The sequence below is a fragment of the Spinacia oleracea genome, chromosome 3, assembly GCF_020520425.1.
Source record: "Spinacia oleracea cultivar Varoflay chromosome 3, BTI_SOV_V1, whole genome shotgun sequence".
NCBI classification, from domain to species: Eukaryota; Viridiplantae; Streptophyta; class Magnoliopsida; order Caryophyllales; family Amaranthaceae; genus Spinacia; species Spinacia oleracea.
The window spans coordinates 10,017,923-10,090,011 of record NC_079489.1 but is presented as its reverse complement, the minus strand read 5'-3'; the positions used below and the strand labels follow the sequence as shown (position 1 = coordinate 10,090,011).

At 33.6% G+C, this 72,089-nt stretch overlaps 6 protein-coding genes and 2 pseudogenes across 15 annotated transcripts; 4 read left to right on the top strand and 4 right to left on the bottom strand.

The window, feature by feature from the left end:
- Nucleotides 1-4,199: 4,199 nt before the first annotated feature.
- On the bottom strand, nucleotides 4,200-11,208 carry LOC110802003 (serine/threonine-protein phosphatase PP1 isozyme 2). The gene is made up of 4 exons (XM_022007430.2): nucleotides 10,563-11,208; nucleotides 5,120-5,679; nucleotides 4,809-5,027; nucleotides 4,200-4,572 (listed from the first exon to the last, which is right to left on the bottom strand). Exons 1-4 carry the CDS (start codon nucleotides 10,735-10,737, stop codon nucleotides 4,549-4,551), a joined length of 978 nt encoding a protein of 325 aa, XP_021863122.1. The 5' UTR covers nucleotides 10,738-11,208; the 3' UTR covers nucleotides 4,200-4,548.
- A 9,002-nt stretch (nucleotides 11,209-20,210) lies between these two features.
- LOC110802004 (uncharacterized) lies at nucleotides 20,211-30,942 on the top strand. 10 transcript variants are annotated; one of them, XR_008929893.1, is made up of 9 exons: nucleotides 20,211-20,468; nucleotides 22,009-22,152; nucleotides 23,053-23,120; nucleotides 23,271-23,321; nucleotides 23,429-23,488; nucleotides 23,611-24,001; nucleotides 26,104-26,220; nucleotides 26,596-26,669; nucleotides 28,568-30,942. XR_008929893.1 is itself a non-coding variant. In XM_022007431.2 (7 exons), the coding sequence occupies exons 1-6, from the start codon at nucleotides 20,345-20,347 to the stop codon at nucleotides 23,959-23,961; spliced, it is 798 nt and encodes a 265-aa protein (XP_021863123.1). In that variant the 5' UTR covers nucleotides 20,211-20,344; the 3' UTR covers nucleotides 23,962-24,001; nucleotides 26,104-26,511. The 10 variants fall into 10 exon arrangements, 2 of the variants coding, with proteins under 2 accessions (XP_021863123.1, XP_021863124.1); XR_008929892.1 differs by having other exon boundaries at nucleotides 27,642-30,942; XR_008929891.1 differs by having other exon boundaries at nucleotides 27,625-30,942.
- LOC110802024 (extensin-3-like) lies at nucleotides 27,635-30,746 on the top strand. The gene is made up of 2 exons (XM_022007450.2): nucleotides 27,635-27,874; nucleotides 30,261-30,746. Exons 1-2 carry the CDS (start codon nucleotides 27,635-27,637, stop codon nucleotides 30,744-30,746), a joined length of 726 nt encoding a protein of 241 aa, XP_021863142.2.
- Nucleotides 30,943-31,318: 376 nt separating the features above from the next.
- Nucleotides 31,319-36,115, bottom strand: LOC110802023 (uncharacterized; annotated as a pseudogene).
- Nucleotides 36,116-42,822: 6,707 nt separating this feature from the next.
- On the top strand, nucleotides 42,823-45,279 carry LOC110779512 (uncharacterized; annotated as a pseudogene).
- Nucleotides 45,280-46,047: 768 nt separating this feature from the next.
- LOC110802021 (uncharacterized) lies at nucleotides 46,048-47,307 on the bottom strand. The gene has a single exon (XM_022007448.2). The coding sequence runs from the start codon at nucleotides 47,305-47,307 to the stop codon at nucleotides 46,048-46,050; it is 1,260 nt and encodes a 419-aa protein (XP_021863140.2).
- Nucleotides 47,308-57,567: 10,260 nt separating this feature from the next.
- On the top strand, nucleotides 57,568-59,229 carry LOC110802012 (F-box/kelch-repeat protein At3g06240-like). The gene has a single exon (XM_022007439.2). The coding sequence runs from the start codon at nucleotides 57,840-57,842 to the stop codon at nucleotides 59,043-59,045; it is 1,206 nt and encodes a 401-aa protein (XP_021863131.2). The 5' UTR covers nucleotides 57,568-57,839; the 3' UTR covers nucleotides 59,046-59,229.
- Nucleotides 59,230-70,703: 11,474 nt separating this feature from the next.
- Nucleotides 70,704-71,636, bottom strand: LOC110802015 (ethylene-response factor C3). Its single transcript, XM_022007442.2, has one exon. It carries the CDS (start codon nucleotides 71,555-71,557, stop codon nucleotides 70,874-70,876), a length of 684 nt encoding a protein of 227 aa, XP_021863134.2. The 5' UTR covers nucleotides 71,558-71,636; the 3' UTR covers nucleotides 70,704-70,873.
- Nucleotides 71,637-72,089: the final 453 nt, after the last annotated feature.

Sequence of the window (72,089 nt, the reverse complement as noted above, 5' to 3'; positions counted from 1 at the left end):
ATATCAAAGAGATGCATAACTACATCAGCAGGAAAATAAGAAAATAAAACAAACAAAAATGTCAACGGGTTAACTATTTTCTATTGGTTGCATGTAACTAGTGTAACTAGATCAGCACTAATTAAAAAATATAAAATATAATAATGTCAACTGGTTGACTAATACAGAGCTTGCTTCATCCAATGATGATTTGTTGCTATTGGCTGCATGGCTTGATAAGCACTCTTTCTATTAGATCAGCACACTAAAAGACAAAAGAAATTAATTAAAGTATTTAATTTTAAATTGTTTTACATTCATTTCATCAATTTCTTAATTCAAATTGAAAACTTAACTTGAAAGCTAAGTTACAGGTTTATCAATGATTATACTGTAAGTTGAAAGTATCACACTAATTTATTTATTATTTAAATGTAACAAACATATTTAGTTATCTACCGATTAAATAAGTGCTTAATTTTATGTACAAAATATTTTTCCTCTCTCTCTTTTTTTCTTTACGTTTGGTATTTTGCACGTGTTTTAACGACTAATTAATGCGTATTGAGATTTTTCTATTTTTTTCTATTTAAACAAGGGAAATTAAGTTTATTTATAATGTTTTCACTTTTATCAAAATTCTGATATTGGGAAAATGAGAAAAATTTAATGTCACAATGGAAAAGTGTTAGATTAAATGACCCAATGAACTTAATTGGTTAAAATAATTAATTGGACACAAATTTTGATAGAACTAGATTAGATCGCGTGCATGCACGGATTTTGATATTTTTTTCACAAAATATTTAACTGAATATATCTCTCAAACTACTACATAGTTATAACATTTTTAAAATACTCGTTTAAATTTATTCATCTAATATGCATATTTAAAATGCTAATATGACAATTTGACCAAAATATTGAGTGATATATTTTCCATTATTAATATAACGATTTGACTAAAATATTATTTAGAATAATTATTATTACGTCGTATCTATTATTGCCATAATTTATAAACTAAATTTGTTTCCAAACATAAATAGTTATAAAAAAAGGTAAAAAATAAAAATAAAACAGATACACTTTTTTGGGAACATTGTTTTTGGCGGGAAAAAATCGCACTAGGAATTGACACGTGTCATTCCTTGTGTCTCTTTTAGTATATAGTAATAGATATTGAGGCATTTGTGTGATAATATAAAAGGAAATGTAAGGAACATTTTAGACACCCAAAAAGAAAAACGTAAAGAACTAAAAGAGACGGAGGAGTAACATATTACATCCGGTTCAAAATGATCTTCACACTTTCTGTGTTAATCCGTTTTATAATGTTCTTTACACTTTACTTTAATTTATTTTTAGACATGAAAATTTACTACATTACTCTTCTTACCCTAAGCCATAATATTTGCGATGCGTGCAAAGGTAAATAGAAAACAGAATTGCGATACTACATGCATCTTATAACATCAAACAATATGCCAGGAAATAATATTTCGCCAAGTTCTTCTAGAGAAAATGTAAACAGTATCTATGTAGCAAACATCTAAATAGTTTAACAATGTAATACTAAATATATAAAATAAAACTAAAAAGAAATGTTTCACTTGATTTTACTATATTTCCCGCAACATGTTCGGCTAACCGCATGCACTTCTGAGTCGAATCAATTTGCAACAAATAACCAACAATATAATAATGTTCAAGATAAAGAGGTAATTAACACGCACGAGAAAAATTTGTATCCAAATTGAGAATATTTTTTCCATGACTCATTTGCTTCAAATAGGTTCCAAAAATGTAAACACTTATCTTTTATTTGAAATACAATTTGAGCTAATTAAAAATAAAAGATTATTTTCAGTAAATGGTAAGCCTTCTATGCTTTGATTAATTTTTTTTTTTTTAATATTGGTTGTGTCTTGATTTTGTGCTTTTATTATTTTACATAATCCATTAATATCGTGAGTTGATACTTAATGACATTAATTTAAATTTAAAATTTTGTGGGTGTAATTGTGAGTAAGATTGTTATAATTGACTTTCGAAAAATTTAATGTTCTCATGCATAACACTGAAGTTTATGAAAAATTATTTGAATTATTAATTGACTTAGCGTTATGGTGACATTTATGATTTGTATATATAATTGTAATTTCTTAAGTTGAGGCATTTTTCTTTGATACGATTTGCAGCTTCTTCGTCTTTTCCTCTCATAATTTCACCGTTCTTTACTCCAGTTCCCGCGTTTTGTTGTTTTGTTGATGTCATAATTTAATCGTGATAGAGATATGTGATTAGGATGATATGGAAAAATTGAGGTATTATTGTGATACTTTTACTTTTTTGTTTTCTTTCCTAATCACTTACTCCTTATTATTTGATTGGAATTTTTGGAGTATTTTGCTACTTATGGAGAATTATAGGTAAGTTTTGGGCGTGATTAGGATAAATTAATCATCATAATGGAGTGATTGGATATTTAATTAGAAAATGAAAATATAACATTTATAGCATGTTACATTTAGCATGATTGGAATAACTAATAAAATTAGTTTTATGTTTCCTTTTAATTTAAATTATCATTAAAGGTATTGTAGTTTATTTCATAGGGGGACACCAAAAGTGCAATTACTAAATTGATCGCCTCATGAGTTCCCTTATAGAATAGAGATTTTTCACACACTTTTTTTTTTGTTTTTTCTTACACTCACTCACCTTTTTACACATTTCTCTTATTTTATCCATATTTTATTATATTCAACCAACATTTCTACTTTTATCTTAATACTCCTATTTTTACAAATAGTAATTCGTAAAAATATTTATGAAAAGGAGGTAGTATATCATTAGTTACCATTATGGCCATAATTTTATTTATTTATTTTTGACATCAGATGAAACGAACAGAACAAAACAAACCAAAAGCAACTAAAAACAATCTGATGATGAAACCTCAAGACAAAGACCAAGTTGAGCTTCTTTGTGTGCATCTAAGATCACCTAGATCTCTATCAACCTTGTAAATCATACATGATTGAACATATGCACCTTGAAGCAGGAGCTAATCTCTATTGTACGAAGTATAAGTGAAGAGCTGAGGTTATTTTAGTAAAGCAGGCATATTTGCTTAATTATTAGAGCGCCACGTAGGAAATCTAATGGTTTCGGCCATTGAAAAAAAAGATTTCTAATTTATTTTGAATTTAAAAAATCGAGTGTCAAGTAGATAATTAATTAGGTGCCACATAGTTATTTTTATTAACTAATTACTAATATATACAACTCCATCTAACATGAAACTCTCTAATAATTAAAAAATAAATCTAAAATAAAATCCATCCAAAAAATCCAAAATCAAACAGTAATCTAAAATAAAATTTAATCGAAAAACACAAATCCAATATTAGAGCGCCACGTAGAAAATCTAATGGTTTCGACCAATAAAAAAATAATATTTTGAAATTATTTTTGAATTAAAAAAGTCGAGTGCCACGTAGATAAATAATTAGGTGTCACGTAGGTATTTTTATTAATTAATTACTAATATTACGCATATACAATTTCATCCAAAATTAAACACTCTAATAATTAAAAATTAATTATGAAATGAAATTTAATCCAAAATCAAAACTAATCTAATCTAATACGTAATATATAAAATATAGCAGTTATATTTTAACTTAACAATTTAATAGAATCCGTGCATCGCACAGTCTAAAATCTAATTTATATAAAATAGAACCTTTGATTCGTTTCTATGTATTACATTATTTCAAGAAATAGTGTTACCAACACAAACAGAGAATTATTTTTTGTTTAACCGTTTTGTAGGGAACTTGTTCTCTTTATTCTTTTGGGATCATAAAGAATCACAAAAAGCAATAACATAAACCAGATCAAAGCCCAAAACCAGATATCAACTCCAAAGTGTTGAACCAATTAATTAGTCTGAAGGTATCTAATAATATCTAGTTATCTAAACACTAACTACATAGTGGATGTCCATAAATATGGAGTTTAGCTATTATTAGCCGTATCAACATCATTTGACTCAGTTTGCGTTGAAGGTTGAACTTCCAGGCTATTTTTTTGCATCAACAACCATGAAAAAGACCTTCAAACAAATAGCTGGAAAAATCCTTACCAAAACCCGACATAGCAACATCCGAGCTCGAACTCAGTCTCGGATCACATTTTGGTGCTCAACACGATCACCAACAACAGAATAAGACATATACTTTATAAACATTTCCTCAAAATACAAAAATGACAGACATTAAAAAATAACAGTGATGGATTAGTTTGTATTGTATTGTACAACTATTTTATCATTACATAACTTTATCATGATTTGTATACCTTCATTCGCCGGTAACTTGGACAACCACCTATAAACAGATAGATAACTCAGTGCAGCCTTCCCAGTTCGCGCAGTTTTACTTTGACATAGTACAACGTTGAGGAGGGGCAGTTGCTGAACTTCTAACGCGTTGTTTTTTTTATGCTCTTCCCAAAAATGGAAACTTTCTACAAGTGACTTCTTCAAGATGCTTGTTCCTGTCATACTCTTCCCCCAAAGAAAGACTTGCAAACAAAATAAAATAATCCATGTTCAGATTACAATCATTTAACACATACATTTAACAAATTTGCAAAGCCGTAACAAATAGAAAAATGTAATGTGTGTACTGTGTAGTATAACATAACGCGCATAGCATTCTAGTACGCATTAATGGATGACCAAGTTCTATGACGAATAAGACTATGTAACACATTTTTAACAAGAAACATAACCATTTGAATGGCGATCAAAGGCATACCTTAACCTTAGTTGGAGCCCCAGTCTTGGAAGTGGTTGTGCTGCCAAAGCCGAACTTTGGCCTTTTATCTGCAGGCTTTAGTATTTGGAACGAACACATTAAAGTTTCATCAACACTCATCATAGCTCCAGCATTATCAAACTCGCCACAGTAATTAGGTGCTGAAAATATAGTAACAAGCTGCCTATTAGCAAAGAACTCGTATCCATCCTCAACAACCTGCAAATCAAATGTATGAATAATTATCATGATTCATGAGTAATTAAAATCGGTGTACATCAAGTTAAATGATTTGTTAAGAAGCTACGAACCTGGTGTGCACGACAGATAAGATCAAGATCCAGCTTCTGAAGGGCCTCTGTAACTTTATCAGGGCCGAAAGTATAAGAGACGCCTCTATCGTTCATTCCCCAACCTTGGATTTCATTACTAGGGTCGGACCAAAGTAGATCACACAACAAACCACTTTCTGGAACATCAGTTGGACGATGTAGATTTCGGATTTGGTCCAAATGACGCAAGTCAGGGGAAAGCCCTCCGTGCATGCACAGTATCCTTTCATCAATAAGAGCTGCCACGGGTATGCAGTTAAAAGCATCCGTAAAGACTTTCCAGAGCCTGACATTAAACCTTCGTTTACACTCGTCATAAAATCCATATATACGATTAACAGAAGCGCATTCATGGTTACCCCTTAAAAGAAAAAAGTTTTCAGGGTATTTTATTTTATATGCAAGGAGAAGACATATTGTTTCCAGACTCTGTTTCCCACGATCAACGTAGTCACCTAGGAACAAGTAATTTGATTTTGGGGGTAATCCACCATATTCAAAAAGCCTTAGGAGATCAGAATACTGTCCATGAATATCTCCTGTCCACATGAAAGATGAGAAATTAGAATATCGGTCTAGATAATATAAAAAACACTTGTTTCTTTTTTCAAATAATAGTTGGCAAAAACATAGCTTGAAAAATAGTTGCAAAATAATGGAGATGGTATTTCTACACATTTCAGCATTACAACTTCATGGAGCATGTATCATACTTTAGGAAATAACAATTGAAATAAACAGGATTTTAAATTGAAATTATGTATCTATGGCAAATGCAGATGCTTAAATGACTTCGGTGTCATGGTAAGGGTACACAACATGATTTTTACATTGACCATATACTTGTATCAGGCTTGCATTGACAAAAAGAAGATATGTGCCAGAACAATGAGAATACACCATTAAGACGCAATAAAAATCTGGAAAATTGGGAGTCCATGCTGGTAGGAATAGATGAGCATTGTTTTTCGAGTAACATATTGTGACTTTAACATGAAATATACCAAAAACAAGTAATCATAATATTGACTTAATCAAGGAACTCATCGATTCTCCACATAGTATCTGTTCCCAGTTCGATTTCAGAGTTCACCTGAAGCAAAAACCTGGAGAAGCTATAGATAGTAAACCCCTGACGATACGATTCAAGCTAAAACCCTCGATCTATAACTCCCTAGTTCCTAACTTTCTATTGGTCTAAGAGAAGGTCCAAAGTCCAAAATATCCGTCACATATTGCAGCAGTGTTATTTCACAATCAAAGTTCTCATTTCTTGGATTCATCTACTAATCTCCTCATACTCTTGCCCATATTAACTTCTTTTTTTACCTTGCCAGTGCAGTATCATACTTATCATGTACAATACTAAATCTATGGCCATCCTGTGAAAAATACGAGGGTCCATGCAGTCCTTTTTTGTCCATTATGGCATTATCTATAATTCTTCTGTCTCAGATACCAGAAATCTCAGTAACAATATGATGGGAGTATGGGAATATAAATCAAATCAAAAGCAGAAAAAAATTCAGAACTTGGGAAGTCAAAATTGCATCAATGAGTCTATGACTCAATGGCAGTCATGAGCACATAAATAGCTTTACAGATAATCACTCAACAGATTTCCACAGCTTGTTGAATTCTCCACTGATATAAATTTTTTTGGTAAAAATTGGGATTTAAAGTAAAATTATCTGTTTGGTAACTTAGGTATTAAGATTGCGAGAAGTCATACTTCAGAAACGAACATAGAATGCACTAGAACCACTTGGACCATAACTAGAAAAATTAGAAGGGGAGGCGGCCTTCCAGCTCAGAGAGGAATGTGTTTCCAGTAGAAAACAATTTTTGGACATTAAAGAACCTACCATCACAGCTGGAATAGCTGCTACTATTTGTGAAGTTGTAAATGTGTGACAGAAATCTGGATAAAGTTTTTAAAATAAGAAGTAGCTCACAGCAACACAGTATTAGCAAATTTCTCAGTTTTGTTAGCCATTTTTGGATGGTGTAGTGTTCCTCCAAAGAAGCAAAAGAAAAACTCCTCCACTCTTCTGAGGAACAGATATGTAAACAAAATATTTTGAAGTGTTGTAGTTACTACTCTCTCCGTTCCTTAATACTTGCCTCGCTTTCCTTATAAAGTCGTCCCTTAATACTCATCCTGTTTCTATAAATGGCATACATTTACTAAATATTATACTTCGTATCATTTCTCTCATTTACCATGAACCCACATATATTCCTCTTCCTAAAAATCATTAAAAAAATACAACTCACCCCTTTATTTGACACATTATCCACTAATTATATTAAAAAAAATACCCCACTATCAACTACCACCTACTACCTCCGTTTCTGAAATTTCTTTACGCTTTGGAAAATGCGCCCAAAGTATAAAAACTTTGACCGTAAATTCTCACTATTATATACATCAAAACATTACATGTAAGATCTTGTTAGGATTGGCCTCGGTATGTATTTTCAGAATATCAAATTTTTATAATTTTTAGACATACGAAATTGGATATATTAGTAGTTAAATATTGCATTGGAGTTCGTGCAAATAGTGACTGTAAAGATCTTTTTGAAACGGAGGTAGTAATAAACTAATAAGTCAATTAAATTGCCTAAAACTCTGTGCCAGTCAAACCAGGACGAGTATTAAAGGACGGAGAGAGTAGCAACTTTCATTATAATGATGAAGTGCTGCAGTTACTAGCAGTTTTCATTCTAATAATGAAGTACTTCCATTTCCTGGACATCACTATCGAAATTTCACTCGTTTGCTAGTGTGCTGTGCCTTGCGAGGCTTCCCAGTCTTCAAAGGTAAAGGAACTTCCCCAACCAGATGACTTAACTGCTACATCTGCTGACAATTGATTCTAAAAGATGCAAGGAGCAATGAGGCTGAAAGGATCCTCACATCTAAAGTTTTAGGTGGAAGGTGGAGGGACGGTGTCAGGAACTTTACACGCAAAGATTTCCTAAAGTGCTAATATGTGATTCCACAAACATATTATCAACTAAAGTACCATCATTTACTATTACATAAACAAATTAGGCTTTCCTCTACTTCACTCAACGAACTCAAACAAGAAAATGAGGGGACCTGAAGGGATGGAGTTTATTCTAGCGGCTTGCTTTGGTCAACCCAAGAGGTGCAGATGTCAGTGCTTTGACATGAAGTGTGCCAACTACTGTGGTCAATTAAATTAAACAACTGCTTTTCTGCCAGAAACAGGTAACTGAAGAAGATTAGTAAAGTGTTAGACCAACCTAAGACTGAGGCTATGAAACTAGTAGCAACAAGATTAGATGTCTATCACTCTATATACCAACCAGTCAGTCTTAGTATTCCTCTAAACCAAAGAGTCAAAATTTAGTGACAACCTTGTTTCCCAACTCTACCCCTAACATAAGTCACCAGAAGCCTTGATCAGTCTTTTTTAACACTTCACACAACTCCCATTGCCTTTATCAGTGAAAATATCTCCACAGCTCCTCCGCCCCTTATTATTTGACCCATGTACGAAAAGTGATTTATTAAGAGTTGACTGTGTGAAAATGAGAAGAAACAAAAGTGGTGGTACCAAATGTATTTTATGTGATAGTAAAGTAGTAGTCCCTATGATCATTTATGGTTATGTGGTAATCTTTTAGGGACGGAGAAACGGACAAAAATAGAAATTTGGCAAACAAAAAGGAAAAGAGGGAGTACATTACATGAACATAGGAAGGCTCTTGGAAAATCACAAGGGTCTGTAAGCACAGGAAAAAAAATATCAATCCATGCCCTATTTTTTTTTAAAACAGACACCATACATAGAGAATTTTGACAATTTTTGAAATGTCTACCTCCTTCTCTGAAGGTAAGAAATTGTGGACTGATAGAAAAAACTGCAATACACTGAATACAGAATGGTGGGAGCTCAAATCATATCAACATCAACTAGCACTACAAAAAAGAAAACGAAAGGTAGACCTAAAGCCTGAGCTGTCCGCTGTCTGCCATACATAGTCTACCATGTAGACATGAAACATCTTATAAACCCAAAGAAACGTAAAAACCACCATGAATTTTTTCTTTCAGAAAGTACCAAGTACTACTACATTATTGAGAGAGGGAAAATTGTGTTGTACCAAGATAAAAACAGGTTTCCTCCAAACCTGATAACAAGGTGTGTAGGTAGGTAGTTCAAGCACACCCTTTTTCTCTTTGTTTGGTTTAAAAAAAATCATATACCCAATTTTAAGAAAACAACTTATTCTAACATATATTAAATGGAAAAAAATGTCATTTCTCTGGAATTCAAATTGCACGGTTCATATTCAATTTATCAGAAGGAAAGGTTAGGGGGATAAAACCTGGCGGAGGTGTGTTTGAAACTTAAAAATCGGAGCTCTAATGTTATGGCCGACTAGGAGCAATGAAATGAAAAACGAAACAGATGAAACTTTCACTAATTTTCTCTCTTGACGGTCAATGTTCAAGCGCTAAGGTCTAAATGTACTAGTAATACATAGCCAACCAAAAAAATAAGTTGCTATCAAGAAAAGTCTCATAAATTATACAGTACTTAGTATGATTCTAACTATTCAAAGCACACTAATAGTAACATGGATCTCATACTTCACCTAACTATTCAAGGCAGCCTAATAATAGCATGGAGCTCATACTCATACTTCACCTATAAACAAACTATGCACTTATCTAACCCCTAAGCACAAACAAATCTTATTGTGAAATTGTTGTGTTTAGTCTATTTTTTGTTTGTGCACTCACTATCAACTAACTAAGCAAGGAAATTACTCGAAAATTTCAGGCTTCATTGTCAGTTTACAAGATTACAAGTAACACTTGACATGGTTAATTCAAAAACTAGTTTCATTCGTCAAAACTCAACCACCTCATTCAAGTGGTAGCACCCAAGTACCCCACTTTGTCTCAATTAATTATTTGAATTTGCAAACAGCCAAATAAAAAGTACCACTGTTCTAGGTCTCTGTAAGTTGACCTTTAATACAACAGTCAATTTGCAATCACAGTGTTCAAACAGAAAGCATAACCCCACCAAGTACACATACAGACATCCGCAAAACAATTATTTCTACCCTCCTGGGAAAAATGTTACCCAAGTACATGTGTCGGATCCTCAACCCTCCAACATGGACCAAAATAGCCGAGTTTGGGCAATTGGACCCGACCACACCGTACCCGTGAGTCGTTACCGACATGATTCCCACATGAGTACACCAGTAACATAGCCTAGAAATACAAACAGAATACAAGGAGGAGGGGGGCAACAGTTCCAAGATCACAATTTTACAAGTCTAACAATGAAATTCAACAAAACCCCACTTGAAATCACTGAAAACCCAGTAAAATTAACAATCAAACAGAACTAAAAGTTGAAAAAATTACCACAAATCTTGACAGGAGCTTCAATTTCCAAAAGATTAGGCTGTTTTAAGAAGATTTCCCTAGAAAAAAGGCAAAGTTGGCGGATCTCAGTCTCAGAAATCTGAACTTGTTTACCAGGTTTACCCTTAACATCAAGCAACCTAGTGATTATGCTATCAAGAACAGCAGACTCCATAAAATCAATTTGCTAAAGAGGAGAGAGGAAATAAAGATAGGGGAGAAACAAGGAATTTGATACTTTGATGTAATGATGCTTTTGTTGCGATGAAAGTGTGGTAAAGAACATAACTTTCCCAAAAAAGAGTCGGCAAAATTCAGGGGATTGTTACTTTAAAAGTTTTGAAGATTTGAAGAGGGGAAAAGGGAAGGAGGGAATGGATTCTGGGGTTTTGTTTTTGTTGAATTATTTAGGGGAATTTGTGTAGTGGGAAGAGACGCGGAAGAGAGTGATTGATTGGTGTCTGAAAGTGGGAAAGAAGGGCTGTTTTTTAAGGAGAAAGAATTTGGGGAAGGTATGAGCTTTAGCCTATTACTAGCAAAAATGCTAGCAAGTGGGGATGAGTTGACTCGGTCACTGTCTGGTTCGCGTTACTTCTTTTTCTTTAGGGAATGGCGGCGAGAACTGTAATTGTTCGGCCGCACCTTCTATGGAGGAGGTTCTCTAACCGGTAGAGATTACAAATGATATACTCCGTACTAAGGACAAAATAGTAATTTTAGGTGGTATACTAAGGGTTAAATGGTATAATACCCGTGCGATGCACGGTTTATAATCTTAATATAAATTTGTATAAAATCTAGTAGACAATTATCATTAAAATAAAGCTTATATATATTATCCTAATTAAAATAGTGACGGTAGTTTGTTATTACCCATTTCGTTGTCTTATTTATTAAAAAAATTAAAACGAATAAGGGTACATGGATAGAATTATTTGCATCTCCATTTATATTCATCACCTCTGTCAAGCAAGAAGGTACTACATCCACCCTTCACTTCGGTAGTTATACCCACTTAATATTTGCCTCATTTATCTCATTGCATGGCCAATTAACACCTACTTACACCATTTACTTTATTCATCCTATAGATGCCTTTGAGGTGGGGTGAGGCCTCCAAACCAGTTTCCGCCTAAAATTCTCATATACATCCCTGACATGCACCCATATGGGAATGGTAACCCCCTCCCAATCCTCGCTTCGAGGGGTACAAAATAAAATTAATTCACGCTCCATCACCTACCCGTATATCCACACCCGCCTCAAACCCATCCCTAGACTCGACTTTTTTTTATTAAAATAATTTTGAATTTTAAAACTCTATTCTAGAGTCTCCGACAATTCGGTTGTCTGATTAGAGTAATTGAATAAAAAAAAAAACATTATAATATGTACATTAGTAGTAAAATATGTTGATATATTTATAATCAATTAGAGCAAAGATAAGGGATGCGGGTGGGTCCAATCTAAAATTCATCCTCGCCCTATCACCTACTACAGGTAATTTTTTAACTCCATCACCGTCAAACTTAATTTCCTCCATTCCCGCCCACTTGTGAGGATGATGCGCAGGGGATCTCACAAAGAGGACAACCTGACATCTCTGTATTTGGTAAATAAGCCACTTGCTCTTCAACGTACTAACTTTTGTATACATTGACATAAGTTTATTATTAAAATTAATGGTATTAACTATAATTTTGATAAAAATATTTAAATGTGACATACATATTTAGGATTGGGTGAATGTTCTAAATTCAAGATTCAAATTTGCCTCATCGCCAAGGTGGGTACATGTTATTCTTATACCGGCACACCAACATCAAATCTTTATTTATTAGTTAAAATTAGTCAATTATCGACGTTTATTTTTGTCGTTAGACCAATCTTAAATCCAAACTCGCCCCCATCATCAAGATTTGATGTTGGTTTACATAAGAAAATGTTATTTTGCACGGTTTACATATGAAAATGTTAATTTTACACGAAATTTTATAGATACGAAGTAAGTGATATTACAATCCTTTACAATAACATATAAACAATATTTTTTGTTGTTGCAAACATAATAAAGAAACTTAGACACTTAGATACTATGACTTTAAGTAAAAAAAAAAAATCAACATGACCTTAAGACTTAATTCAATAATACTCCGTATGAGAGAATAAATTATTATTCATGCTCCGTATAAAAACATTACCATTACTCCGTATAATACTACCAAAATTTATTTTGATTTTTAAAATAAAGTATAGGATTTTGCCACTATCCTTTATATGTTATGTCTTAAGTACTTGCATATATGTCAACAATAAAAATTCGTTACATATAGTGATGATCAAGATTCATAAGTTATCTTTGTTAGACATATTTTTTTTGGGTACTATTAAAAAGTATGTTTTTAGACACGTTTTTAGGATACTATTAAAAGGTAACATCTTAATATGGTATTGAAATGAAATATATAATTCTTATAATGGATTTGTTTAATTAGGAAGGAAATAAAGAAGTGGAAAATATTTATAGGAGGTTTACTATCAACAAAATATTTAGGATTTATAATGACAATCAACAATATTTTTCCTTAATTAAAATATTAGTTATTTTTTTAATTAAAAGAGAGGCGGATCAATGAGTGACAGTTATCATCACCACATTGATTTTTTGACTTTTAGTATACTCCATATTATATAGATAAAAATATCTTTTTAGACATGTTTTTAGGGTACTATTAAAAGGTAACATCACAATATGAATTCGTATAATGAATTTGTTATTAGTGATTTTGAAAATATATTTTTTATATGACATTTTTCTATTATATCTATTATATATATATATATATATGTATATGTATATATATATATATATATATATATATATATATATATATATATATATATATACACACATTATTGGATCTTCAATATATATTTGATATCTATATATCTATATACTATACTAAATAGAGTAAATCAATGTGATAATGATAAATATCACTTTATGATTCGCCCCTCTTATATACAAATAACTAAAAAATATATTTTTATTTACTATATATGTTAAATACGAAGTATATTTTTTTGTGAACCATATAAATAAAATCATTGTGATCTCAAATATAATCATAATCATATTAAATATAATTATACCGTAAAGGTTACATATTTATGTTTGAAAATATTTAATACCAAAATTTACTATTTCGCATAAGACATTGTCTATAGTATAGTAAAGCTATAAATTTACTAAAGTATAAGTCAACTATATATAACATCATCGATTAATTTATGATATTCTACGGTAGATGGTTTATAACTATATAGTCAAATCAACTACTTTTATGAATTCACCACTTTGTAGCAATGAACGATTTCTTCATTCATTTTGTTTATTTCAATTCTTTTATACCTTGATGATTCTCATAACACTAGCTTGATCGATGATGTTATATGTTACTAAGAAACTAGGATATTTAAATCTATATATCTACATATACTATCTATATAATATACAAAAAGAGAGAAAATCAATGTGGTGATAACAAATGACAACTCATTATTTAATCTCTCTTTTAATTTTAAAAATAATAATTATTTTTCTAAATTTATTTTGTCTTATCAAGGAAGAATCAGAAAATATATTATTGATTGCCATTATGAAACTTAAAGATTATGTTGATAATAAATATCCTAAAATATTATGTACATAATAAAATTGCAAACTACCAAGAATCTCATTCTTAAATATTCATATATTATGCTAAATATATATTTTCTCCTAAACCTAAAAATATGATTATATGTTATTTTATTAAAAAAATATCAATGTGATTATATTATTTTGACTTGGCTAAAAATATTATGCAAAATATATAGACATCTATTTATGCCTGAAAATAAGGGCGTAAAAAAATTTTCATCACAAATTCATGAAAATAAGGGCATACAAATAATATTCATATTTTTTATTCCTTTCAAATTCTACTATTTTTTATGTATTTATTTCATTTTCTACAAAATTTATTTTATTTCATCTCAATATGTACTTATTAATTTGTTGAAAAAAGTTGATAAACTAATACGTATTACATTTTTTTTCCTTCTAAAACATGATAAAACTAATGTTTTAAGAGTCATAATTACAGTGTAAATAATTGAGGAAATAATTTATTATAAATTGCATTCAATAAAATTGTCATTTCAAACAAAATCATATGGTTAAGAAAGTAATTATTATTTAAGGAATAGACTTAAATTAAGCAAAGTAAATAAGTTCGATTAAAAATTTAGAAAATTATGAAATTGAGGAAATAATCAATAAAAACAACTTATGATTAAATTTTCTATAAAAACTTAAATTAAAATTAATGTTGAGATACCTCTCGAACTAAAAATTTAGTTGTGCAACTATTTAAAAACAATGGTAGCATTACAATAAAATTATTATATATTAATATGTTTGCAACAACATAAATATTTTGAATATGTTAATGTAAAGGATTGGAATATCACTTATATAAAAAAATTCGTGCAAATTTAACATTTTGATATGTAAACCGTGCATCACATGTTATGAACGGGCGAGTTTGATTTTAGGTTGGGCTGATGACGAAGATAGCCATAGATAATTGACTAATAAATTGACATTTGGTGTTGATAAGCGGGTTTAAAGATATCATGTACCCATCTTGGTGATGGAGCGAGTTTAAATTTATTGGATTTGAAAACACTCACTAAATCCTAATTATGTATGTTACTTTTTAAAATAATCTTATCAGCATAATCAATTTTAATACCGTAATAAACTTATGTTAATACATTCAAAAGTTAGCTGAAAATAAAGTAAATTATCTACCGAATATAGGGATGTTAGATTCTTAGTGGGGCGGGTTCTTTAGGAGATTCCCCCGCGGATTCGTCTCATGGCCGAGCGGGGATGGAGAAAAGTTTGGTAGGTGATGTGGTCAAAAAATGTATTACACCCGGGTGATTAGACAGTGGTGGATTTTAGATTGCACCTGCCTTTCTTGACTATCCTTCATCTAATTCATTTAAATATATCAACCTTCTTTTACTACTTTATTCCAATTTAATCGTCACACTTTTTTTTTTCGACCGATCAATTTAATTTTCATACTTCTTTTATGCCATGAACTCACTAATATATTACATCTCTCTTCTCACTATCAAAAATTAAGGTATCACTTATTCTCTCATTCAATTAAAATACTTTTGTGTTTAAATATAATAGATAAGCCAAATCTACTTATATATTGTAGCATAATATTTTGTTTATTTACTCAATTACGCTAATCAAATAACCGAATTGTTGAATACTCTAGAAAAAAAATTCAAAATACAAAACTCTCTTACCTAAAAAATAGGTGAGTCTAGGGGAGGGTTTGAGGCGGGTGTGGATATACGGGTGAGTGGTGGAGTAGGGATGAATTTTGTTTATTACCCCTCCAGAGGGACTGGGAGGGGTGACTATCGTTCCTATCACTGGTGGCGGGGATGAGGATGAAATTTTTTAGGCGGATACGATGTAAAGGTCGCGCCCCGCGTCAACTTCATCTCAACTCAATTACGCTAATGAGGCAGATGGGACGGTTATTAAATAGATATGACTACCGAAGGGATTGGTGGATGAAAATAAATTTATTTTTGACACAGGTGATGAATGAGGATGCATATAATTTATGTACCCTTTTTTGTTTTTTAATAAATAAGACAACGTACGAATAAGGAAATAACGAAATTATCCATCATTAATTTTAATCAGGAGAATATCTATAACCTCTATTTTGATGATTATTATCTAACACTATAGTCTAGATTTCATTTAAATTTATAATTAGACTATAAACCGTGCATCGCACGGGTACTATACTAGTTTTTAATTAAAAGAGAGGCGGATCAATGAGTGACAGTTATCATCACCACATTGATTTTTTGACTTTTAGTATACTCCATATTATATAGATAAAAATATCTTTTTAGACATGTTTTTAGGGTACTATTAAAAAGTAACATCACAATATGAATTCGTATAATGAATTTGTTATTAGTGATTTTGAAAATATATTTTTTATTAAAATGAAACTTTTATCATTATAAAATAGATAACTTTTATACATATAAAGCTAACTTTTAAGCATTTATAGTTAACTTTTACTCCGATATACAATATAAATTTATTATATACCATGTTCTTGTAAGACCGTACTATAACTGTCATGAATATTAATAATCCTCTTTACTTTATGACAAAACATTTGGAATACGGTACTCCAAATGTTGTTTCTAGGCAAGGGTCCTCTAGTATGGTATTGAAATGAATTATATATAATTCGTATACTCCGTAATGAATTTGTTTAATTAGGAAGGAAATAAAGAATCGGAAAATATTTATAAGAGGTTTATTATCAATAAAATATTTAGGATTTATAATGGCTATTAATAATATTTTTCCTTAATTAAAATATTTATTTAGTTTTTTTTTAATTAAAAGAGAGGCGAATCAATGAGTGACATTTGTCATCACCACATTGATTTACTCTCTTTTAGTATATTATATATATATATATAGATATAGATAGGTTGGAGCTCACATAGGTAAACAATATAGCATTGATTGTCTGGTTGTTGTTAAACATCAAAAGCCCCAAGCTGAGTAAAGTTGAGTAACAACTTCCCTTGTCGTCTTCGCCATAGAGTCCGAGAGAGCATTTGTTCATCTACCCTCGAACCGAAGCTGAGAGTCTAAGAGTTGTAGTTTCAATGTCCTACAATACAAAATAAAATTAATATACTTCCCAGACATATGATATTTCAAGTTAATCAAATGGACCGCCTCTTTGCAATATCATGGATAATATAAGAAAATTATATTTTTGTGTTACATCCACGTCCTTTCACCGGTCAATTCTGATATGCATATACTATATACTATATACTAATGGAGAATTTGTACGCAGTAGTTCTGAAATTGAGATTCAACACCCCATTCGCTGTCCAAAATGGATGTTGATCGATGATTGTATCATTCAAAATGTAAATCAAAATTATGCAATTCCAAATATTATTTGGTTTTTTCGATAATTTACGATTATGTTGTGATCTTTATTTATAGTTCACACATTGATCGTGTCATCTAATAGTTTATCGCCCTCCCCCATTACCAATACTTTTTCTAGACATAATAACATGATTTATAACTTGTCCATCCAAAAGACGTTATTTTTAACATTTCAGTGCATACAACTTTCGTTCTATGGATCGGATGAGGTTATCATTTGACTGTATAAAAGATTTTGCTTCCAACTAGTGAGTTGTGAATTTTGACTTATAACATAAATGAGGAGAGGGAGGAGCGTTTTCCAACTTGCCATGGTTTTGACATTGGCCACCCATAAGGATGTTATTATGGAGAATTGGAGGAAAAAGTTTGTAGTTTGAACTTTGAATAAGTTCTTGGCGTAAGACTAATTGAAATTAAAGGATATGACATTCATTAGCCTTTTTGTTTGACCAAATATAATCACTGAAAAATGGTTTGATTTGCGGTATCACAGTATAGATCTAACACCAAACGCCTCTAAAATTTTCTTTTTTTAATTAGGAACCACCTCCTAAATATAATACTTCGTATAATAGAGAGGAGAAACATCAAGCTTAGGCCTTTTTTTTTTAGGGAAACTTACGCCCTTTCAGTAGTGTCTTTTACGGAGTAGAAAGCTTAAAACAAAAATATAAAAACCACAAAATATAGTTTTAGCCTTTATTATCATTTATAAAAGCAATCTGATTATTATAAATTTCTACTATATTTTTTTTAGTTCATAAATCAGTCCGAGTTTGCATGGGTACCTCGATGGGCAGCATCCCTCCTAGTTGAGATTTTTTCCATTTTCAAGGCTCGAACCCGAGACCTTGATTAAGGAGCAAGAGACCTTTAACCACTCATGCCAACCTCAGCTCAATTGGTACTCCATTTGATTTTTCGTTGCCGAAGAGAACAAATAATTTTAAGTCGAACCAAATCTATTCTAATATTTTAAAACACAATGTTTGCATGAAGTGATGCCACGTGTCATCTCTGCCACGTGTCATCTATTTTATATTATTTTATTTTTTGTTAAATCATCATTTATATTTATCATTTTCAATCTCCTCCTTAATTCATTAGATATTCATTTTATTTCAAAAATAATTTTATTTGTTTCACATTCCAAATATAATTTCTTAATACTCCAAATGATTCACATTTTAATTATTACTTCAAAATTTGCGAATCCTACTTTATATTACATAAATCTAATATCTAATATACATATATAAAGAAGACATATTTACTGAACTATTAGAGCGCCACCTAGGATTACTAATGGTTTCGACCAATGAAAAATAAGATTTCTAATTTATTTTTGAATTAAAAAAATCGAGTGCCACGTAGATAATTAATTAGGTGCCACGTAGATATTTAAAATAATTAATTAATTACTAATATACTCCATACAATTCCATTCAAAATCAAACGCTCTAACAATTAAAAATAAATCTAAAACAAAATTCAATCCGAAATCAAACATTAATCCAATATTAGAGCGTCACGTAGGAAATCTAACGGTTTCAGCCAATGAAAAATAAGACTTCAAAATTAGTTTTGAATTAAAAAGTTGAATGCCACGTAGATAAATAATTAGGTACCGCGCAAATATTTTTATTAAATAATTATTAATATTTCTTATATACAATTTCATCCAAAATCAAACACTATAGTAATTAAAAAATAAATTTAAAATGAAATTCAATCCAAAATAAATAAAAAATCAATTTAATCTAATATATAAAATATAACGGTTGATATATGTAGGAGTTTTATTTTAACGTAACAATTTAATAGAAATCGTGCATCGCACGGGCTAAAATCTAGTAAATAATATACCAAAATATTTAAATTAAGAAACTCGTGCATCGCACAGGGTAAAAACTAGTTTTAAGTAAAGAGGTCAATGTATCCTTAAGCTCGACGTAAAATCAAATACGGAGTAATTCAGAGTTTCAAACTAGGGATGGCAACGGGTAGGATCTGGACCGGATCCTCTAGGATCCAGATCCAGACCCGTTTTTTAGGCAAGGATCCAGATCCTACCCGGATCCGCTGGGTAATTAAATTGAGGATCCAGATCCAGATCCGACGGATCCTACGGATCCGGGTCCAAAACGGATCCAAAACGGATCATAACTTATTTTTTCATCAAACGAAACTAATTTTCATTTTAACCTTAAAACATAGTTTAATAAAACTTCAATAACAAAGCTATTTTTTCATACAAGCATTTACTAAAATAAAATTTAACAAATCCAACATAAATAATACTAAAATTTCAAAAACTTCAATAATACTACAAGTCTTAAGTCTTTACTTTAATATTTTTATATTTTTTTTTTTATAAAAACGGGTAAACGGATCTGGATCCGGGTAATAACTTAGGACCCGATCCAGATCCGTTTTTAAAACCAAGGATCCATATCCTACCCGGATTCGTCGGGTCCAAAAATTGAGGATCCAGATCCGTTGAAAACGGATCTGGATCCACGGATCCGGGTCGGGTCCATTACCCACTGCCATCCCTATTTCAAACCCAGAAAGCTCATCATTTTGGGTCTGGTAAAATTCAACTCGTTCGGTAATCCTTCTACTAACCAACTCCAAAAAGTGCGAGAACTTTAGAAACTAGAGAGATTGAATTCCAGAATATCAAAATTTTGGAAAGATGAGAAGAAACAATGGAGGAAATTACACAAACCCATGTCTAACAATGCACCAACCATGGGCTTCTCTCCTAGTTTATGGCATTAAACGAGTTGAGGGTCGATCCTGGCCTGCCCCTCTCCGAGGTTATCATTTCTCTCTCTCCTCCTCCATTATTTTCTATTTGGTAATATTGATTTGTTTGGGGAACCTTTGAAATTGTTCGAGAAGGGTAAATTTTGATGGGCACTTTTGAATTTTTGGTGGGCAATTCTTGAATTTTCTGCGTAGTATTGTTATGATGAAAAGACATGATTTTGATTAATGTTAACTCGAATTTATAGTAGTTTGTGAAGCAAGAGGATAAATGGATGATTATCACAGTAATTTTCACTGGTTTGGGTGATTTGTGAGTTGAATCGTTTATGTTTTGAGTCATATTGAATAAATTATGTCAGTAGAAGCTTTAATTGGGGCTAAACACCAGCTAGTTAGGAAATGGAACTTAGAAAGTTTGAATTGTTCAGGCTAGTAATGACTGTGTCACTGTGTTATAATCCAACCTTTTCTTATCTATTGCTGTCAATTCAGTGTGGTTTGTAGCTAATTCAAAATAAACCTCTATGAGAGGTATGAAATATGAATGAATGAACTCCTACTTCTCACCAATTGTTGCCTATCGCTTTATTGCTTGTGTTTTGTTGTAGGCCTTTGTAGATATTGTGCCGCCACTTGCTCTAAAGCACCCCAAATCCCACAAAGTCCCGCAATCCGATAAATTCTCGCCGTCGGTCCCGCTTGTGCTTGTGCGTACACAAACGCCCCGATCGACCCTCTCCTCTCGCTCTTGTCGCCAATAGGCAAGAGCGCCCATCCAGAATCAAACGCTTGCTCGTGCCCCTACGAGCCACGAGACACTCGTTCCACACAAGACTTGCATCCTTGCCGCCAAAAGGCAAGAGTGCGCCGCACGGATTGGGTGTCAAAACATTCGGACCGTTTCACACTCTGTGTAAGTTGGTGGGAGGGTGGGTGGGGGAATGATATGTTCCCGAGGGAAGTACAAAATTTCCTAATCTTAAGTAGTTAGGTGGTCGTCGCACTTAGAACACTTGTGGCGTTATCTTAGATGGTGGTTGTCATGGTTGGTAGAATGTGTGGAGGTGCCGGAGATGGTTGTTATGGTATATGCTTCGTGGTAGTTCCTTATGGAGTGTGGTACCTCCCGGGGAACAACATATCATGAGTGTTTTTTTTTGTGGGGGGTGGGGGGGGGGGTATTAGCAAGTTTTTCTGGTTCTCTACCTGCATCTTGCGAGGCTCAAAACCAAGCAAACTGTGTGGTTCCCATGAGTTAATTACCTCTTATGCTCTTGGTTTACTAGCTCGATTTTGTGCATTGTTGCTTGAAAACATAGTTCATTGATGAATGTTGTAGGGGCTTTGTTTGTTTGAAACAGAGAAGTGAATGGCATATCTGAAGGAATCTCAGTTGTTCAGTTTCTGTCTGCTTTTAAGTGTAAAACATGGGAGATTTCGTGATGTTTCTTAATTATAAGTGAAGCTTCTACCGGGTATATGCTTGATATGTACTTGTGTTTGACAGTTGTTTTCTGTGATGAAACAAATAGTTGTTTTCTGTTATGTATGCTTCTTTGTGTTTGATAATTGATGTTGTCTGTGAAGGTCGAGTGTGGATACATGCAGCTAGTAAGGTTCCTGAACCTGAAACTATAAAAGCAATAGAAGACTTCTACAGAGAAATATATGCAGTGAATGGAATAGAGGATCTCAAGTTTCCAGATAATTATCCAACTTCACTGTTGTTAGGTTGTTACTCTTGATCAAATTTATTCTTAAAAGAATTGTACATTTGTACTGCACATTCAGTCTGTTCTTGTTGATTAAAATTCACCCTTGCGAGCATTTGTACGACTTTATAACATTTTGTTCTTGTGACCTATGATCTGGTTTCAAAACATGGGTATCTGATCTGGAAAGAATAATTGGTTTAGCACAAGTAAAATCTAGCTTACCTTATAGGATGGCAGGAAAATATGCTATAAGCTAAAAATGAGATTAATATTTAGGAAAGCCAAGTTACCTCCACCGAAGAGAACCTTCTTCACCAAATTATGACAAGCTACTGACAATTGTCTGCACCACAATTGCTGAGAGGCCATGTTACTACTTTTGATTTTGAGCACCGGTTTGTCTGCTATGTACACCTTAAGTATGAAATACAAGACAGCTTAATGGGAAATGACAACCTGATAGTCTTTTCAGTTGTTTGACATTCTATTGATTTCTGTCTCCAGTTTATTACTAGCTATGAAAATCCTTGTCCACCCATCTGTTTGTCAAATATGGGGATGTTATAATGTTACTCCGTAATTGCTAATATTCAATTTAATTGCTAATATTCAATATATTTTCCTAGGCCATACTGTAGTTAAGTTGTTCTTTTGCTACTTCTACAAATGAGAAGACCTTGGCTGAGTCTTCTGAAGCCGTTGTATAGTATATTGATAAGTGGCTGCATAAAGTTGATATGTATTGAATTTTTGTGCTTTGGGATCTAGGTGTTATTTTGGTACATGTGTGCCTGACCTGACTACCTGTTATGTCTGTACCAGCTGTTAAGTATTCCATATATGCCAAGGTCGAGTGCAGTTAAACATGCTTTATCCTCTCTCCTAGGCCTCTTACTAAATTTCCTCTTAAAACCAGGTTGCGTGGAGGTGGTTGGATGTATTTCATGTGAAGAGCTACAAAGCTGGGAGGAATTGCCAGAAGGGGTAAAGAAAATATGGTTTATTATTATTCTTCTTATTGGTGTCACATCTGTTCAACTCCAAGTGAAATGTTGAGATTGTTCTTCATGAAAATATGTGAAGCTATTTACGCAATAAAGCGGCGAAATAATGGGATGTTCCTTTGTTTTACAGGTCAGATTGGAGGGACAAACTGATTTTTGCTGGTTGTGCGAGCAGCCACAGGTATACAATTCTTTGAAAACCATTCTTTCCTTTCTGTATCCAGAATTCCAGATAAGGATTACTACTTGGGTGATTAATAGCTAACACATGTTCTTGAACTAATACAGAAACTACTAATCCCATTTGAAATGCGAGGGCAACAAGGTGTTTACAATTTGGAGAAAAAGGTATGCCTGAACTGTAAGACCTTGATTCCTTTTCTCTCTTTGGAGGAATCCAATGTGACTTTTATGCCCGTTATTTAGCTGCGGCTGGAAAAGTTATGATTTTTTCTTGGTTTTGGCAATAGATATACGAGGCAGCAGTAAGAGGTTTGCGTCCAGTTGAAGCTCCATACCCTGTCAAGTTTCCGCTTGTAGATCCTCAAGATCCTTATTCGCTGAAACCAGGATCACTCGCTTGTCTCTCTAAAAACTCCAAAGCTTCTGAATTGGGAATGTCATCTAATCTTAGCAATGTTATAGCTGGTGCACGAGTGGCTGCCACACAGTTCTCAAGGGAAAATAAGGGCGATTCTGGTGTTGAATCTGGAGCAGAAATTCCTGTTTCTTCAAGAACAAGGAATCAATTAAAGGGTAAAACACAAAATGAAGAAAAGGTGCCTCGTGATGCAGAGCCTAACTCAGTCACTGAAGACTAGCGGTAGCATTTAGTGACAAATGGGTCAGCAGACTGATAAGGTAATGTGTTTTCTTTTATTAGTCTATTAGTCCTGAAAAGGAATAATCTTTATGACGACGTTGATCAACAAATTTATTGTACTTGATGATATTTTCTGTAACATGAGTGCATGATAGTAAAATCGGTTTATTTGTGTGGCTTCTTCCGTTAATGACGTACTACATTGTTCTTTTAAGGCATGAACTTTTCACTTCAGAGGTTTTGCCTTTTCCTTATTTTCTGTTGGGAGTTGGGGGGGGGGGGGGGGGGTGTTGTAGAAGGATAGTCCGGGTCAAGCTGTGAAGGCGAGCGGCTTTTTTTCTTTGTGATTATGCATGAAACTCCTTCTATCACATGTGTCACCCATGACGTGAAAACTGGAAAGACAATATTTCATAAGAATTTCACATTTTCCTTGTTAGTTGACTTGATGCAGTAAATTGTATGATGTAGATTCCCTGTGGGTGAAAAGTACTAATGTAGTAGATATTTTGGTTCTGTCTATTTTGCAGTTTAAATCAGTAAGCAATATTTAGGAAATTTGTGAGTTGTGCCTGTAACTGCAGAGATTCCTGTTCTCTCTTGAAATTATTCATCATGTGCCAGATAGTATTTCTGAGCTTTGGGTTATGCTAGACATAGAAAAACATAGGGAAAAAAACAATCACAGAATGTTACACTGGCATCAGGGGAGGACCCATAAATTTATAAATGGGGGTCCAAAAAAAAATTTGTGATTTGCTTTCTAATTTTTCATATTTGCTCTTTATAGAGGGTTAAAGTTGAAAGGTAAGTACTCGAAATATTAAAAATGCCATAATAAAATATGTGGAGGATTTATGAACTTTAATTTTGGATTTTCATAGCAATAAAACTCAACACCCATTCCGAATTACAAACAATAACTTGGTGCGATTTCAATTTAAAATTAAAAAAACGAGTTTTTCATACTTAAAATGAGATTTACTTTATTACAATAATTACCACTAGAAGTATATCTTAAGAAAAATACAAAATATTTTTGAAGAAAAAATAACATTACTATTTTCTTGTGTTTTTGTAAAAGAAAAATCATGAACCATTCTAGAAAAAAAGCAATGAAGAAAAAAAAGTAAACATAAAGAATTTAGATGATCAACGAAGGGGACAAAGTAAAAGACAAAAAATACATGGAAAAAAATCATAAATAACTTCACTTAAAAGGATTTAAACCCTAGTCACATGGGTAACATAGTATTCAAGCAACCATTACGCTTCAAGTACATTTCATTGTCATAAATGTAAGTTAATTATATATAACTTAACTATTTCAACTGTAATTAATTACCCCCATATCAATTTTACAGTTTTTATTCAAAAATAATGGGGGTCCCTTTGGACCCCTCTAGAGGTACGTAGGTCCGCCCCTGACTGGCATCATGGCCATTGCAGCAGGAATTGCAAAATTAAATATTTTCTCTTCGTCATTGTAATTATTTTAATTCGTTAAACATGAAATTATATATTACTCTTCATCTTGTTGTCTGTGATTAAGAAATGGACTGGGGTTGTTTATTTGTAGTGACTATAGTACGAGTCTATAATGTGCGTTTGGATAGTATGAATATGCATAAGAACGTTAATAGAGGATTATGACAAAGGATGTAGTAATATGATGTCCTAGAACACATATCATAGTGTGACTTTAAACTAAAGCACATGTTATGAAACAACTGTTTGCAAAACGCCAAGTTATTAATCCTTTACGGAACAGCTTTGCGTAACAAGCAACTTTTATCAAACTACATCATGATATGTTATCTTGTTATCTTGTACGTGCGTTTTATTCCCAGCATCAGCTGTCCTTCAACACATTGATTACCCTGAGATACAATGCTTCAGATGCCTTGCCATGAATGTTTTGGTACAAAACTTGTTGGTTAACCATGTACAAATTTCATTACTCAGTGGTCACTGAACTTTGTCACTCTCTTTGTTTGCTCATGATCAAACAGTGTTATTTCTTTGGCGGATCTTGCTTTGATATTATTTACCCCCGCCCAACCTTTTCCTCAAAAGTAGAAAAGAAGCAGCACGCGTTTTACTGAATTTATGATGGATGACAAAATCTATTTTACTGTAGGTCTTTCAGATGATGAACAGTCTAACTGTGAGCTACATGGAGTCACAGACCGTACTTTGGAATTCCAGATGGTGCCTCTTTTGTACAAAGTGTACTTTGTAGGCAATCAGGATTCAGGTTCTGTATTCCTCAATGTTTTGGTGAGCCAGTCATTTAAAATTTTGGCAGAGACACCTGCAAATATGTCAATTTGTGGTCATGGTTTTAGTTTATCTTGCATTTTAGATAATAAGATCATTTAATTTTTTTTCTTTTTTATAATAATGATATAGTTGTAAGATAAATTGTTGTAAATTTGATTTCCGTAAGATGCACAACAATTTTACACAGCTTTTTATCTGTAATACTTGTTAATCATGAGATGGGTGAAAGTTGATTATCTACCCAGGACTTGCTTATGATGATGAAGCTATTGTCTTTCTCTTAAATAGTGTACACTGCTTCATTGAATCTCCAGAGCTTGTTTTACAAGGATGTGCTTTGGGTTTTCAGGGTTCTTCTACTGAAACCCTCGTACTGAAAAATGAAGACAGCGTTTGGAGGACTGGCGATTTCTGCATTCCCTGGTATGCATTCATTCATCCTTACACTGTTTTGAGTGACTCAACTCATATACCTCTGCACTTGCTATATCCTGTTTCCCTTTTTATTTATTTTTTGGCAACTAAATTATAAAAGTATAAGGTATCGTTTGAAAAGTTGAACTAGGGGGAAAGTGGCGTTGGGTACTCAACCTAAGTGATTAGGGGCTTTCTATATTTTTTATTCTGTTTGTTTTGTCAATAGTAATTTTAAGCTGCCAATTATACGAAGTATATCTTTAGTAACATCCTTATATATTGATTGATTTGTCCATATAATTTGTTATTATTAGGGATATTTTAGACTATTCTATAGGGGACACCAAAATATCATTTGCGTTAATGAACTCAAGAGATATGCTGCATTTTTTCATGTTCATTAAAGACATCTATTCGGGAGGATGGTATACAAGTACACTGTTAGGTTGAGTATGATTTTCTAACAATTAAACCAACGGGCAGAGTTAGAAAACTTTTCATTTTGAATAATCTGTAGGGCCAAGATTTGAGCATTTACATACCTTACTAGTGCTAGAATTAGAACCTAACCCCTTAGCTTTTACTATGCTTAATGCTTTGTTTCATGTAGTTTCCAATATATATTGCATACTAAAAGCACATTTCGTGACATTAGAACTAATGAGAATAAATTGGAATTTGCCGTAAAAGTATACAATTCTGAAATTTCATCAACAAATGTATCTTAATTACTTATTGCTCCCTATATCATCTGTTCAAAATTGTCAAAGCTTTTACTCCTCTAACTAACCTTTCATCCAAAAGAAGACATTCTACTTTCTTGTTGGTGTTTCTTTTTCATTTCCTTCTACACGAAAATTTCTTGTTCGTTTCAAATTCTTTCTTGCGGACAAGTTGTATAAATAGAACCATATTCCTTCTGCTTGAACCATCTATCACAAACAAACTTTTCTCCTTACAGAACAATAAAAATGTCAGGAAAACACTTGCTGCTTTTGCTCCTGTTTGCTGTTCTTATCACCACTGGTTGTCTTGCTCATCACGATGACTATAAACATGACAAAAAGCCGCCTGAAAAAAAGCACCATGAGAAAAAGCCCCCTAAAGATGATCATTATAAACCACCTGTTAAACATGACAAGAAGCCACCCATGAAGAAGGATCCACCAGAAAAGGAATACCCAACGCCACCTTACAAACCACCTTCCGTGGTTTGAAAATCACCAAATTGATGCCTCCGACTTATACCTAGTTTGCATAAATAAGACTGTCGTGGGACTCCTCTAAGTCTCGGAGTTTATTTCAATTTACCTAGTTTGCAAAAATAAGACTGTCATATAACTGGTTGTTGAGCTTGTCTTGTGTACTGCACTTATTGTGAGTTAATGCTATGTGTGAAGTGGATTTTACCCATCTATTGTGCTCATTTTATTTTACGTTGCACCCTTTTAGACTATTTACTCTGCTGTTTTTTCTTATAAATCTGTGGAAATTTTGTTAAAAATCAGGGGGATTTTCCTGCAGTCTGCTTAGCAGATGTTCTGTTTTGGTTCTTGCAGCTTGATGATTAAACTAAAGTTGAGAGTAAATTAAGCATTTAGCATTTAGCATTTGGATTAGCTAGTTTGAGAGACAATCTAATAACAGAAATCTTAATTGGTCAAAAACTCAAAACATCTCCTCTCGCGGGATATCAAACATCTTCGATTCATCTTGTCTAACTTGGCCATGGTTACCTGATTCGCTAGTATGAGATTGGGTACGGGATCACAATTCGCTACCTACGTTGCTAAGTTAGACCAAAATTGTACAATTTTCATGTTATAATTTGCCTTTCCGGTTTGCGGTTCGTGGGGTGATTAGAGAATTAGGTAACACTGAACTTGACTCATTTTCTGAAACAGTTTGTTGGCAGACTTAGAAGTTAGCAGACTTAACACTGATTGATGCTGTAGAATAAGATTGTGATCACGATCAACGGATATTAATGGATATCATGTTGAATATGGAGAGTGAATGTGGACCATCAGAAACAAGCGCATCTGAATCTGAATTCAGAAACTAACTCGTTCAACCAGAGCGGCTCCTTATCGTATTGACTTCCGAGGTGATTCGAGTGTTGACTTATCTGTTACGCTTGATGAATGGAGTAGGATTGTAGGAATATAGTTGAAGGTAGTTAGTAAAAGTATTGGTTTACAGCCGAAACATATGACTTCCTCTGAATTAAGGACAAAGAACCACTTAAGTTTCAGTGATTCGTATAGTTCCACCATATTTTCGATGTTTTCTGAAAAGCAATAAAGACGGAGGTAAACTGGTAATCATCCATAATATTCTGCATCTTACCTTTTTTGGTTAGTTTAGGGACAGAGATGTCCTTAACCAACCATTCCCTTTCATACTGAGAAGTCAACATCTCATGGAAGTATGGCCTCAAACCGGGTTTTTCTTCCAACGGGCAACCCATGCATTTAGCCCAATAATTTTAGGCCACCGCCAATTCACATATTCACACTCCCCAAACCAGCATCAAAGTTGCCTCCGCTCCAATATAGGCTTACCAAGTAGCCTAGCCCGAGCCTTTAGCCGAGCTTAAATGATGTTCAAGCTCGGTTCGTTTAAGACATTTTACGTTCGTGAGCTGAGCTTTTCATTTATTAGTCGATCCGAGTTCATAAACGAGATTTGCAATGTAGAGTTTAACAATTTAAAAACATAATTTAGAATGTGCACTAATTTAGCAATTTAAATTCAATAATTAAAATATTTTTTATTCAGTGATATGTTTTTTTGGATGTTAAAAGTAAAAATATGTTTTTTTTTCTTCTATAATAAAACAAATTTGTATGGCAAATTTGATTATAAACGTAAATAGACGAGTTTTTTTTCATGAACATACTCCACTAGACAAGTTGTTCATAAACTTAAATGAACAAGTATACATATGTTCATGTTCATGCTCGTTTAAACGAGTTCCGGAAATTGTTCAAGCTCGACTCATTTATTAAATAAATAAATTTTAACGATATTTAACTGAGTTCGAGCCCGTATAGTTTATTAAGAGTCTCAACTCATTCACACCCCTAGTTATTTTGTAGATATAGTCGACACAACAAAGCTTATTTTCATCTGTTACAAGGACGTCTTTATATATTTATTCCAAAAATGACAGTATATATTTTTCTATGGTCTCCCTAATACGCCCCTATATTTATCATCGGACTTAACTAAACGTCTTGCTAATCCAATATCGGACATACACCTATCAACCCTCACAAAAAATTATGGCATATACCTTGAACTTGGAGGAAATCTGCATGAACACCCTAATCACCATAAACTTCAACTACTCTAATATTTTTAATGATCCTTTTTACACAATCTTGAAAAAGTGTCATACTTTGTTAAGACAATTTAAAAAAAGGACTAAACCATGTAACAAGATTTCCTTCTTTAAGGAGTAAATTTTAATCAAGGTTAAGTATAAATATTCAACAGGCCAAGCATGTGGTGCACCAAATATATGACCTTTTTATATCATATAGTTTTCTTATAAAATGCCCTATTCTCTTTCAACTTTGAACCATCTCACAGACAATCTCACAGACAATCTCCTTAACTGTTACATACACCATTATCATCATCATCATCATGTCTGGTGCGCGCTTGCTAGTGTTGTTCCTCATGGCAGGAGTCCTCGGAACTGCCCAATGCGTTGCTGAACATCATCAACACGGACATCGCAAAGCCTCTCCACCGCACAACAAGGGTATCGAAAGCTGTAAATCAACATCAGAACACAGATCACTAGTACCACCTAAGGGTCACACCACTCACAAGGGAACAGACAAGAAAAAATCACCCGTACCTTCTCATCATGACCGGGAAAAGACACCACAACATGAAGTCCACAAGTCTCCTAGAAAAGGCGCTACTAAGGTAACGAAACCACCTGTTGGGCACGAACCACAATCGCCCCCTAGTAGAAACGAGCTGCCCGTGAAGAAACTCCCACCACCCGGAAAGAAGCTTTCCCCTATGCCGCCCCACAAACCACCCACCACCACCAAATTCTATTGATCTCGATCCACACGGGTTTTACCTAGGTGCATTGCATGAATAAGACTATACTACTATATGGTTGGTTACTAATACTGAGTTTGTAATTTGTTCTATTGATTTGTATGTCTAATTTGTCTATGTTATTTTACGAGTGAAGTGGGTTTAAAGCTTAATTAAACATCTCTGAAGCTTTAATCAAACGTTGATTTTATCAGTTTAGTGTTACGAAAAAATATTGTGATGAGAATAAATAAGTTTCTCTGTTTTTTTATTACCTGATTAACCAGGTCCCAACCAATGTTACCTAATTCTCTAATCACCCCACGAACCCAAAAGGCGAATTATAATATGAAAATCAATTGAATTCGAGCAGATGCATCATATTGTATGAGAAATGAGAACATTGATTTATAATATGATCAATTCAGTCTTCTACAGACAGAACATTAGCAGAGTAGTATAACATTTGCAGGAAATATCATATAAAAAGGCAAGACATATACATCTGCAAAACGTGTTCTTTATTCAATTCAAAACTCAGATATAAGAACACAAGATGAAACTTGGAATACTAATTAACAACCCCTTTATCAATCATAAACAACAAGTGTATCATACTCAGGCTTAGCAACAGCATCAAGCATAACTGCTTCTGGGGTTCAATATCCCACCTTCCTCCAAGAACAATGTCACCAGATTCTTCGAATACCCACTAACAAGAGCAACCCCAGATTGAGTGCTCGGAACCGGGGTAGACCTCGAGTGTCTAAGATTCCTAAACACAATCTCAGGCACCCTCTCAAACCCACTATTCTTGAACTTTCTTTGTATCACCATGTAATCCGTTTCCCATTGATGTTGCCGTCCTGTAGCTTCATTAAACTCCATATCACTGAACATAAACAGTCTTTTTATCATTTGTTCTTCTGGGATTTTCTCTTTCACAGCCACCTCCAAAATCCGATCAAAAGCCTTTTGCAAATCCGTTGACATTCCCCACTCCATTCTCCTGATGAAATCAGTTTTCTCTAGCAATGTTTCTCCCCTAATCGTGTGGAAGTTTGGATTATCACTAAAAGTGATTAACTTCCCCTTCCATGGCTCCTCACTTAGCTCGGAAATCAACAACCCAAGAGCTACAGACACTTCCATTGGTTCACCATTCATAGAACCAGATACATCACAAATCGCCATACAATTATTCAACTTCCCCTTCTTTGCAATATCATCAAGCATTCTCTTCCATTGAAGCTCGGCAACTTCACGACCATTCTCATCACTAATCAACCAGGCGATTATCTCATGAGGAAGCAATGCGCCTGCTGCAATTGTCGCCTCACCACTTTTCACCTTCTCCAAATACTCCTCAAACCTCTCTTTATCATGCTTGTAGAACAAAGTCTTGTACAACTTCATTGCCACAGAAGGTACCCTATTATAAGGCAAGGCATCCCACTTCTTAGCACTAATATAAACCTCGGGCAACTCGAGTGCTTTTCTTAGAGGAACTAAAACCTCCTTCCTCAATCGATCACGTACCTTGAAAGCATAATGTGCTTCTTCTAAATCCTTATATTCATCATGTTCTTCCTTTGGAAACAACCGCCTCGCGATGCTTTCGCAAAGTAATGTCACTTCATCATAGGTTGAATCAATTGTAGGACACCATTTAGCAGCAAACCCTAATTTACACAAATCACCCTTTTGATGCAATTCAATGTCTTTCTTCAACAAATCAGCAAAAACATCAGAAATTGAATCATACAAAAGCTGGAAATTAACATCTTGATTATATTTTTCAAGAATCTTCTTAGTCCTCTCATTCTTTCTATGTAGCCTCAATACCCTAGCCTTCTCTTTCTCCCCGTCCGTCATTCTACTCCCTCCGTCCCGGAATACTTGACCTGTTTTCCTTATCGGGTCGTCCCTTAATACTTGACCTGTTTCTAAAAATGGAAATATTCTAACAATATTATATTATTTCTCACTCCACCCCTATTAACCCACCTACCCCCTACTCCATACAAAAAATAATTAAAAATTCAACACCTACTCTCCCCCAACCCCACCCCTTTACACATTTCCCACTAACTACATTAAAATAATACCCCACTATCAACTACTACCTATTAAATTAAATAAGTCAATTCAAGTCTCTTAAACTCTGTGCCGGTCAAACCGGGTCGAGTATTCCGGACGGAGGGAGTATTTTTTTTCTTTTTTCTCATTCTTAATTCTATCCTCTTCTTCTGATTCCGATTCTTCTTCTTCCTCCGATTCGTCGGAGTCAGAGAACGCCAATACACGCATTCGCCGCCGGCCATACCCACCGCTCCTGCCGCCACGCCTACCTATCCCGTAAGGGCCGTAACCACGCGACCTGGAAACTGCCTCCGTACGCGTCCTAGTATTGGACCCTTCTAGGAGGCGGTAGAGGATCTCAGGCATATCCTTCAAGTATCCGAATCCCGAAACGGATCCCATGTTAAGGGCTAGGGTTTTAGGGTGGTTTTCATGGAGCCATAAAGCGGCGGTGTAAAACCCTTGTTTGTCGGATTTACCAGTACCTCGAACACCCCTAAGGTTGCAGATCAATTTTAAGGTTAAAAGCGGGTCGTGAGACCAGGAAAGCTGTACGAAGCGGGAGACTTCCGACGCCGGAGATGTTGGGACAATATGGAAAAAGAAGTCTAAGGAGGGGTTGCCCAACGCGCGGATGGTGCAGGGGCCTGCACGTAGATCTACGTGCACCTGCACCAAAACGCAAAAACATTAAAAGAAAACGAAAAAGAACATAACAAACTAAACAGAAAGAACATAATAAAGTAAACGAAAAGAACATTAACTAAAACCTGAAAAGAACACTAATGATAAAAAACTAAAGAAAATATACAAAAATGAAAATAACATATTCTCTCTCCTGATAAACTATAAAAAGAACAATTATTTTTCAAAAAGAACATCGTGTGAAAAATACAACAGAAAAACAAAAAAAAAAAATATTATCGATAATGTTATTAAATATTAAAAAACATAAATAAGTTAAAAAGAACACAAAATAATTAAAAAAAGAACAACAACTTTTTTACAAAACAGAAGAAAAAGAACAAAACACATGGAAAAGAACAACATTTTCTTTTTCCTTATCAAACAAAAGAACAGAATGAAAGGGACGAAAAGAACAACAAATCTATGTTCTTTTATTAGTTGTATTTGTTCTTTTCAAACCACTTAGTGTTCTAATTAAAAAGACGAAAACGACGATATTTTGATGCACTTAAAACTAGATCTATATTTTTATTTAAATGTATTTTTGTTCTTATCCCACGCATCAGAACTATGTTCTTTTATTAAGTGTTATTTGTTCTATTCAAACGATTTTATGTTCTAATTAAAAAGACGAAACGAAGATTTTTTGATGCACTTAAAACTAAATCTATATTTTTTTTAAAAAGTATTTTTTGTTCTTTTACCACAAATCGGACTATGTTCTTTTTTAAGTGTTATTTGTTCTTTTCAAACCATTATATGATCTTTTTTAACAATCTATGTACGTTGATATAAAAGAACAAACTATGTTGATTTAAAAGAACAAACTATGTTGATGACACAGTAAAAGTAAAGTTGTGAAAAGAACATAACAACTTGAAAAAGAACATTAGAGGAAAGAACAAGGAAACGTACCTTAATCACTTGATCAACATGTATCAGGAACATCAATATCTTTTAATAAATCTTAAAAAACTGATCTCAATCCTCGGAAAATATCACGCTCTCCAGAGATTCTCTTGCTTCGAAAACTAACCAAATTGAACTAGTGTTTTTTCTTAATTCACTCATTTTCAACAAACAAGAAACATTCAGAAGGAATTTTAGAGAGAGAATAAGGAGAAAATGTTTTTTTTACTCTATCACTCACCATCTAACTCTTTCTCTTTCAAAAAATCTCTCTTATGTTGAGAGAATATAAATCATCTTCTCTTTCTCTCTCTAAAATGTATTTATAAAATGACTAATGGTTATGACTCATAAGTACAATTATTATATATATAGTTGCTGAAAAATAGAAAATGAACAAATAGGAAGTAGAATCAAATAATTGAAGAACAAAGAAGGAGAAAGGAAAAATTGTTAAAGAGTGCATAATGAGAACTGTGCACTTGTTTTTATTTTGTTATTTTAACAGAGTATTATAAAAAGAACAAATGAAAAGACTAAAAGAACAAATATAGAGACTAAAAGGAACAAGTCAAGTACTTTGTCCCACAATAACATATGATTCGGAATCATCATTTTCATCATTCTGTTATGAATTATCAAGCACATTATTCTTAATATCTGAAAAAAATAATAGGTTAACATGTATAAAAACAAGAAAAAGAACGCAATCAAAGAAACAAAGGATAAATAAAAAGTAACAAGAAAAATAACACAATAAAATAAAAAGAACAAGTTATGAAACGCAAATAAAATTGAAAATAATAAAAAAGAAGAACACAGTAAAATAAAAGAACAAATTATGAAACGCAAATGGTATATTTTTCTACTATAATGAAACTGTTCTTTTAATACGAGCATAATGAAACTGTTCTTTTAATACGAACATATGTTCCTTTAATAGGTAAAAATGTTCTTTTCTGGGAAAAAAATCGTAATTACGTAATCAAAATCTTCAAAATCAACGATTTCAACAAAATCAGCGTGTTATTACATAATTTGATTCATTAAAATCATCAAATTCATCAAAACACGATTATTACACAATCAAAATCATCAACATAGTCAAAATCATCAAAAACACAATTATTACAAAATCAAAATCATCAAAACATACCATTTATTATTACAAATTTGAAAAATTACCTCCCAAAATCAGATTACCAGCTGCAGAATTCAGGTTTGAAGAAGAAAAATCAATTTAATTTGATGTTGAAGCAGAAAAATCAACGAATTTTTGGGGATTTTCATTACTTTCTCTCTCTAAAACCCATTTAAGAAAACCTAGTTCACACTTTCTCTCTCCTCTTCATAGTTTGAATTCAAAATATAAAACCCAGAAGAATATATATCGCAAAAATAACAACGAATCAAATAAAAACGCGATAAACATAGCTGAAAAGAACAGAGCCTTTAATGTTCTTTTGTTTAGGGGAATTGTTCTTTTGTTCATGGGCATTGTTCTTTTTTCTGGGAATTTAATAAAAACGCGCGTTTTATGTTTAATGTTGGTCGTTTTGATCCCGGTGCACCTAGAGCTACGTGCACACGCCTGTACCATCCAATTTGGGGGTTGCCGGATGATAAGAAGGTTGCCGAATTGGTTTCTGTGAAACCCATGTATCGGTGTGGGGGAGTAGAGGATGTGGTGGTGGTGGTGGGGGTGCCATTGTTTTGATTTTATGGTTTTTGGTTTGGTTTGGTTTGTTTTGGTTTGTTTTGTTTTAAATGTGAATTTATGTTATTGATCGAGAGGGATTTTAATGATTTAGGGTAGAGGTATTACTTGGGGATCAAGTATTAGGTTACGGTCAAGGTAGGGAGATGCATGGGATAAAAGGCCCAAGGAGATTAAGGTACATCGATCAATTAAGAGTATCTACCTCGCAAATTTTTGGCTGTACCTCATCTAAAACAGGCGTGGTTTTGTGTTGTTTAAGATGAACATTCGTATATTATTATGGAAATGAACATTTATTTATTTATTTGGAAATGAACATTTATTTGTTTATTTGGAAATGAAAATCACAAATTCTTATTTACAATTTAAAAGTTAACTCAAAATGTTTAAAAGTTAAACTTATATATGTAAAAGTTATCTATTTTCTAGTGATGAATTTTTTCATTTTAGTAAAAACTTATTTCTTCAAAATCACTAATAATGTACTTCCTCCGTCTTTTAATACTCGCAACGTTTGGACTTTTGTCACTATTCATATAATCTACTTTGACTATTTGTAGTGTTTTTTTATATAAGATTAAACATAGTCATGTGGGATCTTATTAGATTCGTCTCAATGTGTATTTTCAAAATATCAACTTTTTATAATTTTTGCATAAAGAGAATTTAAGATATAAATGATCAAAGTTGTGCATCGGCATGCGTGAAACTAACAAACGTTGCGAGTATTAAAAGACGGAGGAAGTATAACATTAATCATTTAACCCTTTAAAATGTTTATCTATCAACTTTTTTTACTAATATAAAAGTTAATTCAAAAATAGGTTAAAGTTACAAAAAAATGGGTAAAAGTTATCTTGGTGTACAATTAGTTTATTATACATGCACCTTGCGCGCAAGATCTTGTGAATGAAATTTTATCTAATTATTTGGCAATCCTCATTTATTCAACCAATTTAGAAATGAACATCTATCTAGTGATTGTGAAATGAGTATTTACTAAATTTAAAATGAACATAGTTATTGCATTAATCTGTTATTAATTTGAACATGTATTTACACATATTGAGCAATTAAAACATGTCAAATGCCATATTTTACCAAAAAAAAATGAACATTTTAAGCATTACATATATATGTAAAATTGTACTTGAATTACAATATACTGGTAAAAATCATTCACTTGTTTTCCTATATCTTCAATCTTTAATCTTATTTTTGATGTAGTCCCTAGATCTTATACTTTTGAATGTGTGTATGAAGTGTGATTTGAACACAATATTTGACTTTCATAATTTCAATTTCCTCGTTGTTGTAGGCTGAAAATGAAAATAGTAACTAATTTGATATGATGATCACAACTGATTTAAAAATGAACATTTACTGATATGAAAATGATGAACATGCAAAGAAAACAAGTAGGTTAAAAAGAAAGAACTAGGGTTTAAAACAAGTAGGTTAAAAATCATTGTATTATGTTAGTTACTATTAATTGTTGGGTGTAATAAATGATATTATGAGTAGTATTTACACAAAAATATGTTACTCCCTCCGTCTTTTTTTGTTCTTTACGTTTTCCTTTTTTGGCTGTCCCAAAATGTTCTTTTCATTTCCTTTTATATTATCACATAAATGCTATATTATCTTATCAAAACTTGTGTTCAATGATTATATTAACCAATTAAATTCATTAGGTCATTTAATCTTCACACTTTTCAATTGGGACACTAAACTTTTCTCATTTCCCAATATCAGAATTTTGTTAAAAGTGAAAACATTATAAATAAACGTAATTTGTCTAGTTTAAATAAAAAAACAACCGAGGAATCTTAATGCACATTAATGAATTGTTAAAACGCGTGCAAAATACAAAACGTAAAGAACAAAAAGAGACGGAGGGAGTAGTTAGTATTGTTTGGTGTAATATGATTTTGGTTTGACTTATATGTCATTTTATGGTTGACTTTCACTATATGTGAACTCATACACGAATACTTTGTTACTACGTGCGCGGATTTTGAATATTTTAGAATGGTTATATTTACACACAAATTAATGAAAATAGGGAATTCCAATAAGTACATTTATATTGTTGGGTTTCTGCCAACAATACACTTACTTATATTATCAATGGTACACTTAAATTATTGACTTTGTACGTTGACTTTTTCAATTACATAACTTAACCGTTAGAATTAAAAAATAAAAACAAATAAAAGTCATAACCGTCATTCGATTTCTTTACCGCACGGCTTGTCTTCTTTCTCTAAGAAACAACTCGAAGTTAGATTAGCGTTCGACGAATATCAACCCTTAGTTCACTATCGTATGAACGATCGGCGATTGGTGAGTACACGAAATTTACCTAACAAAGATCATCGGCCCGTTAAAAGCCCTAGCTCGACCTTTTTATTAAAGGGTTCAGCACTTTAGCTTATTGAATGAATTGGGCTTTCCTCTACCCTCAAATATTTTACCCCAAATTCAAGAACCCTGAATCTATAATCTCCTCAAATTACCCTTATTTCACTCGAATTGCTCAACTTGTTTCTAATAGATTGTAATGAATAATAGTACACTGTGTTTTGCACGTTGAATTTCTTGGTAACGAGAATGTATTTTGTGTTGTTTACCTGTATTCTTGTTTATTAGACGAATTCGAGTAAAACCCCGAACTGGGATTTTCGAAAATATTTTGAATCTCGGAATTTAGATGGGCAGAATCGCGAAACATGGGGTTATGTTTTTGGCCTTGTAATGGATTTGGTTACTTAGAGCCGATTTTGACTTTAATTGATGTAATGGATTTCAGATTTTGGCCTTGATAATATTCTTTTGAGTTTTATTGATGTAATGGATTTCAGATTTTGGCCTTGATAATATTCTTTTGAGTTTTGAACACGATGAAACAGTGAGATGGTTAAGGTCAGTCCCAGCCTGGCCCTTTCATATCTAAAGCCATTTGAATTACATACAGATCCAAAAAAACTAGCCTTATATGGCATGTAAAGTTATGGCCCGTCCTGGCCCATAAAAATGTATGCTAGGCCAGGCCAGCCTGTTTAATTCTAGCCCGGGCCTTTGAACAGGTCTACTTGATGGCTATTTGGTGTTTACGTTGATAATGTGTTTTTTTAGAGCCAAGAGTGAGCTTTCTTGTATTGCTTTTTCCTACTTTCATCATCCTACAACACCATACATGCATCTATTTATAGTTGTACCATGTTGATGTTCTACCTTCTCTAGAACTTTTTCCCTACTTCACTAGCTAGTTTTTTTTGGTAGACACTTAACTAAATTCTAGATATTATTCTACACTATACTTTTCTCTACACTTTTCCACTAGATTATCTATAGTGCATTCTAGATTATTATTCAGTATTACCGCGTACTCCGTATATGGTACGCTATAATAATAGCGTGTGTGCCAAGTTGGTGAAGCAAATGCTGAAACTTCTAAGCAAAATGTATAAGGTTGTTCGTTTTGATCTTCAAAGAGTTTGCGGTGAGGAGGGGTTTAGGGCGTGGGTTGGAGACGGCGACAACAATGTTTCCGACGAGTAAACATACTAAACACTAGTTATCCAGGGGTTGGAAAGGGTTAATAATGTTGATGATTATGACGTTTCTTGTCATAATTGATACTCAGGCCGGATGGGATTATTCTTACGTGGACCTGGTTTACAATAATATTAGTGTGCACCCAAAATCAATAGTTTTCTCTAGCACTCTTTTTACTCTCATGGTGACCTTTATTGTTCATATAGTAACTATAATAAATTAAAGACCAAAATTCTTAGACATAGTAACCATTTCTTGAAGCATAGTAACCTTATGTTTTTAAAAGCGAATTGTGACTTAAAAACACATTATTCAAGCACAACATGTATCAACAACACTAATTTGATATTTGTTTTCATAATAATCCTAATAAAATGCAAAAAAATAAATTAGGAACAAGTTGTTGACTTTATTTTAAGACATGGTTCACAATAAATTTAGTGTGGACCAAGCCCATTTAAGAATTGGTGGGCCGACTGTAGATTTCCCAAATGTTGTAACCAACGTACTACTTGTACACTACAATATACTACCTCTGTTTCAAAAAGATCTTTACAGTTACTATTTGCACGGATTTCAATGCAATATTTAACTACTAATATATCCAATTTCGTATGTGAAAAAATTATAAAAATTTGATATTCTGAAAATACATCCCGAGACCAATCTAACAAGAACTTACATGTAACGTTTTGATTTATATAATAATGAGAATTTACGGTCAAAGTTTTTATACTTTGGACACATTTTTCAAAGCGTAAAGAACTTTCTGAAACGGAGGTAGTATGCGCAAATTTTTGGCTATATCCGGGTACAGCCAAAGCTGGCTGTACCCCCATCCAAAACGATGTCGTTTTGTGTTGTTTAAAATGAACATTAATATACTGGTACAAAAATGAGCATTTACTATTTCGAAAATGAACATTTATTTATTTATTTGGAATGAACATTTACTATTTTGGAAATGAACATTTATTTATTTATTTGTAAATAAACTACAAAAATGAACATTTATTTATTTATTTAGAATGAACATTTACTATTTTGGAAATTAACATTTATTTATTTGGAAATAAACAATATAGGCGCTTGTAAAAACATAAAAGACCAATGAATTGAACAATTTCATTATGAACATTAACCATATATTTATTGTGAACAAACAAATAAACAAGAAAGTACAAATAATTCAACAAAAAAGAACAAACAATATAAAAAAGAACATAAAATTCCAGAAAAAAGAACAACCAATACAACAATTATGAACAATTTTATGACGAATTTTAAAGCCAACATGAAAGAACAAACAATACAACAAGTAAGTACAAACAATAAAGCAGATAATTATTATGAACAAACAAATAAACAAGAAAGAACAAATAATTCAACAAACAAGAACAAACAATATAAAAAAGAACATAAAATTCCAGAAAAAAAGAACAAACAATACAACAATTATGAACAATTTTATGATGAATTTTAAAGCCAACATGAAAGAACAAACAATACAACAATAATTTTGATAAATGAATTTAAAAAACAATAAGAAAGAACAAACAGTACAACAAGAAAGAACAAACAATACAAAAAGAAAGAATAAAAGATTAATGAAGAGTTTAATTATGAACATTAACCATATGATTATTATAAACAAACAAATAAACAAGAAAGAACAAACAATATAAAAAAGAACATAAAATTCCTGAAGAAATAACAAAAAATACAACAATTATGAAAATTTGATGATGAATTTAAAAAACAACATGAAAGAACAAACAGTACAACAAGAAAGAACAAACAGTACAACAAGAATGAACAAACAGTACAATAAGAATGAACAAACAGTAAATAAAAAAGAACAAACAGTCGACAAGAATGAACAAACAATATGATCGAGCGCGCCGTTTTTGGGGTACAGCCAGAGCTGGCTGTACCCGGGTACAGCAGTTAACGATATAGGTAGTATGTATTACGTAGTACGGAGTAGTACTCAGGGAGAGGAGGAATTTGCGTAGTTGTTCGTAAACTTTCTCTTCGACAAACTCAAAATCTTTGGATTCATTCATTCTTCTTTCAAAAGAAAAAAGATTACTCCGTAATAAATTATTCTTGTCCGTATAATTCTTGTAAAGACTAAGATGCATAAAAAAGAAATGTTGTTCCCCACCCCACCCCACCCCGTACATAGTAGTAGTAGATTGCTTAAAAATGTTGTTCCCAAAAATCCTCTCTATTACTAAGGTAGAGAGAAGGGTTACACATTAGGTTTTACGTCAGAAATTGAGGATAATATTGGTTATAATAGAGATGGTGATGGACTGATGGGGAGGAGATGGTGAGAAGCTCAAATGTGTGTTTTACGAATTGAATGTTTTTTTTTGGTTTTTTTTTGGTTCTACTACGAGGAGTTCCCATCGCCTTCGGCGAGTGGACTAATATCCCGCAGGAGTTTGCATTGGTACCTCGATGGGCAGCATCCGTCCCAGTTGAGATTTTTTCCATTCCAAGGCTCGAACCCGAGACTTTGATTAAGGAGCAAAAGACCCTTAACCACTCATGTCAACCTCAATTGATTTTTACGAATTGAATGTGGGCGTTTAAGTAAACGTGAGCTTGGTTAGTTTAACAACGGGCATTAAACAATTAACTTGTGTATATATATTTTTTTCTTTTTTAAAGTACCGCTTACTTTTGTGTAAGACCGTCTCAATTAAATTAGTATAAAACATAACTAAAGTAATAAAATCATAACTAATTGAATAAAAAATTAGTTAAGGTATAAAGACAAATGGTTAAATTCATGAGTCGAATAGTTATTATTTTTTAACAAACTTATTATTAACTAAAACTCATAAAATCTTAACTAATTAATCGATCATTGCTTAACTAATCAGTTTCATTGTTTAACTAATTAGTTCAGTGCTTAACTAATTGGTTCGGTTGCATAACTAATTGATTTTGATGCTTAACTAATTGAATTTCAAACTTAACTAATTAATAAAGGTGCATAACTAATTGATTCCAGTACATAAAAGTGGTCTAACCGTTAGACCGTCTTTCCTTAAAATTTGTATTAAAGTACTATGATCAGTCCGAGTTTTTGACTGATTTTTCCGGTTTGGTCCTGATCAGGTTCAAGCATAATCTGTCCGGTTCGAGTTTAGAGCAGAGAACACCCCTACGAGTATACTCCGTACGTGCGGTACCATTCATCTCCTAAATTAGTCGTTCCCTAACCTTAATACGTGGTCTCCAAGCAAAATAAATGTTACACCTTTAAAATCTTAGCGAGTGATATCTAAAAACCATAGGTTAAAAAAAAAATCCCTACAATTCACTCCGAAATTCCAACTGCTGCAGTTCCGAATATCAAACACCCACCCAAAAACACAAATCAAACCACAAAATAATGGCTCCAAAAGCACTTTCAGGCCCTCCTGAAATTACCATCACCTCCCTCCCCACGGCCACCGAACCCGCCGTCTCCACAGCCACCGAACCCGCCGTCTCCACAGCCACCGAACCCGCCGTCTCCACAGCCACCGAAGCCGCTACCAATGACGACAATTATCCCACTAACACTGATCCCGTTCATCCATACATGGGCTTAACTGAAAATGGTTCCGCAACCTTCCTAACCTCCGGCAACCCTTCTTTAGACTTCTTTTTCCATGTTGTACCCGACACCCCGGCATCTGAACTGACCCGCCTTGTCGAATTGTCCTGGACCCACGATCCGCTTTTAACCCTAAAGTTGATCTGTAACCTTAGGGGTGTCCGAGGTACCGGCAAATCCGATAAACAAGGGTTTTACACCGCCGCATTATGGCTCCATCAAAACCACCCGAAAACCATTTCCCTTAACATGAGACCCGTCTCGGGTTTCGGGTACTTGAAGGATATGCCCGAGATCCTCTTCCGCCTCCTAGAAGGTTCCGATTCGAGGAAGCGTGTGGATGAAGTTAATACGTCGTATCGTTACGGAGTGATGATGAGTAGGCGTGGCTATAAATCAAAGGAAGAAGATGAAAAGAAGAGTGAGGAAGAAAAAGAGAAGGCTAGGGTTTTGAGGCTACATAGGAAGAATGATAGGACTAAGAAGATTCTAGAGAGGTATAATCGAGATGTTAATTTCCAGCTTTTGTATGATTCAATTTCTGATGTTTTTGCTGATTTGTTGAAGAAAGATATTGAATTGCATCAAAAGGGTGATTTAAAGAAGTTAGGGTTTGCGGCTAAATGGTGTCCTACTATTGATTCAACCTATGATGAAGTGACATTACTTTGCGAAAGCATTGCAAGGCGGTTGTTTCCAAAGGAAGAACATGATGAATATAAGGATTTAGAAGAAGCACATTATGCTTTTAAGGTGCGTGATCGATTAAGGAAGGAGGTTTATTTTAGTTCCTCTAAGGAAAGCACTCGAGTTGCCGGAGGTTTATATGTGTGCTAACAAGTGGGATGCCTTGCCTTATAATAGGGTTCCTTCTGTGGCAATGAAGTTGTACAAAAGTTTGTTCTATGAGCATGATAAGAAGAGGTTTGAGGGGTACTTGGCGAAGGTAGAAAGTGGTAAGGCAACGATTGCAGCTGGTGCGTTGCTTCCTCATGAGATAGTCGCCTCGTTGAAGGATAAGGATGGCATTAAAGTGGCCGAGCTTCAATGGAAGAGAATGGTGGATGATTTAGCAAAGAAGGGGAAATTGAACAATTGTATGGCAATTTCTGATGTTTCTGGTTCTATGAGAGGGACCCCAATGGAAGTTTCTGTAGCTCTTGGGTTGTTGATTTCTGAGTTAAGTGAAGAACCATGGAAGGGGAAACTGATCACTTTTAGTGAGAATCCTCAATTTCGCACGATTTATGGTGCAACACTGAAACAGAAAACCAAGTTTATTAGGAAAATGGACTGGGGAGGGAGCACGGATTTACAAAAGGTTTTTGATAGGATTTTGGAGGTGGCTGTAAAAGGGAAAATCCCAGAAGAAGAGATGATTAAAAGGCTGTTTATCTTCAGTGATATGGAGTTTAATCATGCCACGGGTCCGAGTAGTTGGATATTTGGGGAGAATGGTTGGGAAGAAAATGATGCTGTTCATGATTGGGGAACAGATTATATGGTTATACAAAGAAAGTTTAAAGAGAGTGGGTATAAAAGGGTGCCTGAGATTGTTTTTTGGAACCTGAGACACTCCAAGGCTACTCCAGTTCCTAGCACTCAGCCTGGGGTTGCACTTGTTAGCGGCTTTTCGAAGAATTTAGTGACATTGTTTCTGGAAGAAGGTGGGATATTGAACCCTGAAGAGGTTATGTTTGCTGCTGTTTCTAAGCCAGAGTATGATACACTTGTTGTTTATGATTGATCTAGAATTTATAGTTCTTCTGGCTGGATAAAATTAATTTGAGAATTGAGTTTTGTGTAATTAAGCATTTAATATATATGTTGAATAAAATATCAATGTTTCAATTGCAAACCCTGCATCACTTTTATGTTTCCCGTCAATGCAATTATCTGTTGCAGGCTTCTTCTCCTGCATTACTTCAATTGGAGAATGTGTTCATATTAATTTAGTGCGGCCAGTAGAAATCGTCAGAGTTTACATGGGTTATTACTTACTAGTTTACCACAATCCAAAAATCTTGTAATTGCTAGCTAGGCCGATCATTCCACACTAGTTTCAGAGGATGTCTAGGTAAGTTACAATGGTGTTATCAGACTATACAAAGTCGTGTTCTCGTGGATTATTACTTACTTATCCCTTGTGCTGTACTAGGTTATATCTGTGGTTAATCATATTGAATGTTTATATAGCCAAAGAATCTATAAACAGACCAAAAATGAATGTGATAATTTCTGTCAGCATAGATTTGGCTGATGTTCATATTACAGTATGGACTAAATTACCGTATCATGATCTTGGTTTCAATATGATTCTGATTTTTAGAACTCTTGCAATTTTTTTGTATAACATAATTGTACACTTAAAATATTATTCGGATTTTCCTTGTGTTAAGAAAGTGTTCTTTGTATATATACTGAAGCATTTTGCTGCTGGTATAAAGTTATGCAGGTTTTATCTGTTATCAACTTATCTTACTTCTTTATTCTTGGGAAATGATCATGCAGTGAATTCTGAGTCATTTATAATCAGCAAGCATAAATCTATAATTCCCTGTAAGTTCTGATTCTATGAACATATCGAATTAATTTTTCTACTGCAGAATTCAATCAGTTCAACAATTCATAAAGGGCGCAGTTTATAATGGATCAAAGACTGAGACACAGAATAATCAGAAGTTCCATCCTTAAAATTTATTGATGAAAACTTATAAATTAGTAACCTTTAAAATCTATAAACATCAATCATGAACAACAAGCTGACTATACTCAGCCCTAGAAATAGAAGCATTCATCACACTCTCAGGAGTCAGAACACCACCACCATCATCCAAGAACAACGTCAGCAGATTCTTCGAAAGGCCGCTAACAACCGCCATACCAGGCACATCACATCTCACAGGTACAGCCAATGACCCTTTCAGATTCCAAAACACCACCTCCGGAACTCTCGAAAAACCTCGATCGAGAAACTTCATCTTCATCTCAGCATACTCAGTCTCCCAAGGATGTGCAGAAACCTTCTCAAAATCTTCATCAATGAAAACAAACAACCTTCTTAACATCTCATCTTCACTCAAATTCTTCTCAACAGTAAACTCCAAAACTTTATCAAACACTTTCTGTAAATCCACCATACTCTCATACACCATTTCTTGAACTGACTCCACTTTTTCAGAAAGCTTATCACCTTTAATGGTGTGAAATTCAGGATCTTCACCCCATGTGATAACCTTCCCCTTCCACGGCGCACACGTTAACTCCGAAACCAATAGCATAAGTCCAACACAAACATCTCCAGCTATGTTATTAGCTAATGCAGTACAGTTTATTAACTCCCCTTCTTTAGCTAAGTCATTCACCATACTCTTCCATTGAAGCTCTGCAACCTCGTTAAGATCTTCATCCGATCCATAAATACTCGAAACAATCTCATGAGGAAGCAAAGCACCAGCAGCAATACTTAAATTACCTTCTTTAACATCACTCAAATACTCCTCAAATCCATCCTTATCATGCTTGAGAAACACCTTCTTCCCTAAATTCATCGCAGTGGAAGAAACCCTATCATAAGGAATCTCCCTCCATCTTTTAGCACACATGTAAACCTCCGGCAAGTTAAGCGCGTTTCTAAGAGGGGCTAAAACGTCTTTTCTCAACCGAGTACGAACCTTGTAAGCATAATGCGCCTCCTCCATGTCCTTATACTCGACATACACATCGCGAGGAAACACCTTCCTCGCGATGGTTTCGCAAATCAAAAGGTATTCGTCATAAGACGAATCCAACGAACGGCACCATTTTGCAGCTAAACTAATATTGTCAAAATAATATTCTTGTAACAATATCATGTCCCTTCTTAAAAGGTAAGCAAAAACATCACATATACAATCATACAAAAATCTATATTCAGGGTCGTGGTTATACTTATCGATAGCCTTTTTAGCCTTGTTAGCTTTTTTTTCAGCTTTTAATACTTTGGCCTTTTTAAGGTCATCCATACTCGCGGCCTTCTTCGTGAACCGTTGCGCGAAGAAGGCCGGTTTTTTCGTCTCCCACTCGATCCTCATCTGATTCCTGGCATCGAGTCCCTCGAGGATCCGGAATAAGATCTCAAGTAGGTCTTTAAGGGACCCGATGATATGGGCTAATATAATTAAGCTGTATGTGGACTTACTATTTGGGAAGCCATGTTTGTTATTTTTGCATTTGTTTACTTTTGGCGGGAAAAGTTGTTAGAACAACTCCCTTAATTTTAGGAGATTCTGTTTGTGAGTTTGTTGTTGTCCTAACTACTGAGTCAGCTATATAACAAACAATTACAGTGTATTTGGACAATCAATCAAATACAGAATAATTTCCTTCTCTCTCCTAATATCTCTTCTCTCTTCCTTTCTTCTTTCTCAAGTCTTCTTCTCTTCTCTAATTCTGAACTATTGGCCATTGTTGGTGAGCTTGAAGAGCTCCCATATCATTGGTATCAGAGCCAACTGCTGCTATCTCTGTCGTTTTGCTTCAATTCCACCTTCTTCAATATTACATTCTGGCTCCTGCTGCAACTCGAAGGAGAGCCATGGAAGAACAACTGAAAAACCTGGAGAAAAGGATCGAAGAGCAGAATGAAAAGCTTGAAGATCAAAACAAAAGGATGGATCAGAAATTTGATGAACTTTTGAAGGTGATGCAGTCATTCAAGGATTCATCTGATTCTCACTCTACAGGCAGTCACAATGATAGAAATCCTCACAGCAGAACATTAGGTATGAACCCTAAGCTATCATTTCCTAAATTTGATGGTAGTAATCCTAGAATTTGGGTTAAAAAGTGCTGCAAATATTTTGATTTGTGCAAAATTGCGGAGGATCAAAGGGTGGACTTAGCTTCACTGAATATGGTTGAAAAAGCTGAGGGATGGGTAATGAACTATCTGTCTGTTAGGAAACACATGATGGTAGAATGGAATGATTTTGTTGCTGATTTGTATGCTAGATTTAGGGACAATTCTGCCTTAAATGTGGTTGAAACCTTCAATAAACTGCAGCAACTCAGTACAATAGAGGAGTATATTGATGAGTTTGAGAATCTGAGATCTATCATGTTGATGAATAATCATATACTTCCTGATTCATATATGCTAGAGAGTTTTATTGGGGGATTAAAACCTGCTGTGAAGCCTTTTGTTAAAGCTTTCAAACCCAATACGATTGCTGAAGCCATTGATCTAGCTAGATTACAGGAAGAAAACCTTGAAGCATTCACCCACAAAACCCAGAAAACACCAATATACAACCCAAAACCATTACAAGCTGTTCCACTACTACCAAACCATAAACCACCACTGTTACCAACCCCTGTAACCAAGCCAAACACAAGCCTAACCCTCACAAAATACCCTCAACAAAGAACAAGAAATTTCAGATATATACCTGCTGATGTAAGGCAAGAAAAAATTGCAAAGGGGTTGTGTTACTACTGTGACTCACCCTATGATAGGAACCACAAATGCCAATTTAGGGAACCCCAGCTGTTCACTGATTCCAGGAGATCAGATTGAGGAGCTTAGTGATTCAGAAGATCAGGAGTTGATTGAAAAGGAAATGAGTGAACCCCAAATCTCTGTGAGTGCTTTGGCAGGTAGTCAAGGGTTCAGTACTATGAGAGTAAGGGGATTGGTGAAAGGGAAACCACTACAAATCTTGGTAGATTCTGGGAGTACACACAATTTTGTGGATCTAGAATTTGCCAAAAAGCTGGGATGTAAATTAGACAAAATTCCAGCTCAAGCCATTACAGTGGCTGATGGGAATCACCTTGCTTGCCAACACAGTTGCCATGGGTTTACTTGGACAATGCAGGGGGTGACTTTTGTAACAGATGTGTTGTTGATTCCTCTTGGGAGCTGTGATATGGTTCTTGGAATACAATGGATGAGCTTACTTGGTCCTATCAGTTGGGATTTCAACAAGCTGAGAATGGAATTCTGTTTAGATGGTAAGCAAATTATGCTTAAGGGATTACCCACTAAGAAATTGAAAGTGGTTGAGGGTGAGCCTTCTGCCAAACTCTTCTCTACAGCTGCACAGTTATGCTTAATGCAGGTGGTAGATCAGACATGTTTGGTCACAGAAATTCAACAGGAAAAACAGGAGTATGAGGAATTGAATGAACTCAAGTTAACTTACAGTATGGTGTTTGAAGAACCCAATGACTTGCCACCTGTAAGGGGAGTGTTTGATCACTCTATACCATTGACTCCTGGTACAACCCCTGTGAACATTAGACCTTACAGGTACCCTTTAAAACAAAGGGATGTCATTGAACAGCTTGTTCAGGAAATGCTGGATAGGGGGATTATCCAACCTAGTTCTAGTCCATTTGCATCACCAGTGGTGTTGGTGGGGAAAAAAGATGGTACCTGGAGATTGTGTGTAGATTACAGGGAGCTAAACAGCAAAACAATCAAGAACAAGTTCCCAATTCCTATAATTGATGAACTAATTGATGAACTGTCAGGGGCAACAGTGTTCAGCAAGCTTGATTTGAGGGCAGGATATCATCAGATGAGGGTCAAAGAGGATGATGTCTACAAAACAGCTTTTAAAACACACACAGGGCACTATGAATTCTTGGTCATGCCATTTGGGTTGACCAATGCTCCTGCTTCCTTTCAGAATTGGATGAACCAAGTCTTTAAACCTTTACTTAGGAAATGTGTTTTGGTGTTTTTTGATGATATACTGGTATACAGCAAATCATTAGAGGACCATTGGATGCACCTCACTATGGTCTTTGATATCATGAAGGCTAATCAGATGTATGCTAAGTTGAGTAAGTGCATTTTTGCCACTAAGAAAGTGGAGTATTTGGGCCATTTTATCTCTGAAAATGGAGTTCACACAGATCCACAGAAGATTGCTGCAGTAAACAGTTGGCCAGTACCTTCTACAGTTAAGGAACTTAGGGGATTTCTTGGTTTAGCTGGCTATTACAGGAAGTTTGTTAAAGGATATGCTGTCATCAGCAAGCCTCTCACTGAACAACTCAAAAAGAATAGTTTCCTGTGGAATGATCAAGCTCAGAATGCTTTTGAGACACTTAAGCTAGCATTAGTGACAGCACCAGTGTTAGCAGTTCCTAATTTTGACAAGCAATTTATTGTTGAAACAGATGCATCCAAAACAGGTATTGAAGCAGTATTGATGCAAGAGGGACACCCTTTGGCATTTATCAGTAGAGCTTTGGGCCCTAAGTGGCAAAAACTTTCAGTTTATGAAAAAGAACTTTTAGCCATTGTGTTTGCTGTACAAAAGTGGGAGCAGTATCTCATGGGAAATCATTTCCTTATTAAGACAGATCAAAAGAGCTTGAAATGGCTTTTGCAACAGAAAATATCAACCCCATTTCAGCAATTTTGGTTATCCAAACTTATGGGATTTGATTATGAAATCCAGTACAAGAGTGGAAAAGAGAATCTTGCAGCTGATGCTCTATCTAGGGTGCAAGGTTCAGAAGTGTTATGTATGGCCATGTCAGTAGTTGACTCTAACTTAGCTACACTAATCACTGCTAGTTATCAGTTGGATGCTACACTGAAATCAATTGTGGATTCTTTGGAGCAACAACAGCTGGTAGTGGGTTATCAATTACAGCATGGCATTCTTAGGAAGAACAATAGGATGGTAGTGGGACCAGATCAGGAACTGAGACACAAAATCATCACTTGGCAACATGCATCAGCTGAAGGTGGCCACAGTGGTAGAGAATTGACATTGAAGAGAATTAAAGCTTTGTTCACTTGGAATGGGTTGTCTAAAGAAGTCAGAACTTTTGTGAGGAATTGTGTGACTTGTCAAGCTGCTAAACATGATACTTCAGCCTATCCAGGTTTGTTACAACCTCTTCCAATCCCAGAAGAAGTTTGGGTAGATGTGTCTATGGATTTCATATCTGGTCTACCCAAATCAGGTGGCAAGGATGTCATATTTGTAGTGGTTGATAGATTGAGCAAATATGCACATTTCATGGCTTTGTCTCATCCCTATACTGCTGTCCAAGTGGCTCAATGTTACCTGGATAATGTGTTTAAACACCATGGGTGGCCAAGGTCCATTGTGAGTGATAGGGATTCAGTTTTCTTTAGTAATTTCTGGCAAGGCTTGTTCTCCTTGCAGGGCACTGATTTCTTACTTTCATCTGCTTATCACCCTCAAACAGATGGCCAGACAGAAGTGGTTAATAGGTGTTTGGAAGCTTACCTTCGATGCATGACAGGTGAACACCCCAACAGTTGGCATATGTGGCTACCCCTTGCTGAATGGTGGTACAACACACATTTTCACACTGCCACCCAACTCACTCCTTATGAAGTAGTGTACAACCAACCACCCCCAATCCACCTCCCTTATTTACCTAATGAGTCCAATAATGCAGAAATTGATAGAAGTTTGTTGAGAAGGGAAACAATGATTCAGACTCTTAAGTATCACTTGACCATTGCTCAAGAAAGAATGAAAGTGCAAGCTGATAGACACAGATCTGAAAGGGAGTTTGCAGTTGGTGACTGGGTTTGGTTAAAGTTGCAGGCCTATAGACAGCAATCTTTGCACAAGAGGTCCAATCAAAAGCTAGCTCTTCAGTTCTATGGCCCTTTTCAGGTTCTAGCTAAGATTGGGTCAGTTGCTTATAAGCTAAAGCTTCCCAGTGATACTAAAATACATGACACCTTTCATGTTTCTCAATTGAAATCCTTCCATGGCACTTTACCAATTGCTGCTCATATACCTCCATGGTTTCAAGGAACTGCCTCTGAAACTGACTTAGTTCAACCAGCTTCTATACTTCAAAAGAGGGTGGTTAAGTTTCAGAATGCTCCACAGGTGCAGTACTTGGTCAGTTGGATTGGGTTTGAGGATTATGAAGCTACATGGGAAGTAGCAGTTGATTTTGAAGCTCGTTTTCCTCATTTTATTGTTCAGACTTGAGGACAAGTCTCTTTTTTGGGGGGAGGTTATGATATGGGCTAATATAATTAAGCTGTATGTGGACTTACCATTTGGGAAGCCATGTTTGTTATTTTTGCATTTGTTTACTTTTGGCGGGAAAAGTTGTTAGAACAACTCCCTTAATTTTAGGAGATTCTGTTTGTGAGTTTGTTGCTGTCCTAACTACTGAGTCAGCTATATAACAAACAATTACAGTGTATTTGGACAATCAATCAAATACAGAATAATTTCCTTCTCTCTCCTAATATCTCTTCTCTCTTCCTTTCTTCTTTCTCAAGTCTTCTTCTCTTCTCTAATTCTGAACTATTGGCCATTGTTGGTGAGCTTGAAGAGCTCCCATATCACCCGAACCCGGATATAGAACCCACGTTAAGAGCTAGGGTTTTAGGGTGGTTTTGGTGGAGCCATAACGCCGCCGCGTAAAACCCTTCTTTGTCGTTTTTTCCGGTGCCCCTTACACCCCTTAGATTGCAGATGAGTTTAAGGGTTGTTAATGGGGAGTGTTGCCAGGAGTGTTGTAGCCGTTGGATGAGATCTGAGGGGGTGGTTTCTTGAACAATGTGGAAGAAATCTAGGCATGGGTTGCCGGAGGTGAGGTAAGGTAGGGATTTAATTTGGTCTGGTGGTGGTGATTCGGTGGTTGGTTGGGCGGAGAGAGTGGTGGCGAAGGTGGAGGATTGGAGTTCCGGTGGACCTAACAAACCAGGAGCCATTGTAGGAGAGTTATAAATGAATTAAGTTTTTATTTTGGATGAAAATGAAAAAGATTTATGAGAATAATGAGAGGATTAAGGCCTTATTTGGTTGGGAGGAATTAGAAGGAAAAGAAAAGAAAGGAAAGGTCAAATAAAGTTTCCTGTATTTGGTACAAATAATTATACGGGAAGTGGAAGGAAAGGAAGGAAATTGGAAGGAAAGCTCCTTTATAAAAATTTCAATTTCCTTTCCTCTCAAAATTGGAGGAATTTGGAAGGAAAGAGAAAATTAAAAGCTGTCACCTTAAACCAAACACAGGAAAATAAAATCTATTTCCCTTTCTTTCTTTTCCTTTCTTTCTTTTCTCTTCCTTTCCTTTACTAATAATGAATCAAATAGGGCCTAAGCTTACGGTTTTGGATATGTACTTCGTATACTTATAAGGTGATTCCTTGGGGAGCAAGGATTAGGGTTTGGGTTTTGAAAGTAAACATGTATTTAATTAGAATTTTAGGGAATTCAATTTTGGGTTTTGTTGAGGAGTTTTGGGCTTACGGACTTCATCAACAATATAAATATTTTGCCGTATAAAAAAAAAACAATATTATGGAGTATTACAATACTACATTAGTGCATGTGTTGGTATGAATTGAATCTAGGAAAAGGAAATGGATTGGAAGTATTTAAGAAGGAGAAATGGTAATGTTAACTGTTATCGTTATTTGTTGTTTGATATACCTAACGAATGCAATCCTTGTATCAAATTTGGGATTGAGGAGGGTATATTTTGTTACCACAAGGTTAGGAGAGGTAACAAAGTGTGGTAATGGTTACCGTTAGGATATGGAGTGGGTTACCCATCTTTCATACCCCTCTGTATGTTAAAAATAGATACACTTTGATCGGCACGTAGTTTTAGGAGAATAAGTTGAATTTAATAAAATAAGATGAAAGTGAGGTAGTGGTGAATTATTTATTATACGGAGTAGTAAAAAGTTGATGTGAGTAGGTATGGGGACCACAAGAAAGAGAGAAATATTAATATAATGGGAAGTGAGACCAAAACATGTCAAGAAAAGAAAATGTATCTCTTTTTAAAATACGGTTGTTTAAGGAAAGTGTATCTCTTTTTTAAATACAAACGAAGTACCAAAAAATAGGTAATGGAATTAGTTAATTGATTTCATTTTCAACACTTGAAAAGTGATATACCAAACATGCTCTTAGTTGGTAACCCGTGTATTGTCAGGTTATACTACCTCCGTTTCATTAAGATCTTTACGCTTTGAAAAATGTGTCCAACAATCAAAACTTTGACCATCTCACTATTATATCTATCGAAAATTATCATGAGATATCTTGTTAGATTTGTCTCAAAATGTATTTTATAAATATCAACATTTTTATAATTTTTTGCCATACAAAATTAGATATATTAACGGTAAAACATTGCACCGGAATCCGTGTAAATAGTAAGTATAAAGATCTTTATAAAACGGATGTAGTATTTGAAGTATTATGTTGTAACGTGGACTGACCTTTGTTCTAGTATATATACTCCGTTACGCAATAAAGAGGAAAATTGATCACAGAGGAAACTAAGTAATTGAATAAATTGGAATTTTGATAACAATAAAACTAGTTATTGTTAAAATGAATGTACTTCCGTATAACTTTTGGCTTCGATAACAAGATTAATAAGAATTGTTTGTATAAAGGAGCTAGCTCGAGCTTAAACGACGTTTCAAATCCTTAGCTTACTCGAGTTTGGCTTCTTAAAACATACGGAGTATGATTCATACAAACTCTATTAACTCGTAGACATACATTCTTGTTTATAGTTTGAGCTCAATGTCACAACTCGTATGTTAGCCGACTGCAATGTGTAATAATGGGCCAAGATCGATGAGCTTAGGCTCCGTTTGGTAGGGCGTAAAACGTTTTCATGGAGAACGATTTTTCCTCTTTTCAATCATTTTACGTTGTTTGGTTGGGTAATGGATGGAAAATAATTTTCCATGACTCTCTCAAATGTGAAAAACCCTTTTCCATTTAAAAGGGAGGGAAACCAATTTTCCTTCTTACCTCCCTCTCCTTTCTTCCCCTCAATTTTCACCATCTTCTCTCATTTTCTTTTAAGGTACCAAACAAAGAAAAACTTGTTTGGAATTGTGTTTTCCCTTGAAATATGTTTTCCATGGAAAATCATTTACCATTAAAACGTTTTACGCCTTACCAAACGGAGCTTTATTGACGCACATAGAGCAGGTTGATAGGGTAAGCATCAAAATTTCTCTAAAATGTTACAGCCTTACATAATGCTCATAAGATAAAGACCCTGTTCGGCGAAACTAGTGGTAGCGGGGTACCGTTGAGCGGTTGAGTAGCGGATAGCGATTGAAGTAGCGGGTAACGGTCAATAGTAGCGGATAACGATTAGCTGTCAAAGTAGCGATTAACTAGGACTCCGTATGAGTGATTGGTAAAAGTAGTGGTTGAGATTGTAAAATACAATAAAAGTTCTTTATTTTGTTTAAAACTTTATTATAATTTCATTAAACGCTACCCGTTACCTTCAAATGCTACAATTTTTAACCTTTGACAAAAACTACCCAATCGCTACCTCTACCGCTAACTGCTACCTCAACTGCAACCATACCAAACACTTAAATATGTTACAAGTAGCGTTTTAAATAGGTCAAAACACTACCCGCTACCTCAAATGTTACCATCGAGCGCGCCTCAAGTTATCCTTTTCGAAGGGTTTCCGACTCCGAAATTCATTTCCGATTCGAACAGTATTTAATATTTCCGATTCAGGAATTAATCTCCGTTTCGAACAAATATTTAACATTTCCGATTCCATAATTATTTTCCGATTCCGACAATATTTCCGTTTCCGGCAATATTTCCATTTCCGATAATATTTTCCGATACGTACCATGTTTTCGTTTCCGCAACATCTACGACTTGGATAATATTTATATTTCCGATACGATCCATATTTCCGTTTCCGGCAATATCATCGTTTCCGGAGTATTCATAATTTTCCTTTTGACGACTCCCACTGGAACCGAGACCCGTCGATTCCGAATGTCCATAAATGGAGTATTTAATTCACTTAAATACTTGATCCGTTCACGTACTATTTGTGTGACCCTACGGGTTCAGTCAAGAGTAAGTTGTGGATTAATATTATTAATTCCACTTGAACTGAAGCGGCCTCTAGCTAGGCATACAGTTCACTTGATCTCACTGAATTATTAACTTGTATAATTAATTAATATTGAACCGCATTTATTAGACTTAGCATTGAATGCATACTTGGACCAAGAGAATTATTTCCTTCAGGAACAAACAGGTTCATGGTACTAAAATGTATGTGGTTGTGAGTAAATTGAAGAAAGTTAAGGCTGCTTTGAATGAGATGAATAGAGTTGGTTTCTCTGATATATAGGATGCAGATTTAAAATCTTATAATGATATCAGTGTAGCTCAAACTGCTATGCATTTGCATCCTTCAGATCAGATACTTGCAGATTTGGAATTGAAGGCTAATAATGATTATAATCTGAAGCATCAAGCTTATTTGGATTTTTTAAGGCAAAAGGAAAAGTTAGATTGGATCAGGACAGGTGATGAAAACACTACTCTTTTTTATCAGAGTATTAGATAGAGGAATTCTCATAACCAAATTTATAGTATTCATAATATGCATGCATGGGTGTTGGAAGGAGAAGTATGCTGAGGTGTGGTTTCTGGAGTACTACAATACCTTATTGGGCTCAACACACTCCAATAAAAGTGTAGTACTCAGTCATATTGTTCAATCAGGCCCCCTCATTAATGACCATCACAGAGCAATTCCGAATGTTCTATATACTAAAAGAGACACCAGGAATGACACGTGTCAATTCCTGGTGCGATTTTTCTCGCCAAAAATCATTTCCTAAATATATTTTTTTACTTTTTTCTATTTTTATTTTCTCTCCTTTTATATAAATGTTTATAAATAGAAAAAATTATAGGATTATTAAATATGAAACTATAAATAATTTTGGTAATATTTAGTCAGATCTTCATATCAATAATAATATTTTGTTCATATTAAGCATATCAAATATTTAATTCGGTCAAATCTATCATATTAAACATATAAGTATATGATACGTAATAGAGCGGAAATTGTATATTATATGACAAAATAAGTACGTTCGAGATTTATTTATTACGCAATAAATTTAAGGGATAAATATTTCAGTTAAAAAAAATAGTCAATTAATAATTTTCAAATAACCGTGCGTGCACGGGACCTAATCTAGTTCGACAACTTTTGTGTAAGACCGCCTTACCGAAAATACCACTTTGATTGTTTAACTAATTGGTTATATTGATTAACTAATTAGTTCTAGTGCTTAACTAATTATTTTCATTGTTTAACTAATTTGTTTCAGTGCTTAACTAATTAGTTCAAGTGTTTAACTAATTGATTTCATTGCTTAACTTATATGACATCAATGTGGTCTTTTGATTAAGACCGCCTTACATAAAAGTTTGTAAATCTAGTTAGGTATAAATGTATGTTAATTCAATTGAAGTTTCCTAAATTAACTCGTTTCAACACGAACAGACCCAGACTCGAATCCACACCGCTGTAGAATAGGAAATTAGGAACCGAATTGAGTGACTCGTAATTCGCAAATCATACTCCATAACCCAGACGAATTGAAATTCTTGCCTTCAACTCACTTCAATTGGCAAAACTGTAGAACTTCCCTTAATTTCCTATTTTTCTCATTGAATCAATTAAGTGGTCAAATCTTGAATTGTACAAAATGTCTGCAAAAAAGATGGAAGAAGAAAATCAATCGCAGATGCTTCCAGAAGAGATGATAGCTGAGGTTTTCTTGAGGCTTCCTGCTAAATCCGTTGGTCGATTTCGTTGCGTCTCAAACCGGTGGAATTATCTTCTAACCCAGCCCCAATTCGTCAAATCCCATCTCAATCTAACCAAACAACACCCAACAACAGAGGAATCACTCATCCTTGTTTCCCATGATTCTATGAACTCATATTCTACCCAGTTGAACAATGCCCACCACATGTTCGACAAAATGACTTGTTTTGCTACAAAACTCACTTTTGACGATCATCTCTTTTATCCATCATATTCTCTATATGGTTCTTGTGATGGGTTAATCTTAAAGGTGGATTATAGTAATCGAAAGAAGTTGTTTCTGATCAATCCAACAACACGGGAGTTTAAGGAATTGCCGAGCTTACCATATGCTCTTGATCCTCGTATTTGTCACACCGTATATGGACTTGGGTATGATTCAGTTAAGGATGATTATAGGGTTGTTGTGATTTCTCATTATGACACTCATAATAATGAGATTGAACCTGGTTGTAATGAGATGTTTGTTGATGTCTATTCAGTTGGAAATGGTACTTGGAAGAGAGTTGACAGTTCTCCATATGATCATACTATCAGTGATTTTGAAGCAGGCGCTTTTGTTAATGGGAGTATCCATTGGCTGGCTAGAAGAACTGTGGATGACTCATACGTTATTGCAGCATTTGATCTAAGGGAAGAGAAGTTTCGTGAATTGCCACTTCCTAGTTTGGTTGACAGTGACAAGCATGTGGTGGGTGATTTTGATGATGAAGTTGAGGAGGACTTAGTGTTCGATAAACTGGTGTCGCTTGGAGGGTATCTTTGCGGGTACCCTGAATTCTTGGATAATTATCAATCAATTAATGCTTGGATTATGAAAAAATATGGTGTCCGAGAATTTTGGACTAAAATCTTTGTCAGTGATGACCCATACTTATCATTTAGGCCAATATGTTTGTATAAGAAGAAACAAATGGTGTTGGTGATGCATGAGGGCAATACTGATGAGAAATTGGCAATTTACAATTCAGAAGATGGAACTTTAAAGGATATTGTAGTTGATGGCATTCCACGTGGTTTTAGTGTAGGAGTGAGCTTCATGGAAACCCTTGTCTCTCCTCATTGCAGTAACGAAGCTGTGTGAAAAGTTAGCTTCAATGGAGCACATTGCAGCTAAGTAGTATGCACCTATTCTTACATGGTTGTGCAATTTTTGTTGTTGAAGTTTCTTAAAGACAAAGATGTTTTTCTCCCATTACAAACTTATGATGCTGCAGTTTTCATACACTGCTAGACCTTATATATATACATATATATTGCTTCTTTTAGTTTTGCTTTTTTTTGTTTTTGTTTTTTGAGGTAGGAGTTGCTAAGAAGTAATCCTTTTTCCGGCTAAATCCTCGTTTGTCAACAGTAGAAAAACTAAAAAATTGTAACATTTGAATCCCCTTCAAAACTCTGCTCTGTGGTAAAAGAAAACCATACATTTGGCTTTGTATAGCACACCTTATTTTACAGTGTGTATATTTTTTAAATGGATTGACTCTTGAGGTGGGCAGTCTATTACCAGTCCTCTTTAGGGTATAAGTATGGATGTCATAGTGATCATAACTCAGTTTTTGTGTGCTGCACTTTGAATACTTCTGGTAATCTCCAACCTCTTGTGCTGCGTAACTGTGTGTTTAAGAAATGATGTTGCAGTTTCTGTATTCCTTCTAAGAAAATTTCCAGGGAATGAAAATTAGTGTGCATTAAGAACTTGAGTAATTATAAAAGATCAAAATCAATGGCATTAACTACATTTAGAGAAGAAAAAGCCCTTGAAATCGCCTAGTTGCTTTCAGGAGAAACTCTGAGGTTCAAAGACTATTTCCTGCAGAAACTCTTGTAAAATTTGACATGGAAAACGAGCAAGGTAAATAATTTAAGTATATATACTCCGTAACTTCCAAAATAGTGGTGAATCCGAATAAACCTACAATGAAAATAGTCACTGTACATAGCTAGTTTATTAGTCTGCAAGTGTTTGATGAGAAACTGCAACTGATGACTTCAGACTTGCACGATATCAGCTGATCAGGTTATGCTGCTGGTTCGTTACTGCAGGAGCTGGCCTACAGATGCAAAACTGTTAGCAGATTCAGAATCATATATTGTGAATTACTTTAAGAACTTATAGGACCATATTTGTATGCTAACTTCGTAGTTAAGGACTAATTTACTCAATAATTTGGCTATCTTCCATGTAACTTGATGTAATTCTTGAACAAATTGGACAACGTAAGCCCATAATATGATGATTGAAATTCTGGAACTTCCTACAGATTTTTGTGAAACTTTGCCCTGAAGTGTGGCTTATGTCTATGATTCACTTAGTCAATGTGGTCAATTGCTTTCATCTACCTACTGCAGAATGGAAATTTACACTCAACAGCACAATGCTTAGGGTCTGGAGACGAGTAGCACACTCGCACGACACGACGAAATGAAGATTTAGGCTCCGTTCTATTCGGCATGTTGGTGTAGAGACCATTCATGTTGGTGTGTTTCAAGGCTTAAAGAACTAGAGAGTTAAGTTCTTGTGTAAAGGCACTTGAAAGAAAATGAAGCGCTTGTGTAATCATTTTTTTATGGGGGGGGGGGGGGGGGGGGATGTTTATAAAAGCGAAGAGAGGTATGCATTACAATTGAAATGTTATGACATGAGTCTTTTCAACATTAAAAGTGAGGAACTTTATGGAACGTAGTTGGTATAATTTTATGCGAAATGGTTAAATCTAAAGCGTGGATAAGGATGTCAAGCCCGTTTTATATATGAAATGGGTAGAAATGTTACAAAGAAAAAGAAATGAGAAGAAACATAAGTGTAATTTTATAATTTAATAAAATGTCATTTTTTTCTAACTTCCATTTGTGTACATAATATTTTATTTCAATTTAATACTCAAATTAAGTTGGTTTTAGTAAATAAGAAATAGCCTAGCTAATTCTTTGGTGTCTTTCCATTTATAAGGAAACATAATAATTAGGTAATATAATTAAAAATATATAATTATAAGTATATAATATATAATTATAAGAATATATATTCTAAAATTATTTGACGGACTTTTATAATGTATTTAACTGAAATATTTCTATCCCTAAAGTTATTGTACTCTTCGCAATTATAAATCTTGACAATACTCGTTTAATCATCAAATAGATGTTATGAAAGTTTCACACATTTTAAAAATTATTATCAATTATATAAACAAATTGCTATACATTTTTTACAATTTTGTATTAATCTCTTAGATTGTGGATTTTTTTTATTTTTTTTTTGAAACTAATTTCATTTGATTGTTTAGTATCACATCACACATCTACAAGAACTTGATGTAACCATATATAACTTGCCACTTTACAAATTTGTATCATTGTTTAGGATTTCCAAATCACCAGAAATTTCTTTCCAACAATATCAATGCCCTAACTTATAAATCTGATTAGATTACATTAGATTTGTTAACTAAAACTAATAGTTTAATTAAACCTAAAAAGAATTTGTTTATCAACCTCCAAAGTTTAAGGTTACTTAATTAAATTCATCTTAGGAGTAGCTACTACTATTCTTATTTTCAATTCAACCTATAGGGTTACATATTTCCTTTATTTAGCATGTAGGAAGATCGTATCAAATTCATGTATTGCGTACGCAGTTCAATTTCTTTCTCCCGCGCACAAATGGTCCTATATTTCAAGTATCAACTGTCTTGAATTAAGCGCGCAAACCTAGCGCGCCAGTTAAAATCGTGGTTATTAGACAAGTCATCAATTTTACAATAGCTTTCTATAATAGCTTTAATATTGATATTCCTCGATTATCGGGGCTATATTTTATTACTCAATTGTCCGAGGTATATTTCTGGGCTCATAATTCTTTTAAGGACATTTTAGACACGGCCTAATATATTTATCGTTTATTGTTAACGATGTATTAGTTAATTTGTACATAACTTTTGGTGTTGTACATACCTAGTTTTTACAATATATTCTGGTGTAATGGATGTAGGTATTTGACATAATAAAATAAACGATGGTGTTTATCATAAAACTTATTTTTCTACTAAATTGTGCTTGCGCTGCTTAGTTTCTATTTTTTCTTGTAACTAGTGAGAAGCACGTGTCATGCACATGTTGGACAGGCAACATGCTTTTATGAAATTTTTAAATTTGTCAGTGCATGCATATTAGCATATGTCTAACTAATTAAGATTACAAGTTCATTTAAATTTGTTAATTAGGCAACATGCTTGAAATAATGCCTCAAAATTATCTTAAGAACTACCTACATTACATTGATACTTAATTAATTACAACATCATGAACTTTTTTGGATGAACTCTTATCTAATACAGAATACACTACTACTCTCACAATCTATCATATCCCCTCCATATTGTTTTAGCCTTTTAGAAGTGACAATATTATTATTTCCGGTCATATTTTTTAGGAGTTATTTGGTAACTTTTACACTCACTCCTTAATTGTTTATTATTTTTACTTTCTTATAACCCCACTTAAGTCATAAATAATTCCATTTTTGATAACTTTTACACCCCACTTTTTTTTTTTTTCCCTTTATTATCAACTACCACACTGGCACACTTACATAATTATTCTATCAAATTCAACTACTCCGCATGATTCCTTAATACTTATGTCGATCAACATATGACACTCCTAAAAAAATACGGAGAGAGTATTAAACTTGATTCATGATCAACATTTGATAGTCATAAAAATAAAAATAAGATCTCTGTGATGGGGCGTTGCAATAAGGGGCTTGACCGATTCAAGACATTATTCTAACATTATGATATACCTGGAAACGTGACATTGCATTCCTCTTTTACTTTTTTTGACAAGACCTCTTTTACTCATGAAGAAGAAGCAATAGTGTTAAGTTGTTAACCCGTAACTTTATCAGCAAGACATCAAATTGCCTATGTTTTACTATGTTGAAAAATAATGGGCAACACCTTTCTTTTTCTTTGTTTTGTAAATGTAGTCACATGGAAGCTTTAAGACATGTGTCTTTAAAAACACAAATAAACTGATTTGTGATTAGCTTGCAAGATAAGGGGCAAATTTGGAATATAAAATTACGCAAAAATGAAAGAGTGATCGGCTTTTTTAGATAAGAAGATAAGGTAAGAAAAAGAGGAAATTTAGGGAACTTTTTTTATATATACTCCATAACTTAAGAAAAAGTGGACATAATGTTTTAACAAATATCATGCAACTGATAGTGAAAACCAAATTTCAAATAGATGATAGTCAAAACCAATTAAGTACAACGAATCCTGAGTTCATAAGTTGTTCGTTGTTTGCGTTCAAAAAAAAATATACATCCATTAAATTACATTTGGCCATTGGATCCATAGGAAAGTGTAAACAACTCTTACAAACATCCATGATATGTAGAATTATTAATAAATTAAAGTGAGTAGTAAACATGACACATCCAATGTATGTAGATATTTACAGTGGCGGACCTTGAACGGCTTTATGAAGGGGGCCGGTAGAAAAAAGTTAAGCAATATACTATGTAATTATATAATTATACATAAATTTTAGGGGGGCGTAACTAAAAATACACTACAAAATTTTTCTGCCGGGGGGGGCAGGCCCACCCCAGCCACAACAAAGATCCGCCAGTGGATATTTACTCCCTCCGTCCTGGAATACTTGTACTGTTTTTCTTATAAAGTTGTTCCGGAGTACTTGTACTATTTCTATAAATGACATATTTTTTCTAATTTTATATTGTTTTCCTCATTTACCTAAGGTACCACCTGTATTTCTAACATCTAAAAAACATTAAAAAATGTCCCAACCTTCCACCACACTAAAAAAGTTGACATATTTCCCGCTAATTATATTAAAAAAATACTCAATATCCACCACCTATTTAAATAATAATTCAATTAAATTGTTTTAAACTATGTGTCGGTCAAACCGATGCGAATATTCTGGGACATGTGGAGTAGTTATTTACGAATTACATGATGCATATCGGCCAAACTGACAAATGCATCTTTCCATTGACAACTTGTTTTTTGAAGGATAATGCATGTGAAATTGTGAATTGTTGCATCATACGGTTAGTTTCGTCAAGTATAGCCTAAATCAAAAATTCGAAATTAAATATTTCCTCCGTCATTTAATACTCTCAGCGTTTGTACTTTTTGCACTATTCACATATTCTACTTTGACTATTGTTGGTGATTTATATATAAGATAAAATATACGGATATTTCATGAAATGCCCTCGAGTTTTTCCATAATTCACCAAACGCCCATCAAGTTTCAATAATTCATAAAATACCCCTCACAATTCGTACAAATACCCAACATACCCTTACTAATAACGGACCGTTAGTCTGCCGTTAGCCAAGTTTTCTATTCACCCAAATGCCCCTATTCTGAAACTTATTTCACCAAATGCCCCTATTGTGAAACTTATTTCACCAAATGCCCCAAACTTATGTATAGCTATTTTGATGTTTCAGCGACTAGTTTTTGTGTTTGAAAGGTAGCTGTTGGTCACGGTTGACTATAAAAGCCCCTTTGCTGAATGGTTCTTGTAATTTAGATGTTATTTTGATTTGCATTGTTAATTTCATAAGATTTTTGTCATGAGTTTTCTTTCAAAATCATCATCCAAACCCAATGAGTCCACATATACTAGAGTACCTACCAATTTTTGTTATTGTGGTAGGAAATTTGTCATTCGAAGCTTTGATACAACACTCAATCCACAAAGGTTGTACTACAAGTGTGATCCTTGAAACAATCTGAGATGGTGAAAGGGAGTAGTTGAGCAAAAAAACAAGGGGCAACAACACGAAGGACAATGCGGGGGAAGCTTAGGCGAAGGAGAAAGTATTGAAAACAGGCGAAACAGTAAGATGCAAGAAGAATTGAAGCAAATGAAGAAGAAGCTAAAACAACAACAAAAATTAGTCAAAGTTGTAATACAAATGGGGATATTGATGTTTGTAATTTTACTGTTTGTAATCATGAAGTAAACACAAGTAATGAGAAACAAATTCACATTTCATAAATAATTGATGTTGCATAATCTGCACAAAATACCAAACTGGGAAGCATTTCTGTTTTTAGCTTCACTTACAAAACATCTTTGCACCAACTACATTTAATGTTTTTTTCTACTCAATGAATATGTGCAAGATCAAAACAGATGTGCAAAAAACTACCCCAAAAAGCATTAGCAGCTATCCAGAAGAGCTTGTGGAACACCACTTCAACCTCCATTCCTACTACAATAACAAAATTTGTTAGGTACCCTAATATATGTGGACTCATTGGGTGTGGAAGATGATTTTGAAAGAAAACTCATGACACAAATCTTATAAAATTAGCAAAGTAAAGTAAAATAACATCTAAAATACAAGAACCATTCAGCAAAGGGGTTTTTATAGCCAACCATGACCAAGAACCACTTTTCAAACACAAAAACTAGCTGTCGGAACATCAGAATAGCTATATTTAAATTTGGGGCATTTGGTAAAATAAGTTTCCTACTAGGGGCATTTGGTGAAATAAGTTTCAGAATAGGGGCATTTGGGTGAATTGGAAACTTGGCTAACGGCGGACTAACGGCCCGTTATTAGTAAGGGTATGTTGGGTATTTGTACGAATTGTGAGGGGTATTTTATGAATTATTGAAACTTGATGGGCGTTTGGTGAATTATGGCAAAACTCGAGGGCATTTCATGAAATTTCCGTAAAATATAGTCATGTGAGATATTGTTAGATTCGGTTCAATATTTATTTTTTAAATATAATTTTTTTTTAATTTTTTCTTAAATAAAATTAAATATATTTATGATCAAAATTATAGATTGACACGCGTAAAAATAATCAATATTACGAGTAAAACCTAATGGATGAAGTACAAAAGAGTACTGCCTAAGGGTGATAACAAGGAAGAATGAAATTCGAAAAGCATTAATGATAGTACTCCCGGTATTAATGAACGCAGTACTCGGAATACAATCTTGCACATACTACGAAGACTACGTAGTGTGCACGAACATTGCCATCGTCACGGTAGTAACGTAGTAATTGTTGAATTTGTCTTGGGCATGCTCTTCCTCATAAAATCTCTTTGAAATCTCCAACTTCTCCTAATTCTTAGACAATCTTTTTACAAGGCTATTTTTTCGCATATCAGATATGTGTTCCACACATATCAGCTAAAAGATAAATAGCTAAAAAACAAAATAGGAAGTACCATTCTATATAAAAAAAAGAAGTATCATTCTGTAAAAAAAGTGAGGTGTAAAAGTTACCAACAATTGAATTATTTATGATTTAAGTGAGCTCATGAGAAAGTAAACTAATACTCTGTAAACAATTGGACAGTGAGTGTAAAGTTACCAAAAATGAATTGTGACTCCTAAAAATATACGGCTTGAATTAGTCATTGTGACTCGTAAAAATGTGGAATGAGTACACTTTTACATCAAAGCAATTTCAATTGTCAATTGTAAGCTACTAGTAATTGTCAAAAATCTCAAAACAGATTGACATGCCACCTAAGATTTAAGCTAATTTACTTTATAATTACTTTGTGTCTCCATTATGGCAAACTAATTTATCAAACTAACTTGTAATTTAATTATTTAGATTTCAATTTTACAATTAACCATTTAACAATATATTTTTAACTGTTTTTTCACCAAATATTCTCGATATCTAACTTAATTTACTAAATATCCTCGAAACTTGAGACATTTATTTAAATCACTCTAATGGTTAATAGTTTGAGACTTCAATAAATTTACAAACAAATTCTTAACTATAAATATACAACCATTAAAATTGCTCTCGTGTGCAGAAGAAACAAAATACGCTTATAACCATGAATATAATGGACCCAAATACCGGAACTAACGACAAAGGGACATGCAAAAAGTCTTAAAAATTCATGTTTGAACTGGTTGGGATTATATTAATTAACTACGAATTTATTTTTATTTTTTAACTAAATATAACGTCACTTTTTATTTTTTGTCACGTCACTTGATGACCATGCAATTGTTAATTTCCAAAAGCAACTAACCTTATCTGTCTTATAGAAATAAATCATACTCCTATAACAAATTAACAACGCTTGACACGACACTCTTTAAAAGATGTACTTTAATTTATATATTGGTTCACAAGATCCAGCTGATTTTTTGACCAATTTCTAACGGTATACGAAGTATTTAATAGGCGGTAATAAAATGTAAAATTGGAAGAAAATTCATATACCTATTTCCACGAATATATTAATAATTCACATAAAGAATTTCATTGTTTGCACACATATGCATGACCATTTACTACTATTACCATTGAATGAGAATGCACATTTGTGAAGGAAAAAAATTAAAGTTTTAAGATAAATGACCTTATCATGATCTTCTCAAATTAGAGTTAAATTCGATCATTCTCATATTATCCACTATCAAATTGGTTGTAATTGTTTTGGTAGTTGCACCATATTCCCTACATTATGAAATAATTATATTGCTTTGCATTCTTATAAGATTTGACGCTTCATCATTTTGACCATTATCATTATCTTTAACTCCCCAATATGTAAAAAATTATGAAATTTTGATATTTTAAAAATATATATTACTTTCGTTTCATAAAAATCTTTACGGTTAATACTTGCACAAATATTAAGACAAAAATAGAAATATTGGTTAAATATAATATAATAAAATAAAGTAAGAGTAATGTGTAAAAGGGGTGGGTGAGTGTAAGGAAAAAAATTGAATAACCTTTTATCTAAGCGTTTGAATCAAATCCCTCAAATAGAGTGAAGAGTGATCGGGAGCTTTCAGCAGCAAAAGTATAGCAAGAGTGGTAGATGTTTAGTAAGGGGGTTGCTTATGGCTGGGAGTGATCCCGATTGCTCTTGTTGAGTCGACTGAAGGGTTTGGTAGCTCTTATCTTATAAAAAGTGATCCCGATTGCTCTTGTTGAGTCGACTTAAGGGTTTGGTAGCTCTTATCTTATAAAAAGTACCTACGTTAAATAATGTAAGAGAAAGTGAGAGAAAAATTATAAATATTGTGGGGTAAGAAGGATAAGTTAATAAATTTCTATGTTCAAAAATAGAATAAAGCAAAGTGTAAAAAATATTATGAAACAGACTAAAACATAAAGTGTAAATATCATTTTGAAACAGAGGTATTACGAAATATGTGAATATATTAAGATGAATCTAACAGGATTTTACATTACCATGTTTGCCATATGTATAAATTTACCAAGAATATAGTTGAAAATATTTGGATAAATAGTGTTAAACTAAAAATTAAGCAATCATTTGAGAATGGAAAAAGTAGTAACAAAGATAATAATTAATTAATAATCTTGGTCATTAATTGGACCATCATTATTTTCATAATTCAACAACTTGATATAGTTAAATTTTAATTTTCTAGATGGGAATCAACAATATATTGGAATGGTCCACTTCAAATCCATTTATATTAATGGATCTTTGTTAAAACTACTGTAGTTTTTTTGTTTTACTTATGAAATATTTTTTTGTTGAAAAATATTAATAGTTAAATAATACCACTTGATATATAAATGGTTGGGTGTCATTAAATGGGGTAGAGCACCCCTAATTTATTTATTTTTTGTTTAAAAGTAGGGTGGGGTATTGTACAAGAATCATTATAACTTTTAGCTAATACCAGTATATTATTGGTGTATTAATTATTTAATGAAAGATTTTGGATATGTTTTTTTATTCAGCTTGTCTAGCTACAGATTTAGGAAACTAAATTTTTAATAATTACACTGTATATCTTTGTATATTATTTTTTTGGAGGAAATGCACACAAAAAATAGGATAAAGTGTACGAGTTTGGGAAACCTATAATATGAAAATTTACCATCAATATAAAGATTAATGTCTTTGATGGATGTATGTGATGATCTGGTTATGCTGTAACAACATCTCCTAAAATGAATAAAAATTGAAGTATAACATGCAGGAATGTGTAAAATTGCAAAAGAATAAATGAAAAGTTGGCCAATGTGAAGTACAGTGTAAGCCAATTACAAAATTAATTAAAACTATTTTAATATACACGAAAAATACTTATACGGATAATAAAGAGAGTATAGTTTATTAGTTTATCAAGTGAAGACTATAAGGTGAAAATAGTGTCGCTATTAAATTCTGAAAATAACACAACATGTGGTCCTGTTTATCTAGAAATAAGTTTCTTCAAATAGATCGAATATCCGTAGACAATGATTCGTTATTGTAATTAACCCTTGTGTTGTTGAGGTGTTATATGATCATCTCTAGTTCTTTTCCTCCATACATGTAAAAATGGGAGATATAATTAACAACCAACTCATAAATTTAGGAATATATTTAATTGGGGACTTATATACAATTGTACGTTTAATTCTCTTTATCTTTCAGAGATAACCTAGCTAGACCGATACTACAAATTATTGAACACCTTGAAAAAAATATTGAATGAATAGAAATCAGTCTTGAAATTTGACAAATCCGATGAGATCTTGCATTTGACATTACTTTTTTCCCCATACATCATTAATTCGATTGAGAGATAAATGATACTTCATACGAAGTATAATGTACTTTATTTATATATATATATATATATATATATATATATATATATATATATATATAACCCCAATCACCACTGAACCAACAAGCAATTGGTAGAAACATATTTTATTATCTTAAGCTTAGCTTGTTACTATAAATATATAATCTTGAGATGGAGGGAGTTAATTAAATTCGTTTCAAGCTAATTAATTATGTGTCCGTACAACATGTGGATGAGTTTTTATACGTGGAATTCATTAGATTCATTAGCTTCTTTGGGTTGTCGATCTCGTTCGTTTGTTAGCAACTTTGGTGCATGAGAGGGATAATAAAACAAATTTGTGGCAACTTACAAGTTGTCTTTCCTCATTATTTAAAACCTAACGATGACTTTATTAATAGTTTGCTTAGATGATTAGATTATACTTTATTATTGAAGAAAGATGATGTCCTTTTGATTAATTAATTAATAGTCTTATTAGATTATACTCCTCCAATAGAAACCTAGTAGTCTAGTACTATTTGGACCGTCTTACAAAGTTATTAACGAACAAGTTTTGAATGAGATAGTTTCACACTACTCTAAAGGACGGACAATCAGAGAAATCATTCTAGTACTTGATTTCGATAACAATTAAGCGGTTACGAGTTCTCTATATTAGATTTCCTAATATGAGACTGACACCAGTAAAAACACTATCACTTTAATTAACGTATCGGCGAATCAAGTGCTTGGTGGATCTGAGATGGGAAAACTCATCTTGTAACTTGAAAATCATAAGTTTGGGTTTCCACATCTGCTTGTGTTTTTTTTTTTTTTGACAACATCTTTGCTTGTGCTTGAGAGTAGGGATTCCGGCCTTTACCATTACACCTGCTTTTAAGCGTTGATTTGCCTACCTGGGTTAGCTGGCATGTTATAGATAATTCAATAAAGTCTTTTTATCTTACCCATAAAAAACATTGTATCGGTAGAAAAAGAAAAAAAAACATAAAAAATTCAAATTCACTAATAAGTAATAGCATCCGAATGTGCCACATAATGACATGTTGACTTTTACTCCCATTATATTCACTTACCAATAATATCGATTGACCGATTAAGGTTGAAAATTTGTGTTGTGAACATAAAGTAAAAATTTATGAATTCACATATATATTTCATATCCAAAATTTTACAAGAAAAAACTCAAAAATAAAATTTAAAAACAAAAGAGCTAGAAATTCACAAAAACTAAAACAATATTTTTCATTTTGAGGTAATTTTAAAATATCACCTCATCAATTAACCTAGCTAATTAAAAACTAATGCCTTCACTTTCTATCAATAATTGTTCCAAATAATCAGAACCCAAATCTTCAAAAACAAACACATTATTTCCCAAAGATGATTCCCTGGTTTTCCCTCTGTTTTTCTTGCTCATAGACTTATTCTTCCTTATAGAAAGTCTATTTTTCATCACTAAAACAGGTGAACACCCATTTCCAAACTCATAGTTCATCTCCTTTAGAGATTCCTTTACTACATCCGCCGGAAAATTAAGAACAGCCATCGCCCCACGAGTCGAAAAGGCGGCTTGATCATAAGCTAAAGCAGCCGCCTCTGGTGTATCAAAGGTTCCTAACCAAACTCTTACACCATTCCTAGTTGAATCCCTTATCTCAGCTGCGTACTTCCCCCATGGCCTCTTTCTTACCCCTCGGTACGACTTTTCAGCTTTGATCGATGACGACATTGATGAAGTCACTTCTTCCTCCTTGACATGATTCGTCAACGAGGATGAAGTTGGCGGTCTTGTGGTGGCGGTGGTGGTGGTGGTTGGGGTGTTTACGCTAGACAACAGGGTGTTTTCTAGCCAAAACATATCTTCAGAATCGTTCTCGATAAAAGGAAGAATATTCGGTAGGTTAATATCTTCCCACGAGAACGATTCTGAAGATGATGATTTAAAAGACGATGATTCTGAAGATGAAGAGTTCATTTTGTTTAACTGTATTACCAAGAACGCTTTTTTTTTTTCTTTGTTGCTTAGTTGTTTATGTAATGTAAGAACTAAGAAGTGAAAGGTGGTGGTTTGATGAAGGATGAGTTTGGTTCACTACTTCCTTTTATATACGCTAGAAAAAAAGGTGAAAACACCTGATTTAGTAAGGGGATGAAATTGGAAAGTTGATTAAAATAATAGATTGTTCATATATTATAATAGAAGTAATTAATATATTAACTCAAATGGGTCATACACTCGTACATTATAATAAAATAATAGATGTTCATGTATTATAATAAATTAATTAATAATATTAAAGGTTGTGTTTTCTTCACTTTAAATTTATGGGTTATTATAGAGTACTTATTTTTCTTTAAATCAAATAAAAATAGAAAATATCAAATTAAATCAGACCAGAAACATAACAAATACTTAAAAAACTATTTAAATCAGACCAGTAAAATTTATACGAAGTACTAAACTATGTAAAGAGAACAAAGCCTAAATTATAATGGTTCATATATTA

Excerpts from the sequence above, each read along its gene's own strand:
- LOC110802003 (XM_022007430.2), bottom strand. The coding sequence starts at position 10,737 with ATGGAGTCTGCTGTTCTTGATAGCATAATCACTAGGTTGCTTGATGTT. Across the intron at positions 5,680-10,562 it reads AGCTCCTGTCAAGATTTGTG|GAGATATTCATGGACAGTAT; the intron begins GTAATTTTTTCA and ends TCATGTGGACAG. Across the intron at positions 5,028-5,119 it reads TTATCTGTCGTGCACACCAG|GTTGTTGAGGATGGATACGA; the intron begins GTTCGTAGCTTC and ends TTTGATTTGCAG.
- LOC110802004 (XM_022007431.2), top strand. The coding sequence starts at position 20,345 with ATGAGAAGAAACAATGGAGGAAATTACACAAACCCATGTCTAACAATG. Across the intron at positions 22,153-23,052 it reads TCCAACTTCACTGTTGTTAG|GTTGCGTGGAGGTGGTTGGA; the intron begins GTTGTTACTCTT and ends TCTTAAAACCAG. Across the intron at positions 23,489-23,610 it reads TTTACAATTTGGAGAAAAAG|ATATACGAGGCAGCAGTAAG; the intron begins GTATGCCTGAAC and ends TTTTGGCAATAG.
- LOC110802024 (XM_022007450.2), top strand. The coding sequence starts at position 27,635 with ATGTCAGGAAAACACTTGCTGCTTTTGCTCCTGTTTGCTGTTCTTATC. Across the intron at positions 27,875-30,260 it reads CTTACAAACCACCTTCCGTG|ACAATCTCACAGACAATCTC; the intron begins GTTTGAAAATCA and ends ACCATCTCACAG.
- LOC110802021 (XM_022007448.2), bottom strand. The coding sequence starts at position 47,307 with ATGGATGACCTTAAAAAGGCCAAAGTATTAAAAGCTGAAAAAAAAGCT.
- LOC110802012 (XM_022007439.2), top strand. The coding sequence starts at position 57,840 with ATGTCTGCAAAAAAGATGGAAGAAGAAAATCAATCGCAGATGCTTCCA.
- LOC110802015 (XM_022007442.2), bottom strand. The coding sequence starts at position 71,557 with ATGAACTCTTCATCTTCAGAATCATCGTCTTTTAAATCATCATCTTCA.